Genomic DNA, 60,948 nt, shown 5'->3' with positions numbered 1-60,948 from the left:
AAAATGAATCCATTTCATTTATATTGTCAGTTTTAACTGACATATAGTTGGGCAAAACAGTTCCAAATAATTATCTTTATTTCTTCTTCATTGGTTATGAATTTAATTTTTTCATTTTTGATACTATTGATTTGGGTTTTTTTGTTTTAAAAATCACATTAGCTAATAACATCTATTTTATTGTAGCTTTTAATTTTAGCTCTTTCCTAGTTATATTAATAATTCTATGTTTTGTTTTGTTGGGTTTTTTTGCTTTGAATTTTGTTTACCTCTCCTTTGATTTTCAGTATTTATATTTTGGTATTTAACAGATGGGATCACTCTTAATTATATTCTGAAGTAGTTTTAATATTCTTAGCCTATACACACAGCCTTTTCTTTTAAGAATTAAAGTCAAAACTGCACCCAGAGAAGGAACACTGGGAATTGAATGTAAAATATTAGCACTACTGTCTATCTACCCAGGTTACTTATACCTTCAGAATCCAATACTTAACGTGCAACAAGAAAATTGGATTTGCACACATATATTATATCTAGGTTATACTGTAACACATGTAAAATGTATGAGATTGCCTGTCATCTAGGGGAGGGAATAAAGGGAGGGAGGGGAAAATCTGCAAAAATGAATACAAGGGATAATGTTATAAAAAATTACTCATGCATATATACTGTCAAAAAATGTATAATTATAAAATTAATTTAAAAAAAGAATTAAAGTTGATGTGATAGTTGCAGGAAGGAAATATGCAAATTTGGCTAATGGACAGTTCTGACTATCCTTGGAATCAAGAATACCTGTGTTTAGGTTCTGCCCAAAACTCATATTGATCATGGATTAGTCACACACTATCTTAATCCCCAGGTAACCTTTTAAAGTTATAGAAGAATTGCCAATCTATATTGAGAAAAGAAGTTTCTGCACAGGAACTTCCTGCACTGTTGAAATCACATGTTTGAGACAACAACAATAAATCCAAGTGCATGATTTACAGCAAGACAGACCTGAACTTCTCTTTTTTCCAACCTTAGGTCAAGAAACTCTATTTTCCCATAGATTAACTTGACATGGACTCTGCATATGTGGACAAGGAGGTCAGTGGAAGGTGGGAAGGAAGGAAGGAAAGGAACAATTCCACTTTGTTCCAGGCATTGTACTAAATGCTTTACAAATATTATCTCACTTGAGAGGCTAGTTTATATTCAGGTACATTTATGAATCTGCCCAAACTCTCACTCACTATTGAGTCCATTGGCTCAGACCTTTATATCTATAATGAAATATAAAGCAAAATGAGGCAGTTTTAAGTGCTGAATATTTTCCTAGGATCTTAATTTGTTGTTGTTGCTGCTGTTTAGTTATAAGTGGTTCTTTATGGCCCCATTTGGGTCCCATTTGGGGTTTTCTTGGCAAAGATACTGGAATGGTTTGCCATTTCCCTCTCCAGCTCATTTTACAGATAAGGAAACTGAGACAAAAAGGGTTAAATGCCTTTCCCAAGGGTCACACAGCTAGTAAGTGTCTGAGGCTAGATTTGAACTCAGGAAGATGAATTTTCCTGACTTAATTGTTCTAAAGCAATTACAGTTTCCCTTTCTTGCCTTCCCTGGTACAGCAGACCTACCTAACCCTGCTCAAACTTACTCTGCTCATGGTCTCCAAGACTGGTTGAACTAATCTTAAAAAACTCCATATCTATTTCCCCTCTCCAGGAACCTGTCTTCTCTACCATTTGGCAAAGATGGCGACATTCTCACTGGGCTGATCATATAACTAATACACCCTGTTGTTTCCTTGAAACTGTTGCCTGAGCAAAAGATGGAATTATCCCACAGTCCTAGGGGATGACAATATGTCACTTTTCTCGTATATTCAGCCAAACCAAATGGGATATTTGTAAAGCTTTTAACACAGTTAAAATAATAACTAGCATTTAAGTAGCACTTTTACGCTATTTAAATGCTAATTATTATTATTATAAATAGTGCAAAGGTGCTATTTTAATGCTAGTTATTATTATTATTTATCTATCATTCATACCAGAACATTTCAGTTTGAATCCAATTCTAAAAGCATATTTAATGATCACTTCCACAATTCCTGGACAGAATCTCAGTCTATAAGAGGCCATCACCTCTCTTGGCAATGGACGTTGCTACTGAAATTTATTGTTTTTCCCTTATCATGGACTTCTATCATCTTAAGGAAGCTTGGAATGTGGGGAAGGGGGTAGTGAATAAAATAGGAGGAAAATCCAGCAAGGTAACATGCTCCCCAACCAGCAGCTCAAGCCCAGAAGGGTAATTCAAACTCCAAGTTTAAAATCTAATTAAATTATATCCAAAAAAACATTTATTAAATGCCATCTATGTGCCAATTGAGAGATGATCTGGATAAAGAATAGTTTCAAGCCAAGTTTAAGTTAGTTCAAATCTGACCTTTGATAATTAATTGATCCTGGGCAAGTTACTTAATTTTCAATATTATAAGGCAGTTCTCTAAGACTTTCAATTTTAAAGAAGGTACTAATTTATATTAGATAGGAGGAGTTTCTTCATCTTGGAGTTCTCTATAATAATAAAACCACAGAGCCATTCACTGTTTCTCTCCCATATGTGTCAAGGAACTTTTCTAGGACTTGGGGAATCCAAAGACAAAAACCTAGTCTCAGCCCTCTCAACACTTACTAAGTCTCTAAAGTCAGTATTTTCTGTTTGAATCTATTCCATCTAAACACCATGGACATTTCTGTAGGTATTGCCCCTTCTTAAGAAGACCCAGGGGGATAAAAAGAGAGTAGTGATGAACTAATTTGATAATTTTTATCTTCCCATTGATATGGTTTCCCAATGTGGAAATTTCTTCCAACAGCACAGGTTGTAATTTGTGATCTTGCTATATATATTTAATGTTTTCACTTTTTCGTGCCTTCTCAATGGATGGGGGAGTTAAAGAGAGAGGAAAAGATTTGAAACTGAAAATAAAAACTGAATTCTAAAAAAACTGTAGTCTTGGTTAAGGAGTTTCTTGGGACACTGAGAAATTAAGTGAAATGCCTATAATCATACAATGACAATATTTCAGAGGTAGGCCTTCCTGGACATCATCTGCCTCTCCATCGATCTGAATCATACAATTTCAACATATCCACTCCATCTCTGTGCAATTTAATAATGATTATAATACAAACATCAGAACTTATAGCCTAGGAAGATGTAACCTAAAGAAGATAACATTTATTTTCTACTTTTCTGGGTTTGTTTAAACACATACACATATTTAAAATATTCTATATTCACTTTTCTTTAAAACCTTCCATTTCAAACACATTCAGTCATTATTGCTGTTCAATACTTGATAATAGCAGGGAGATTTCACAGCTTCAAGGATTTCATCATTAAGACCTTCAAAGATAAAACATACAGAGAACTTGTCAATTTCCTCTTGAAAAATAAAAGTTACTTTAATACAAATATCAGAACTTTTAGACCTAGGAAGATGTAACCTGAAGGAGATACATATTTATTTTCTACTTTTTTGGGTTTGTTTAAAAAATTACACACACATATGTAAAATATCCTATGTTCACTTTTATTTAAAACCTTTTATTTCAAACACAGTCATTATTGCTGTTCAATACTTGATAATAGCAGGGAGATTTCACAGCTTCAAGGATTTCATTATTAAGACCTTCAAAGATAAATTATACATGGAGCTTGTCAATTTTTCTTAAAAAATAATAATCACTTTGCTGCTTAATAAGCTCCTTATTTTACTGTTTGAAAGTCATTCAAATTAGTTTCTACTTTAGTAAATGGCATCCTGTCACTTAAGAAATGTTCCACCTCAAGTCAACAGGAGATTATAAGGAAGAACCAAAAATCAAATTATTTTCATGTCTTTATATTTTTCCTGAGACAGGTATTTTCAGGAATCTCAGAAATGGGAAGATACACTTTTTTTACTTTCAAAAGGTAAAGTCCCTGTAAGGTAACTCTGACCATTTATCTTTTAAAACATATCTGGTATACCCAAATACCAATAACTATAGAATCTCTACCCAATCTCCAGTCTATCCTAACCATAAGAACAATTCTCACTTGTAAAAATTTTATCTTAATAAATTTGCAGCTTAATGTGCAACCATCTTTTTTTTTTTTTTTTAATTATACTGTGGGGGCAGCTATATGGCGCAGTGCATAGAGCATTGACCCTGAAGTCAGGAGGATCTGAAAGTTCAAATCTGACCTTAGAAACTTAGCACTTAGTAATGTGTTACTCTAGGCAAATTTCTTAACCCCAATTGCCTCACCAAGAAAAAAGTATATACTGTGTTGGAATTTATATTCTGGTTAGAAGTATAAAAATATATACTAGAAATGAGAGTTTTATAACATAAATTAAAATGAAAACAATTAAAATTTTTAAAAATCTTAAGTTACTATTTTCCATGAAACATGATTTCCTAAGAAATCCTTTTATATAAGATCATTAATTATACAATTTTCATAAGCCATGGGCCCAGATAGAAAAGGTTTTAAGTCACTTCCCATTTCTTGGCCTCTGTTTCCCCATTTTTCAAAAGGAGGTTTCATTTATTGTTTCTAATATTTATGATGCTATGAATTTCTCTATTTCCTGGCTTTCACAGAACTGAGAGCAGAGATGAATAATAGCTAGCTTTCAGGCTCAGATCAAATACTAATAGTGGATTCTGTCTTTTTTCCCCCCAGATTACATTTCTGATCTCAAATCCTATTTATAGGAGAAAATTAACATAAACTTTCATCGGGGACTTGTGCTTTTCCTGTTAGTCACCTTTTCATTTACATTTTGTATTTGCATTGGGTTTGGGGGGCATGCTTCATTAAGGAGCAATGACATTTATAAGAAACAAGACAGAAGTAACAACCAGACAAAAAATGAGCCTAAATATGGCAGAAAGAGCAAACTTTAAAATAAGACTCTTTAATTGTTAAAAAGAAACTGGTCCTGCCTTTCAAAGAGCACCCCATAAAACACTCATACAAACTCAAAGCATTCTAAGAACTGTTTTTAGCCAACATACATGTTCTTTTAAATGAACATGTGCTGATTGTACATGGTTAGTCAATATTAGATTGCTCACTATCTGGGAGAGGGGGAAAGGGATGAGGGAAAGGGAAGAGGGAGAGCGAGAGAAAAGAGGAAGAAAAATTTGGAATTCAGAATCTTACAAAAATGAATGTTGAAAATTGTCTTTCCATGTAATTGGACAAAAAAAAATAAAACATTATCAAATGGGGGGAAAAGGAGCATGTATAATCCAAGAAGTGAGTATCTTCTCAGAGAACAGGGATCTCACTTCCATCACAGGTCTGTGATTTCTAAATTATCTGTCCCTTTGTACTTGTGGTAACTAGGAGTTTGAGACTTACGATTTACAGCAACAAAAGAGAGACTTCCTGGTTTCTTCTTCCAACCTGTATCTACCAGAGTTGGGCAGATCTTTACATTCAGACATAAATGTGTGCAGTTCAGTCTCTGGAAAGCCATCTTGTTGGTAATGCTAGAGAGAAAAGGGAAAGGAATCATACTTTTTTTATTTAGAATTTTTTTCCACAGTATATATGCATGAGTAATTTTTTTTATAATATTATCCCTTGTATTCATTTTTCCAAATTATCCCCTCTCTCCCTCTACTCCCTCCCCCCGATGACAGGCAATCCCATACATTTTACATATGTTACAATATAACCCAGATGCAATATATGTGTGTAAATACTATTTTCTTGTTGCACATTAAGTATTAGAGGGAATCATACTTTTAACACCCCCTGGAAAATAATTCTAAATCCACTCTAAGAAAGATTGCTGAAGAGATTTCCTCCAAGTAGGTATTCATGATTCAGTGGAAAGAGTAGTGTTATATCAAGGCACCAAGTTCTGCTACTAACTACTTGTAGAATCATAGGTAACAAGTCCCTTTACCTTAATTTCTTCTTCTGTTAAATGAAAGGGTTGAATTACATGCTAATACTACTATTACTAGAAGTAGCAGCAACTAGCATTTATGTAGCACCTACTATGTACCTGCCACTTTACAAATATTATCTCATCCTCACAACTCTTAATGATAGATGGTGTTATGATACACATTTATACACTTTTTAAAAAAAGATGAAAAAATGGAGGCAAAGAGAGTTTAAATGATCTTAGTCTTAAGACCCAAGTCTCAATTATTCTGATCTGAAAAATGAAGGGGAAAGGCTAGATAAATGATTTTTTTGTAAATTTCTTGCACACATTTTAGCCCTGTGGTTTAATCTTTCTGCGCATTAATTATAAAGTGTTTTGGTCAGATAGGTGGATGATGGTGAACAAGACTCTCCATTTCTTCATCTGCAGAGTGACCAATGATCTTCAGCCATTAGATTCCAATGTAGTGTAAATGAGAATCAAGAAAAGGCCAGTTTCATCCTACAAGAACCCCAAAATTTGTTGTTAAGGATTTCTAGAGCCCACTAGGGGACCAATGGCCAATTATTCACTTAGTTATTCCTCAGTCTTGAAGTTAGCTTCAGTTGCTCTGATTCCAAGGGCAGAATCTAAGGCTCACAGGCAGATTGTAGGTCTTATCCATTGTTAGCAGGATCTCAGCTTTCTTGTTTGTAACCTAAAAAGGATTGAATTATGGGGCCTCCTCCCAAGAGGAGTGTTATATGACCAATAATTACTTCCCAGTAGATTAAAGGATATGGACAATATTCAAAAATTGCAAACTATAAGCAACTGTATGAAAATGTATTCTAAATTAAGCTTAACAAAACAAAATGCAAATTAAAATTATAGATATAGACAACACTAAATAACAAACTGAGAAGCTAAAGAGAGTTCAGGATGGTCTATGATCTTGCTCATAAGATCATGCTATTTATGGATGGGGAAACTATAGATGTTTATACTGGAGAAGGAAAGATGGGTTTTTTTGGAGGAAAGGAAAGTGGGATTGGGAATTCAGAAGCAATGATTTGGGATGTCAAATTCTAAAGTATTACTAAATAGAAAACGGATTAGGTATAGTCTACCTGGCTTCCCAAGGGCAGAAGTAGGGGCAAGAGATAGAACTTTTAACATGACAAATTTAGACCTTAGAGAAAAATTTCCTAAAAATCAGAACTATCCCACACTGGAAAAGACTTTATTGGAAGGGGATTGAGATTCCCCCATGATGGAGTTCTTTAATCAAAGGTAAAAGGGAAATATCCGAATGTTCGTGTAGACTGGACTAAATGGCCTCTAGGGTCCCTTCCTATGAATAATGAAAGGCTTTTAAAGTAATAGATTTAGGGTTGGAAGGTGACTTCACTTCACAAAATCGAAAACAGAACTAGAGAGTTATTCAAGATCACTTGGATAGTAGGAGAGCTGGGATTCAGACTCAAATCCTCTGCCTCCTAAATTGGAACTTTCTAATTGGGCAGCTAGGAGACACCATCATGCATAACGCATTACACCTGGAGCCATGAAGCCTCATCTCCTGAGTTCAAATTTGGCTTCCTAACTGTGCGATTCTAGGCAAGTCCTGTTACCCAGTTGCCAATTATCTCACAAATAGCATGAGCTGAAGAAGAAAATGGCAAATCATTCTAGTATCTCTGCCAAATGGGGTCACAAAGACTCAGATACAACTGGAAAACAACTAAAGCAATTTGCCACCATTCTACCTTCTTATAGTCAATTAGTCACTTACCAACTCTTATATTTATTAGCTCTGAGCCCAAACACATTTTAAGCAACATAATTTAAGAAATTTAAAGTCTGAGTCACCATGCCGTCTTCAAGCAAGGAAGATGATCTATGGACACATAACCATATAATACAGTGTGTTCTGGTCTGGTTTTCAAGTGACTGAATGTAAATGAAAGTTTAGAACATAGTATATCTATGGATACAAAGGATGCGAGCACAGCTGACTACATGAAACACTGGATTAGACTTTCCTGATCTCCCAGATTTTCTACCTGAAGGTCGCCACTCTCTACAATACCTTTTAGAAAGTTAGAAAGTATGTCAGAGAGGAAACAGTTGGCAAAGCTTTTTGCTCAAAATAGCCTTGTGCAATAGGTATTATAACTATCCCTATTTTACATATGAAGAAACTGAGTGTCTTGCTCAGCATCACCCACCTACCAAGTATCAAGTGACTAAGACAGGGTTTTGAATCCAGGTCTTCTTGATCCCCAATTTTTCATTCTGTGAACTGTACCATGTGGCAGAGGCTTTGAGATAAAACCCTGAACATGTCAGAAGCTCAGGGTTCTTCTCATCCTTCACTACTCTATTTCATTATTTTTGAGATGGCAGTTTTTGTTCTTTCCAGTGAGGACTGATCGTTTCATGCTTTCCCCCTGCCTTCCAGTCCCACCTCTAAAATTCTAAGTCCTATAGCCAAGTAGCAATCTTCTCCTGAGAGTTCCCCTTCATTGAAGACCCTTCTCAATCTGGAATTGTGGGCTAGTCAGACTTACCTTAATTGTTTCATAGGTGTCAGTTATCAAGGCAATGAAGAGACTTAGAACCATGTAGATAAAGAGGCTGATGAAAGAGTAGAGGTAGATCCGACTAAACAACCAAACCAAGTAACTTTTTTGCTGCATTTTTGCAAATGTGGCAAACATGTCATCTCCATTTATGAGAGAAAAAAGGCACTCGGAAACCATATTCAGTGACCGGAACTGAAAAGACCAAACAGACAAACATACTCTTTAAAATCCACAGTCTTGGGGGAGGAGGATGAAGGGAAGGGAGAGAGAGAAATTTGGAACACAAACTGTGCATCCCCTTTGATCCAGTAATAGGTCCCAAAGAGATCATAAAAAAGGGGGAAAATGTTTGTGGCAGCCCTTTTTGTAGTGGCAAGGAACTGGAAATTGAGTGGATGCCCATCAGTTGTGAGAATGGCTGAATAAGTTACAGTTTTTTATTATGCAATGTTATTGTCCTAGAAAAAATTATGAGCAGGCTGATTTCAGAAAAACCTGGAAAGACTTACATGAACCAATGCTGAATGAAGTGAGTAGATCCAAGAGAACATTGCACACAATAACACAAGATTACATGATGATCTACTGTGATAGACAGCTCTTTTCAACAATGGGGTGATTCAAGGCAATTCTAATAGATTTGTGATGGAAAGTGCCATCCAGATCCAGAGAGAGAATTATGGTGACTGAATGTGGATCAAAGCATGGGATTTTCACTGTTTTGTTGTTTGTTTTTTCTTTCTTTCTCATTTTTTCCCTTTTGATCTGACTTTTCTTGCACAGCACAATGAATATGAAAATATGTTTAGAAGAATTGCACATATTTAGCCTATATTGAATTATTTCCTTCTTGGGATGGAGGAAAGATGGAGAGAGAGAGAGAGAGAGAGAGAAAGAGAGAGAGAGAGAGAGAGAGAGAGAGAGAAGAGAGAGAGAGAGAGAGAGAGAGAGAGAGAGAGAGAGAGAGAGAGAGAGAGAGAGAGAGAGAGAGAGAGAGAGAGAGAAATTTGGAATACAAGGTTTTGCAAAGGTGAATGTTGAATTCGGAAAAATAAAATATTATTAAAATAAATTTTAAAAAAAAAAAAGAAGGAAATGACAACTCGTTCTAGTATCTTTGCCAAAAAAACACCAAATGAGGACAGGAAGAGTTGTTAATATTATTGAAATGATTGCACAACAACACAGTTTATCTAGGCCAATGGTGCCAGGTTCACTGAGGTCAGCAAAACTCCTAAATGCTTCCTGAACAGTGTAAAATATTTAACAAAACAAATAAAAATACAATAAATATAGATATTACATTTTAAAACTAAGTTTGTGGGGCCTGTGGGGATCCTTAGATATGAATTAGTGTCCTCCATTTATATTTGGGTTTGATACCACCGATCTAGGCCAATACCTTCAATTTACAGATACAGAAATCAACAACCAGGGAATTGAAATACCTTGCCCAAGATCACACACGTTTTTATCAAAGCAAGGGTGCAAATTCACTGACTCCAAATCCAGTGCAACACATTTGTCCTAATACTAATAGCTCACCTACTAGATTGTATTTATATAATGCTTTTAAAAGTTTTCAAAATACCTTAAAAATATTATCTCATTTTATCCTCACGACAACTCTGATATGGAAAATGCTATTATATTCCCATTTTACAGATGAGAAACTGAGGTAGAGAGAGGTTAAGTAACATGGTCTATTATTAAAGTGAGGTGGGATTTGAATCTAGGTTTTCCTAACTTAGACAGGTAGGTGGTGCTATACTGCATAGGGTACAGAGCCTGAGTTCAAATCTGGCTTCAGACATTTATTAGCTGTGTGACTCTGGACAATTCGCTTAACCCTGTTTGCCTCAGTTTCCTCATCTGTAAAATGAACTTGAGAAGGAAATGACAAACCCATTTCTGTCAAGAAAACCCCAAATGGGGACATGAAGATCAGATATGACTGAATAACAACTGAACAACAACTTCCTGACTTAGGGCCAAATGCTCTATCCACTCACTATACCAGATATCGTTCTATCTAATAGTCATGAAAGAAAATTGGTTTAAAGAAATTTAAATTAAATTTAAAAATTAATCTGGAATCTATGGATTTATATACATATATATGTATTTTAAAATAATTGGTTTCTTTTACAAACCTACGTATTTTATGCATTCAAAAACCATTATTTTTAGAAGGAGTCCATCGGTTTCATCAGACTTTGAAAGGGGTCCAATACCAAAAAATAGTGAAAAATGCCTAGTTTAAATCATGATAAGAGGGACAGGGCCAATGCTTACTGCATCAATCACGTCATATGTACAAGTTTATTCTATCATTTCCCCAAGACAAGCTGTTTCTTTTTCATGCCCCATTTAACAGAAGCCCGAACTAGGCCAGGCCGTAACCAATCTCATCATGCTGCCAGTCCAAGCCTTGTTCCTACTTTTTCAAAGAGTGAGATTTGGATCTATTTCAGAAATGATTCATGAACTAGAGGAATTATAAATCCAACTAAATCAATCAATCAAAAAGCATTTTACATAGCAGCTGTATGTACCAGGTATTATGCTAGGCATTAGAGACACAAAAATGGGTTTTAATAGTCACTACCCTCACAGAGTTCACATGGAAAAGATAACTTGTTAAAAAAAAAAACAAAAAAAAAAACAAAAACAAAAAAAACCTAGGTCTATACAACTCACATAGAGAGGAGATAGAAGGTAATATGAGAGGGAAAAGGCACTGCAAGTTGGAGAAATGTGTTAAGATTTCCTTAAAAAAAAAAAAAAAGTAAGATTTGAACTGAAATTTAAAGGAAACCAGATGAAGAGATTAGACTTGAAACAGTGATTTAAATGAATGAATTTTCAAAATCTGCAACTTGAATTCTGAGCCAATATCTACATGATTGTTTTTGTACATTTTAAAAAGGGAATGGAATAATGATTTAAATAGCATCTACTATGTATAATGTCTATGTTAAGGTTTTTTTTTAAACAAATATTCTCTCATTTGGTTTTCAAAACAACCTAGGAAGATTGATGATCCTTTTATAGTAGGGGAAACTGAGGCAAACAGAGGTGAAGTGGCCTGCCTGGTAGCTAAGAAATATCTGAGGCTGGATTTGAGTTCAAGAAGATGGGTCTTCTACATTGAAAGCCCACTGCTTGCTGTACCATGGCACCACCTAGCTGCCCTGGCACATAGTAAGAGCTTAATGAATATTTACTCTTGGCAAGTGACCTAGGAACACACCAAAAGCAGGAAAGGAACATTAGTGGTTCAACTAGTCCAACTCCCTCTCTTTGCAGAGAAGTAAACTGAGATCCAGAGGTCAAGTGCTTTGCCAGGGTGACATGGGTAGGAAATGCTATACAGCCAGGATTCAGACCTAACTTTTTATTTTAAACTTTCCTCCATTCTACCAGGCTATGATCTCAAGACCTGTGAAATGGTGATGATAAGTGAAGTATAAAATGAAATAATGAGTTGTAAAGTGCTGGCCAAACTTTGAGGCTGAGAGCTCTTATCCTCAATTTTTTCAACTATGAAATGGGATGATAAGTACATCATCAAATAAGATAATGGGCTGCAAAGGACTCTCTAAACCTTACATAAAGGTCAGCAGTAACTAGTTTTATATATATATATATATATATATATATATATATATATATATATATATATATATATATATATATATATATATATATATTTATATTCTTTCTTGATTCTGAGAACAACCATTCAATGTTTCTCTTGAATTGCAAATGTTACTTCTTAAAAAGTTCTTTTTGCTATCTCTTGCTTATACTTGATTTAATTTCTGCATGTGACCACCAACAGATATTTAATGACTGGTTTTGGGGGGGATTTTGTACATATGGCATACTTGTAAGCTTAATTTGATAAAATTAAGTTTAATTTAAAGAAAATTAAAGTTTAATTTGGATTGAGCTCTGGGTTTGGAGTTAGGAAGACCTGAGCTGGTCTTACTTAGGTTATAGCTGTGTGACCCCAAGTCTTTTAATCCTTATTTCCTCAATTTCTTCACCTGGAAATTCAACACAGTATCTATCTGGTAGAGAGGTTGTGAGAACCAAATAAGATAGTATATTGTAAAGCATAGTTTCTGACATATAGTAAGAGCTGGATGGGTAAATATTTCTTTCTTTGTCTTACCCTTCCCTAATTTGCATTATTAACAGGTTTCCATTATTTTCTTAAGCCTAAACAATCAACAAAACAATAAGTCAAGCTTTGACTTGTATTGCTCACAAATTTTCAAGATTCACACTGATAAATGAACAACTGACTGGGAAAGCAGATTGGAGCTGGCTCCAGCATGCCTCCACCTGTTCCTCCTCCCAGGAGTCATCCCTTTTCACAAGGATTTTCTTTTTTAAAGAAGAAAAGACAAAAATTTAAAAAGTTATCAAATGAGATCACTACATTGAAAAAAAAAGAATAAAAATTTATGTAATATTGTCCACTCTTGGAGCCCTCAAATCCACAAAGGAGGGACTAACAAGATTTTCTAAACTGGTATGTTTTGCTTGTTTTTTGCCTCAGGAGTCTTACGTTCCTGGCATTCAGGCATGATTTAAGAAATGTGACTATTTCTCCACACCTTCACATGATAAGGGCCCAAGACGATCCAGCCGCAGAAGCAGTAGCCGAGATAGATCATGGCAGCACAGCAGCAGAATCTAATGACGTTGGGTAATGCTGCCTGAAGAGTCAGAATGAGGAGCTATGGAGAGAAACAACCATTGGTAAGTTCTTTACCACCTGTTCTCAGGCTCCTATAGTCCAATGAATAAGACCAAGAAAAAATGCCAACCTCCCCAGAGATCCTGAGAAAAAAAATCTTACATTGTACTTCTGGAAGAAACCAAGGTAGCGAATGGCTCCAAGCCACGCAAGCATCGTTGAGGTCCCCAGAAGGATGCTACAGACATCGTAACTGCTGAGGCTCTAGACAGAGAAACCCAGAAAGATACTGTAAACATGGGGTACCACCTTTTACATGTCATTTTCTTCTCCAGCTCATTTTACAGATGAGGAAACTGAGGCAAATAGGGTTAAGTGACTTGCCCAGGATCACACAGCTAATCCAAGTCTGAAGTCACATTTGAACTAAAATCTCCTTGACTCCAATCTGGGGGTGCTCTATTCCCCAAGTCCCCTATCTGCCTCTTGTACCAAGAGAATGATCATTTTACAAATGGGAAAAAAGAAGCACAGGGCAGTCAAATAACGACTTAGAGAGCAAACACTTCTCATGCTTACTACTGCTTGATATTTGTATTGTTTAGGAGATGAGCTTCTAGACATAGAGAGATATATAAAGCACACAATTTTAAGAACCCCTTTGCTGAGTTCTGCCATTATTTTTTTTCGGGCTCAGCCAATGCTACTCAACAGTGGGACACTTAGATGACACAATAACTAGGGCATCAGACCTGGAGAAAGGAAAACCTGGATTCAAATCCTGTCTCAGACAATTACTAGCTGTTTGATCCTGGGCAAGGCAAAATTTGTCTCTGTCTACCTCAGTTTCCTTATTTGTAAAATGGGGGAAATAACAGTAGTAATCTTATAGCGTCATTATGTGGATTAAACAAGATAATATTTGTAAGGTACTTTGTAGACCTTAAGGAGCTCTAGAAATGCTTGCTATCATTACTGACACAACAGGTAACTTTAAAGGATATTAATAGAAATAATAAGCCACTAGGAACATTCTGATCTTAAAGGGAAAAGGTGCAAATTGTATGTTAAAGAATTGCATCATTTAGCATCTTAATGTTAAACTGAGTTTTTTGGGAAGATAGATGAATTAGAGAAAAAAAAATGTTTGATATACATTCTCCTTTGAGATCCCAGAGCAGGGAGAGGAACAGATATTTATTGGATATCTACAATGTTTTGAATTTGGGGCTGAGTTCTTTTACAAACATCTCTGAGCTATGGCTCTGCTACTATCATTCTTGACTCAATTTGGGGTTTCTTTGGCAATTTACTGGAGTGGTTTGTAATTTTCTTCTTCATCTCATTGTACAGATAAAGAAACTGAGACAAACAGTGTTTAGTGATTTGCCCAGTTGCTAAGTGTCTGAGACCAGATTTGTATTCTCAAAGATAAATCTTCTTGACTCCAGGTCTGGGGCCCTATGCCACTGAGCTACTCCACAATGGAACTATCACCTTCTAATTCTTGTAAGCTATGCCTTTCCATGGAGCCCCAGATCACATTTCAAAGGTTACACATATTTTTGGACAAAAGTGAATACAAGTCCTATACTGAAGCTCTTTGTGAGCAGCAAAAGTGTCTTACCTTAGCTTGAATTTCCATTTTCAGGACCGAGCCAACAATAGTCAACATGTCACTGACAATAATCAAAATGTACCATCCATTAACAAATGCCATTTGATCAGTAATAGAAACTTCCTTTTTAAAATGGAGGAGGAAGAAGTTGACATATTCCTTTAGAGGAGAATTGAAGGTGTCAAAAAGGGAGAGAGGGGGAAATAACAGTCAGTACATATTTTTTTTAAATCTTTGTACCTACAGTGTCATTTTTAGAAAGGAACAAACATCTAATACCCAGTACACACCCGCTGGAGTTGAATTCCTTTAACCACCGACCGGGTGCAGAGAATTAACGAAGTTAAGCAAGTCAGGATGACAAAGGCGTCGAAAATCATCATGTAATGAGTATTCTTCTGTACTGCAAGAGATTAGCATCACACACTTACAGAATTGGTCCATGAAGTTACAGAGGCAATGCTCAGTTTGATGGGGATGTCAACATGGGCTCCCTTTGTCTGATGCCAAATAGAAGATACAGATTTGATTGGGCACGGGAGTTATGTGCTCACAGCAAAGAGGTGGTAAAGAGGTCCCTATGGCTAGAACTTCCTCAATATCATTAGGCAAACTATTAATCTAAAACACAGTAGCTGAAGGGGGGGAGGGGTCCAAGGGTCTTTTGTTTTTAATATAATTATCCCTCCTGAGTCATCTAACAAGATTCTTATTTATTCAATTGTATGTAGCAGACTCTGGGAAGCTTTCATAAGTGTTTAAAAGCACTCGTGAATACTAGAATCAAATACTTGAAATGAATTTCAAAATGCTAAACAAAATTACATTTTTCCATTTTACCCCCAATGCCCCCAGTGTTTCATACAGTGCCTGGCACATAATAGACCCTTTGTAAATGCCTATTGAATTGAATTACCCATCCAAATGTCAAGTAGATTCTAATAAAGATGATAAAGATGGCTTAGTGGATGGAGAGAGGCAATAGGAAGACCCAGATTCAAATCTTGCCCCTAACATGTAAAAGCTGCATTACTCTAGGCAAGGGCCTCAAGTAACTCCCATGATGTCCCAGGCAATTCTCAAAGACTAAATTACAGGTGAGACGTCAATCTGTATGCCCCATATTGGGAAAAAAAGAATAAAAAAGCATTTATTAAGTGCTATGTGTGGAAAGGATGGAGAACAGGCCTCAAAATTAGTAGGATTTGGGTTCAAATCACCTCTGCTGCATACTGGCTGCATTGCCATAGGCAAATCATTTAATGTTTTAGATTATAAATTACTGGAATGATTCTGATCTGCCTCGGTGGAAGGCATTTCCTCACCTGGGAGTTCCCTATACTTATGAAACCACAGGTCCAGGACTAATCTCTAGCCGATCCCTTATTATGTCCCTGGAATGTTTTGGCCCTTCAATCACGTCCACTTACACCATTTTTCAGCCAAACTATAATATCCCTAACCACATTTCTTCTCAAATCCAAATTACTGCCATCCTACCTTGGGGAGGTGGGAATAGGAATGGTGAAAAGATAGGCCATTCAAATGATCAGCGATGGCCTGCCTCCCTAACCTTCCAGACTTCTATCTGCATTTGGTATCCAGAGACATTTCTTACATAGCACCCTAGAGATCTTGAGAGTGATAATAAAAGAAGATTTTCTACTCAGAAATTTATCCTAAAAGCTTATCACTCACTTGATCCAGATACGTGCCAATCTTTACATTCCCTGATGGCAATATCATTGTCAAGACTGATTTTAATTCTTCCACTATGAGCCTCATTGTCAAAAATTATCTGTGAAAAACAGGGGGAAAAGAGGGTCAGAGAGATACCAGCAGGTTTTGAAGAAAACAAAAAGTCACTCACATGAAAATTTAAATCACATTTTCATTTAAAAAAAAAAACAGTCTATCATTGCTTTAAAAATTCTCTTGAAACAAAAGAACATAAAACTTACCTAATCCCTCATGCAGAGAAGTGGGGCATTACAGAGGAAGACTATCATAAAATACTGTATACCTTACCTGGTAAAATTTACACAATAATAGCCAGCATCTATAGAGAGCTCTAAGGTTTGATAAACACTTTTTATGGATTATTTAATTTTCACAACAATCTGGGAAGTATATGCTACTCTTATTTCCTTCTTTACAGACGAGGAAACTGAGTTTGGGAAAGGTGAGCGGTTTGTTCAGGGTCATATAGCTAACAAGTTTCCAAAGCAACTTTAGAACTCAGCTCTTCATGATTTCAAGTTTAGTCCTGTACCTGCCACGCCACCTGGTTTTCTCAAAGGAGGATTCAACAGGAATGGAGGTAGTAAATGACTATTATGTTAATGACAAAAGGCATCAATAAAACATAAATTTTGAAAGTTTTTTAACAATCTCCACTCAAACCCTGCTGTAATGCTACAATATTTTGCTTCTGGTTCCTGGGGCTGCTCCTGGATTCTCAAAGGAGTATGAAACCCAGATGGAAAAGTTTTGAGCACAGGCCCCTACAAAGAACTGTGTGTCTTACTATGGAAAAATATAATACAGTTAAATCTAGAGAGATTGACATTCCATTATTCATGAGTTGATCAACCTTTTGGTCACAAGTCTCAGAGAGCACCTTCCAAGTCTAAGAGTAGATTCAATGTATAACAGTGGAATGGGTCATAGTAGTAGAGAGGGCCCTATCAGCCATAGGAGTGAACCCTATGACAAAAGCAAATTTATAGGAATATCAATTCTGGACTGAACCAACAATGAGCTGTTTTGGTCTTCAGAAGTAAAAGGTCTTCCTTAATTATTTGATTGCAGATTATGAAAGATAAACAGCTCTCATACTCCTTTCTTCTCCTTAGAAAGGTTGGAGACCACCATAAAGAATGTCACATACTTTATTACCTGATTTTCTTTGACTGTTTTCCTTTTACAACTGGGTTGGGTTCAACTGGACAGAGGAATTTATTGGGAAATCACTGGTATAAAAATGGCTCAATGAGAACTTATATATTTAGGCTATTGTAATATTGTAGTATTTAGATCACATGAGATATTTGTAAAAAGCTTAGTACAGTGGCTGGCACATAGAAAGTACCATATGGATGTTTATTCCCTTTCTCTCATTAGAAATAAGGCTTAAATCCAAATATTGCTATAAAAAGGTAATTCTAGACTTCATTTCTTCTCAACACATACATAACTGATGTTAGATTCTTTCCTGAAAGTAGATTTTGCCATCCAGTGGGAAAAACTACCACCATAACAAGAAGTGATGATTGGAAAAAAAAATCCCAGAGATTATTTAGACTCAGGATTCTTAACCTGGGGTCAGTGATTTTTGAATTTAAAAAAAAATCTTCTATATTTTATTTCAACATAACTCATTTCCTTTGTTATACTATACATTTTATTTTATACAGTTAAAAACATTATTCTGAAAAAAAAGGATCTTTGACACACACAAAAAAAGATTAAGAATCCCGGCGGCATTAGTTCAGTGTTTTAATTTTAAGGAAGGGGAAAACTGTGGTCCAGATAATTTAAGTGATTTGTTCAAAGTCACCTAACTCAACAAAGCTAACACATGGTAGAGCTGAGATTAAAAAGCACATTCTTTCAGTGTTCAACGCTCAAGGCCAGGGTTATTAAATGGAAACAGGTTGAAAGGAGCTTGATTCCAGACTATAAAAGACAAATAACTCATACACTCCCTTCTTAAAAAGGTTGAGGATCATCACAAGGAATGTCAAATGCTTGATTTTGCTTGACTGTTTTCCTTTATTACAAAGGAAGATTCAACTGAGCAGAGAAATTGATTAGGGAATCACTAAAGTAAAAACATAAGGCATTGATGATTCAGTGGAGAAAGAACTGACCTCAGAATCAGGGAGCCCTACATTCAAGTCTTCTAACATAAGATGGATGGATAACTTCAGGGAAGTCATTTAATGTCTACAGGAATTTTTAAGAATACTGATGCTAGACTGAACAACTAATGGTCTTCAGAAGTAGAAGGTCTAATTACTAAGACTCTCAAAGCCGAAAAATGACAGAGAAAGCTCCTGCATTGAATCTGCAGGGGCAAAGGATATTCCCCAAATCAAAGAAATCACACATTTGGTTCAAACAAAAAAAATTAATAAGAAATTACTTTGAATGTTCTCCTACTATATACATATGAAAAAATGTGTTCCTTGTATATCCTACTGAGATCTCCCTATTTATCTCATAATTATAAGTTATTAAATAAACAATTTGGTTCTGTGATTTCTTAACTGTTATTCATTTTATTTTCTATAATAAGAATTGTGAAATACCCTGCTTATTATTAAAACTATTAAAGCTTTAAACTGCATTAAGGCTTTGGAGACCCTCTGTGGTTTTGTCTTTCTTTTGCTGTCACTCAGTATTTCCTGTATGAATTTAGCTATTGAATTGTGTGGTGTGTATAAATTGAGAATTATATATTTGTTATTCAGTTGCTTTCTTTCTGAATTTTATTTTGAATTTTATCTTATTAAATGTCACTATTCTTCCTTTTAAAAAATTTCCCAGCTGGCATAATATGTTTTAGATCAGTCTCTTCTTTATAATCTAATTATTTTTTTGCATTGTGCTTCTTATAAATGAAAAAAAAGATAAGGAAAGGAAGGAAAAAAGCAAACAAGGAAAGAAGGCAGGGAGGGATAGAGGGAAGGGAAGGGAGAGAGGGAGGAAGAGAGGAAGGAAGGGAGGGAAGAAGGGAGGGAAGAACAGAGGGAGGAAGGAAGGAAGGAAGGAAGGAAAGAAGGAACGGATAGAGATGTGGACAGAGACAGTGAGACACAAAGAGAGACTGAGAGAGAGACAAAGATAGGAAGGGAGGGAGGGTGAAAGAAAGGGATAGAGACAGAAGTTTAAAAACTCATGTTCCAAATAGAAGAAACAGTAGAAACCTCTTAGAGAAGGGAAGAATGTACGTAGGGCTCTGGAGATGGAGAAACAGGACTAGGCTATAATATGAAGGTGCAAAAGCTTAGACTGGTACTCTGTTAATATTTTGAGTTATTCAGATGATTTATACATGACTGGAAGGGATTTTCTCTAGCAACCCCACATTTATTTCCTTCTGGAAGAAGGGGAAAAGTCCAAGTCCTGAAAACTAGAGGTCTATATAGGGTCTTGACTGGGATGCAATGAGCTATTGAAGGATTCAGATCATTTCTTTAGCAACCCTAATTTCATTTACCTTCTGAGGTGAATCCAAGAGGATGACACTAAAAGACCATGTAAGATTCTGATGGGCAGGCAGGACTTAGCAGAGAGGGAGGAGATTTGTATCAATTGTTACCAGGCTATTAAGATGTCTTTGTTTTTTCTGCATTCTGTACTGTATATAAAGGCATCCTGAACCCAATATACATTATTGCCTTGAATGCTTTCATGGAACTTAAGCCCTTTTACCCAAATTCATAGAGACCTAGACAGAAGCTATATTCTGATAGAAAATGCATCAAAGATATCTCATTTTTTGAAAACTCCCAATATCAAATTCAATTGGTATCAATCTAGAGCTTGAGATGCTGATGAAATGTATTTATTACAGATTGTAAAGACTCTATTGTTCCAAGCATATACCATATTTTTTCTTTGACTCTAATCTCCATTTAGTGTCATGCTTTGTTTATATATTTATATATTTTTTCTATAAAACTAGATTCCATTTTAAGTTATACCTTTTATTTAGACCACTAGAGTCATATGAAGGAGCTAAAGCAAGAGAACTCGGGATGGCATAGAAGTTATGAGACTTTGAACAAGTAGCTTTTATCTCCAAGGATGTCATTTTCATCTGAAAGGCGGAGTTGGATCAAATGGCCAGTGAGGTTCCTTTCATCTCTCAGTTTAAAACCTATGCTAAATGGATGGATGCTAGATGGAAAATGGATGGAAAATGCCATCTGTATCCAAAGATGCAACTATGGAGACTGAATATAGATTAAATAAAAATATTTTCACCATTTTTGTTTGTTTTTTTCTTTCTTGTGTTTTTTTTTCTTTTTGATCTGACTTTTCTTGCACATGACAAATAGGGAAATATGTGTAAAAGAATTGCACATATTTAACCTCTATCAGATTACTTGATGTTTTGGGGATGGGAGAGGTAAGGAAGTAAGAGAAAAAAATTGGAACACAAAATCTTACAAAAATGAATGTTGAAAACTATTTTATGTGTATTTAGAAAAACAAAATATTATGGAAAATAAAATAAAATCTGTCCTAAGAAGTAATACTAAAAAGGCACTCTGAAACAAAATAAAGCCATATAATGATAAGGATGGGGAAGGTGCAGTTTGAAAATTAATTAAAAACCAAACTTTGTTCTAGCTATTTTACAAGGTAGAAAACAACAAGCCCTTAAGAACAAGCTAACAATACCAGACGTCCTAAAATGGCAGCCTATCAGTCTTTGGGGGCCAATGATCATTTACTCTGCCCTTTTGAAGGGCAATGTCCCCCACAAGCTACATAATTACCCCATCTGGTTCTGATCCACAAAAAACAAGTTGAGCCCAGCTCATACTCACAGTCAGGGTGAAATCATAACAGTCAGGGAGCTCATGGTGACGGACAGTCTGAAGATTGATGGCCTTTAGTTTAAACCGCAGCTCTATAGTCAGGAGCCTGGAAGGCATGATGGATTACTTTAAATGAGTGGAAACTCAGTCTACCAAAGAGAGAGGGAATTGGATTGGTCCTCCTCACCTGTGGAAGTCCAGAGTGAAGTTGAGTTTCATTTCTTCTGATGTTCCTATATCAAAGGGCTGCATAGGATCTACATAAAAACAATCTGACGTGAAAGAACAAAGAGAGAAAATATTACTAGTAGCCAATGAACTGTTAATGAAATGATCTAGCATGCATGAAGTGCTTGGTATTAATTGTTATTTTCAAACATTTTTGAGTCATGTCTGACTTTTTGTGACCTCATTTTGAGTTTCCTTGGAAGAGATTTACTAATTTTTGGTTTTCTAGACAGACATTTGCCGGTTTCCTTCTCCAACCAACCCATTTTACAGATGAGGAAGTAAAACAAAGAAGGTTAAGTAAATGTCCAGGGTCACACAGCTACTAAGTATCTGAGGCTGGATTTGAACTCATGAAGACAAGTTATCCTGATTCCAAGCCCACTGCTTTATTCACTATACTACCTGCCTACTTAATATTTTAAAATATATTATTATTATTCATAATGACCAAAATCACCTTGGGTTTTAATTTATTTGTTTATATAGGTATATATCTCTCCTGCCTCCATTCCACTAAATGTAAGTTTTTTGAGGGCAGTATTTTTTTATTTTTGCCTTGTATTTCCAACACCTAACACAGAGCCTAGCACATAGTGCTGATTAAATGCTGGAAAACTGAATGTTTAAGAAACACAAACCTAAAAATCTCAACCTCTTGAACATTTATAAAAATACAGCTAAATCTAGACAAATACAAAGTGACTCAATATTTAACATCTTAAATTCTTATTTCTTGTCCTGAAAAAAGAAAAAAAAAAAGAAATTCAGAGAAAAGCTGCTTCGATTTTCTACCTGATCACAGGTAAAACTTGGGCACTACAGAAAGAATAGCTTGTCTATTTTATTATTCTCAAATAGAGAGTATGATTTTTTACCTGACAAAGTGAACACACCTGTCTAGGAAACAAATTCAAATGCAAAGTAATTTGGAAAGGACACCAAGAGGGGATTTGTTAAGTAGCTCATTAAAAGATCTTCCCTCTTTTGATGTTTTTTTGTTGAGAATTTGTTCATAACTAACCACTCAGGAGAGTTCGATGTGGAGGCAAATTAAGGATGATGCTAAAGATGGGACTTTTCTCTAATTTCTTGCCACAAATGAAGGAGCTAAAAACTAATGCTGAAGACAAAGCTTAGTTAATTGATGACAGAATCCTCATTCTTGAATTCTGAATCTTCCTTTGCCATTAAACTTTTAATGAGGCTTCGAATGAACCAAAATTGAATATTCATCTGAATATATTAGGAGAAACACTCCAGGGTAGATGCCTTTGGAATCACCCATAGAGATTCCAGATACTGTGTATCTATTTAACCATACAGACTTGTTTTGCATGACTCTACATGTATAATCTCTATCAAGTTGCTTGCCCCCCCAAGGAGAGGGAGGGAAAGAATATGGAACTCAAAAATGTTTTTTAAGTGAGTGTTTAAAATTTTTGTTTACATATAATTGGGAAAAATGAAAATAAAATTAAATATGAAAAAATACACTTGTCTTACCAAAATAAAGTACTAATCTTATCATCTGTGTGTGTAGTTTAAAAAAAATATTACTTTTTGCTCTGTAATTCCATTGGTACAGGCAATTCCTGGTGAAGAAATACCTACCACTATTGAGAAGCAAATATTTACAACTGATGGTTGTAAAGAGGTACCTTGGACAATAAGAAACTAATGACTTGCTCAGTCACATAACCAGTATGTGGTAGGACTAGAACCCAGATCTCCTTATTCCTGTGGCTAACTTTCTACTATTCTATGCTTCTTTTCCCTCTCTTATTTTTCAGGCCAACTTCTCCAGATTATAATTTGTGAAAGTTCCCTTCTTAATCTTAAGTGTAGAATTCAACATTTATCCCTAGTGAATGACATCTTAGATTTGCCCATTATTCTGACCTATTGGTAGAATTCTGGATCCATCATATTACATGATTTGAGTTTTCTACAAACCTTATTACCATGGAAGCTATGTCTGCAACCAAGCCACTGGCAAAACAAATAAACAAATAAATAGATAAGTAAATAAATAAAGATGTATAGATAAATAAACCATCTCTACATAGAAAATCTAATAGAACCAACATATTGTCTCAGTTCCTCAGGCAATAAACATTATAAAGCACCTGCTAAGTATTCAGGATATGCCATACTAGGGATTCAAATATGGGGACTTATGTGTAAATTACCCTATTTTCTGTCTAAAATACACTTAATTTTTTTAGAGAAAGATTATACTGGTTTATGAAGTTATGCTTCAAAAATTACAAATAACAAAAAAAGAGATTAGGACTGGGGAAGGACAAAAGTTATCTCAATATGCAAAAAAAAGGGGGGAAATTAAGTAAATTTGATTTCTACTCTGGAAAATTCTAAGATGTAGCATTAAAGTTGGTTAGTGAGCGCCTCAAAAGTAAGCTGTGATCATTAAGAAACAGGGGGACTTCAGCAAGTACGGATCATGTCAGACTTTTTTTTTTCCTGTCGACAAGATTATCAGATTATTAGCAGTTTAGCCAGGGCCACCAGGTGGCACCCTAGTGTGTAGAGCACCAAGTCTGGAGTCCAGAAGTGAAAAGTGGCTTCAGACATCTATTACTAGCTCTGTGAACCTTGGAAAATTGACCTCAGCTGCTTCATCTTGAAAATCAGTCAGAGAAAGAAATGGCAAAGTACTTTGGTACTAAAACCCTAACTGGGGTCACAGAATCAGAAGTGACTAAAAATGACTGATAATCAGTAAGATTTTAGTTGAGGTTTTGATAATCTCTCATGCTATTCTTGAGGAAAAGATGGGTTAGTATTGACAAGGCAACAGTATACATTTAGGAGGGGTTGGAATTGTCTACAATTCAATATCAACTTGGTAGATATCAAATAATAGTTGGAATACTTCAATATCAACTTGGAAGGAGATTTCCAGTGAAGTTCCCCCAAAATCTTTGCTTGATTCTCTATTTGGTTAACATTTTTATCAGTAACTTGAATAAAGGCATGAAAGAACTAGGGAGGATCACTAAAAGAATAGATATACTTCAATATCAAGTTAGAAAAAGATTTCCAGTGAAATTCCCCAAAGATCTCTACTTGATTCTTTCTTTGGTTAATTTTTATCAATAACTTGAATAAAGGCATGAAAGCATTCTTATCAAATTTTTAGATGATCTAAAGCTAGGAAGAAGAACTTATAGAATAGATAATAGAATCAGAACCCAAAATACATCTTTGCAGGTTATAAGATAACAAACAATGTCAAATTTAATGAGGATGAATGTAAATCCATTCATTTGGATACAAAAGATTTAACTTTCGGAGGATAAAATGAGCGAGATATGACTTAGCTGACATTTTTTCTGAAAAAATCTGGGAATCTTAGAGGACTGTAAACTTAAAGTGAGTCAATAATGAGATACAGCAGTCAAGAAATAGTCTTGTAGTGAATTAAAAAAGAAAACATGGGGCATGATAGCCCTGGTGGGCTGTATCCTAGCTAGAACATATATGGAATATCATGTTCAGTTCTAAGCACCTCATTTTAAAGAAAAACACAAATAAGCTGGAAAATATCCAAAGGACAGCAACCTGCTGCCTTCAAAATTGCTCCTGTTTCTCCTAACAATAAAAATAACTCCTCATTTGATCCTACCCCACTCTCTAGTTACTGTCCCATATCAGTCTTCCCCTTTTTGGTCAAATTCCTTGAAAAAGCCATCAATTTCTTCTCTACTTACTGGGTTTCTGAATCCTGTACAATCTGACTTCCATCATTCAACGAACCAGCTTTCTCCAAATTTACCTCTAAGAAATGTTGCCAGATCTAATGGATTTTTTTCAATTCTTATCCTTCTTAAACTTTCTGTAACACCTGATCCTGATGATCATCCTCCCTTCCTGGAAACTCTCTCATCTAGGTTTTCAAGATACTGTTTTCTCCTAATTTGTTCCCCCATGATTGCTTTTTCTCAGTCTCCTTTGTTGACTGTTTATCTACATGATATCCACGGATGACTTCTAGTTTATATTATATGACTGACTGAAGCATTTAGGGTGGTTTACTCTGGAGATGAGAAGGCTAGTGGGTAACATGATATGTGTCTTCAAGTTCACTTAAAGGACAATCATCAGAAAGAGAATGCACTTGGTCTGCTCATCCCTAGAGGTGGAACATGAGGGAGAAAATGGGCAATGGATAGAAGGCAAATTCAAGTATAATGTTAGGTTTCCCTTTTACCAGATAATCTTCAGGAAAAGGCTTGAAAGCCATTCATCAGATATATTTTAGAGGGGATTCTCGATCAAGCACAGATTGGATGAGAAGACCACTAAGATCCTATCATTTTTAAAATCCAATATAAAACTTGAAAAAAATTAATGTCGGCTTATGGGAAATGGTCACCAGTTTCAATTTCTGGGTCAATATCAAAGGTGTCGTTTCCAGGATAGATGCTGCCTCGCCTGTAGAACTGTTGACAGATTGCCATGGTGGATTGTTTAGCTCCCCTGTTTTCATAGGCGTGATTTCCAACCGAAATGTTTTGGAGCTGTACATACTAGAACCAAAAAGAAAAAGGAAAGATGAAAGATTTGAGGTAAGTTACAACAACAACAAAAAAGACCATGAGTTAACTAATCCAGGCTTTTATCCCTCTACCATAATAACCCTTGGACATTTTCTCACTGATAAATTACTGGACTAGACTAAACCAGGAGTCAAATTGGTGAAGTCTGAATTGTGATCTAGAGCTAGAAGAGTAGCAAAAGGAACTACGCTATAATAAGGAGGAATAGACCTGGGCTTCTGCTATTGCAGCAATGAGTTATTCAGACAGGGGAAGGTCTGATGGGAAAGTGGTTATCCTTCCAGAAACTTGAATTTTGTTTCCTTCCCAAAGGGAGTCTAGAATGGTGCTTTGAATCTGTTCATCTCTACAGCAATCTGTCAGAAGGGAAAGCACAATATGGACTCTCTAGACAAGAATCATGATTGTTTAGGGAGTGTGAATCATTGATTTATCTTCTGCATATTCTGTGACATGAAATAAAAGTTGTCCTATTAAATATGCCTTTTTTAACTGGAGTGTATAGGAGCTGGGTATCCTTTACCATCTATGGATATTTACATATAAAGTACATCCCTGCCATATTCTGAGATTTCTCAGAGGTAGGAACAAAAATCAAGTAAAAAGATGGTTATTCTCCTTCATGCTTAACGAAGATCAAAATGACATTACTGTTGGGGTCAAGGTGCAATGTATCTGACTGTGGCTGGTCGGACCAATATGAGCTCAAAAGGCTGCGCCACAGGTTGGGTACAAATAGCCCATGTGAACATTCAGAGTGGAGATGTCTCTCAATTTGCACATCTCACATTTCTACTGCAATTCTGCTTCACTTATAGAGTACAACACCTTGTTTGATGCAGGTATACCATACTGAATGATCCTGTGCCAGTGTCTTCCATTTCTTACAACTACTCCAAAGTTCTTCAAAGAAACCCTGAAATTATACTTGTATTGCTTCTTCTGACCTTCATGTAAGCATTTGCCTTATGTAAGTTCTCTATAAAACAGTCTTATAGACAAATGTATGTTTGGCATTCTAGCACTGGCCAGTCCAGTGGAGCTGGGCTCTTTATGGTAGAGTTTGTATGTTTAGCAGTTCAGTCCAAGGAAGGATCTCAGTGTCCAGCACCTTATCTTGCCAAAAGAATCTTCAGAATCTTCCTGAGATAATTCAAATAGATGGGATTCATTTTCCTAGCATGGTGCTGGTATACTGTCCAGATTTCACACACATACAGTATTGAGATCAGCACAAAGCTCTATAGACCTTCAGCTTGTTAGGCAATCTAAAAATTCTTCTCTCACACAAGTTCCTTCACAGCCTCTCCAAACTGAGCTAGCTCTGGCAATGTGCACATCATCATCTATGTGCACATTCCTCTAAGGTGTACTTCCAAAGTAAGTGAATTTATCGTAGCATTCAAAATTTCTCCATTTGCTGTAAATGATGGTTTCACATATGGATAGTGTGGTGCCAGCCGGTGGAGAACCTCTGTTTTCTTGGTGTTGTCAGCTCAAAATGAGCACAAATGGCAAAAAATTGACCCACGCTATGTTGTTCTCAGCCATAGAAACTGCATGGAGTATATAATTATCTGCACACAAAAAGTCACATACCAACCAACTCTCCCTCCACTTTAGTTCTGATTTTCAAGTTAAACAATTATTATTAGGGCAATAGCTGACTTTGATACCATTTTCATACTTGTTAAAGGCATCTGATGACATTGCTAAAAACATCATCAGGAACAAACACACAGTTCTGCTTCACTCCAGTGGTGACTGGAAAAACATGAGGTCATCATCCATTATCCAGAATCATTCAAGCATGACATCATGGAACTGGTATATAATACAGAGCAACCAAATTAACAATATCAAAGGCTTTGGTCAGTGAACTTTGTGTACAGATTTCTATTCTGTTTCTAGAATTTCTCCTGGAGTTGTTATAATGTCAACTCTTCTTGAGCCCTTTCTGAAGCCAGAGTGATGTTCTCAGGTAGATGACCATCTTCCAGGTGAAGGATCAGCCTATTAAAGGGGATTCTGTTAAGAATCTTTCCAACAATGATTAAGAGAGAGACCTCTCTGACTGTCACAGGACAGTCTATTTTCCTTTTCTTTATAGAGATGTATGATGGAAGCATCCTTAAATTTCAGGAGAATAACTTACATATAACCTCAAAGACTTCAGTCAATTTTTGTATGAGCAATGGAAACCTTTACCCCTCCCCCAATACATACGTACCTTGTAAATCTTAACTGGAATAGAATAAGCATTAGGTGCTTTGCTATATGAGAAGAATCTAATGGCATTCAAAACCTCTTCTTCAGTTGGAAGTTTGGCTAGAGAGGAATCAGCTTCAGTCTGAGGTATATGGTCAATGGTTTCAGAATTGATTGATAATGGTCTGTTGAGAACATGGAAGTGTTCAATCCATCTCTCCAGGATCATGTCCTTATTACTCATCAATGTGATTCCATCAGTGCTGAGTAATTGAGATGCACCACAGGTCTTTGGCCCTTAGAATGTTAGATAGCATTCAAGGTATCATGTAAGTACTTTGGATTATTACTATCAGCATAAAACTGAATTTCATCTACCTTCTTACTGAACCAAGAATGCTACATTTCTCTAAGCTTTTGCTTGCACTTTACTTTTGATGGAGTCAAACACAATACTAGGCACAGTATCCTCCTGGTAAACCTTGTGGAGTTCTTGTTTTTAATTTAGCAGCTTCTGAATCCCTCCATCATTTTTGTTAAGCCAATTTTGATGTTTATGAGTGTTCTGGCCTAAATGAGTAAATGTAGTGCTGCACACCAAATCTCTGAAAGCTGCTCATTCCTTTTCTGCTCCACTGTTAGCAAAAGTATATTGGCTCATTCTCTCTAAGTCAGCAACAAACTGTTTACCCATGGAGAAGCAATCTAATCCACTGATAGTAAGAATTCTGGTAGCTGTGTTGTCTTGAGGGCACTCCTTCTGCTGAATGTAACTATTTAGCTTAGAGAGGCTAAGTCTATGATTGGTCCAGCATTTTGTGCCATTTATCACCTACATCACTCTCACATCCTATCTTCCTCTTCTTCTTACAATGACATAGTTGATTAAATGTCAATGTTTGCTTCAAAGATGCATCCACAAAGTTTTATTGCTTTTAGGCAAATAGAAGACAGTGTTAGTGGTGAGAAGGTCAAGGGATGCTCAAGTCTTCAGTAGTAAGTGATCGTTGCTATTGCTGTTTCTGACTCCATTCCTCCCAAAGACTCCCTGACATGTGTATCAGTCTGTGTCCATTCTGGCATTAAAGTAACTTAGAACTACAAGCTTGTCCTCTTTCAGCACATTGATAACAAGGGTTTCCAGGTTGTCATAAAATTTTTCTTTGACCTCATCAGGGTTTGTCATGGTGGGGGCATAAGCACTGATAATGATGGAACTTTTCTGCAAGTGGCAATTGCATTATTATTAGCCTATTGTTCACTTCTTTGAGGAGTCATACAAATTTCTTGACTAATTAATTTTGATTACAAAACCTACATCAGCTTCTTATACTCCCTTTCATTGTAGCTACTCCAGAAAATCCAGAACTCATTTGCCAGCCTTAATTCACTTAATTTACTGTTATTTGAATGTGATATTTGATGAGTTCTGGCTCAACAAGAGCTGTTTCATTTCCACAAGCAGGTGTACATCTCCTGTACTATTGATGAGTGGAATCATCTTTGGAAAAAATTTTGTACATTTCTTTGTGTTTGGACACAGGCAGGATCCCTGAATGTCAAGATAAGCAGGACAGAGTTAGGCTGGGTGAAGCAGATAATTTCTAGGGCACCTTTTCTAGTCCCTTCCTCACACCAAGAGGGGTGTCCTTTAAAAAGACACCCACAGGGCTGCTGAAACCAACAGCTGCTTCAGTCAAGTGAGAAGATGATTCTATGGCCTGAGCTGCTTGTGTGCAGGATTGTGAGCCTAAGGGATTGGGAGAAGGATGAGGTGCCTTTTTCAGAAACACACTTTTTTATACCACTTTTCCTCCTGGTTTTAGTTCATTTCTCTCAGTCACTGCTCATGTTTCTTATCATTTCTTTTCAAGACAAATTAGGAAAGAAGAGGTATATGTACAGATATAGTGATAATGTACAGAATTTCAAATAATTTATAAAGTACTAGAAGAGACTTCATTTATTGTCCTAGTCAAAATCTAATCCAAAGGTTGTATGTTTCAGATAAAAACGAATGAATGATTCCCTCAATTATTGATCTGAGAAGTCAGTTTCAATTGGGACCAACACAGTAAGATCCATGTTGAGAAGTATCATTTTGGTGGTTTTGAGCAAAATTTGTTAATATATTCAAAAACATTCAATATTTGCCAGACTAAGCAAAGCTAGGCTAAGTACCTAGGACAGAGCACAGTTTAAGCATATCTGCAATACAACATAATATCAAAATGTGAAATTGGATAAGAGCATTAAGTTAGCCTCTAACTTCAGTTCAAAACATCAAGAATAGCTGCTTGAATTTTTCATTGAGTATGGGTAGAAATCATTATTAATGAACAATGATTTGAGGAGAACTAGGGCTCCCCCTTTTTCAAAAGTTCCCCTCTTTTCAAAAATGAAGTATCTAAAGCACATTGTTGATAATGAGATTGGGTTAAAATTTTTTTTTACAATCTTTCTATCTTAAAGTAGTAAAATATTACTACTTTATACCTTTAAGAAGATAATTCTGAGAAGAAGCCCATAGGCTTTATCAAGGCTGACAAAAAGCTCCACAATACCAAAAAAATAAAGAACCGTGCACTGAGATATAAACAATATTCTCATCTCCTTGAAGGGTAGAAGCTCAAAACTCTGGAAAAATTTCTTGACACATATTGATATGGGCCTTTTTCTGTAAGATCTAAGTTCCTTTGACTATCCACAAGTATTCAGACTTGTTTTCTTTTTTACTTTGCAAAAAAGTGGTGCTGGGGGAAAAGCATCCAAGATGGTACCAAAAAGGCCCTTGCCTTCATTGGCAGCTTGACATCTTAAGTCCAAGTAGATTAACTCTAATCAACTATGGACTGTTACTGCAGTGACTTATTGATGACCATCTGTGAAAGTTTCTAAATCTGTACTGCAGCACTAACTCCAGGTGGGGCCAATCTGGCTTCAAGAACACTTTCAGGGTGACTGAGAAAGTAAATCATTAATTTGGAAGCTTTGGGAGAAGTGGTACCATGAAATAGCATGGATCCCAAGATGTGCTCATGGTGCCTAATTCAGCTTTCAATTACAGACCATATGAAAAGCCAACTACTGGGCTGTGCTTGGCATTTAGCTTTAATGTCTTGGGGTAAAATTATTTATAAGATCATAGCTTTAAAGCTGAAGGTATCTTAGAGGTCAATTCATCTAATTCTTACATTTTACATCACTTAGCATAGTCCTAGAACTTAGGAGCTAATTAATACAGATTGGTTGGTTGATTGATTGTTTGGTTAACACAGATATGGGAATTGAGTCCCAGAGATCAAGGTCATAGTTAGGGGTACATAGTGAAAAAGAAGGAGAGCTAAGATGTGAACCTAAGTTCCCTGATTCCAAATGTAGCAAGTTTCAATGATACCATCACAAAGCTCTCTTTTCAGACCTTCGTGTATGAGCATCATAAATAATAATGACAATAGGGAGGAAATATGGCATTATGGTTAAAGAGCTGGTCTTGGGAGCAGGCTGCCCTGGGCCATTTTACAACCTATTGGTTGTGTAACCCCAGGCAAGTCACTTAGCCAGAACTCTGATAAACATAATGACCAATCACAATTCTAGAAGATCAATAATGAAAATTGTTACTCAGCTCCTAAGAGAAGTGATGAACTCAGTTTACAGAGTGAGATCTAATTTTTTTTTTTTTTTTTTACCATGGCCAATGTGGGGATTTGTTTTGATTGACTATGGATATTTATTATAAGAGGTTTTTTGGATTTTCCCCCAGTGGGTAAGATGTGAGAACAAAAGACACTAGATTTTTGTTCACTGAAAAAAAATTAAATTTTTTTAAATAGTGGAAAATTAAAAAAAAAAAAAGATAAGACATAGACTTGCACTGGTACAGTCTCCTTCCCAATATTTTTCTATGTCAAATAAAATTGTAGGTTCAGGTAGAAACTAAGCAATTAAAAATCAATAATTATTTCTAAATTGGCATTTTTATGAGACTTTAAGATTTACAAGCTGCATTATTTCATTTGACCTTAACAACTAGCCTGTGCAGGAAGTACTAGAATTATCATTCTTTCTATCTCACAGATAAAATGAGAAGGTAAGAGAATGTCTGACTCTTCCTCTTTCAGTGTTTAGTCCTATCAATTAATCAATAAACTTTATTCAATGCCTATTATGTGCCAAGCATTTAATCCCATGATCATAAAATTATATAGCCCTTGAGCCAGAAGGAATATTGAAGGCTATCTAATCCAACCTCCTAATTTTTCTTTTGAGGAAACTGAGACCCAAACAGGAAGAGTCTTGCCAAGGTCACATGTACAGTCTGTACCAGAAGAAGGATTCATACTCAGGTCCCCGACTCCAAATACAATACTTTCCCCCCAGTATTTCATGTGCTATTCTGTTATCAGAAGATCCCAAAGAAATCCCAGATATCTTAAAACAATGAAGTAGACAAAGTAGGCAATAACAGCTCTAAGCTGAGATGGCAATTCTACAACTGAAAGAAAACTTTCCAGACCACTTCCCCCCAAGATCATGCTCATCCACTGACCTGTTGAATAGCAAAGAAAATCTGGTCGTAGACATCCATTTGTGTGTACACAGCATAAGTATCGTCCATTCGGTCTGTGTACCCTTTCAAGAAGAGGTGTTTGAAGGCTACTGTGTTCTCTTCCTTGAAGGCAACGACCATCTGGTTGCTCAGCCCAAAAACAACCAGCTTTTAAAGAAGGAAAACAAACAGGTGCTGTTAAAAGAAGCTTACTGCTTCCAAGGCAACATTCCTACCTAATGGTAGGTACATTGAGGACACAAGGTGACACAATACATAAAGCATCTCACTCAGGAAAACCTGAGTTCAAATCGTAACCTCTTAAGTTAATTTATGTTCTGTCTGCCTTAGTTTCTACATCTGAAAAATGGGAGTAACTATAGCACCTATCTCCCAGAGTTATGAGGACAGAATTAAATAAAAATTGTAGAGTGCTTTGCAAATCTAAAGCATTACATAAATGCTAAATATTTAGTATTGATGAATATGAATGGCAGATTTCCAGGAACAAGGCCTTGCTTGGGTTGAATTCAGGATAACAGACATTCTAACATTTGAGAAGGAGCATGGCCCTGGGTTCGAACCCTGTTTCTGACACTTACCAGTTGGGTAATCATGGGCAAGCCACTTGACCTTTTAGGGCCTCAGACAATCTCTCAGAAATATCTACAGGCTTGTAATCTGAATTTGTATTTTACCAGTGAAATTACAGACCCTAAAATTTTTAAGGGACTTTTTGAGGGAGCTGAATATTTGTTAATGGTGGTTGAGAAGTGGAGTGGGGGGGTAGCACCAGTATACAAAAGTAGCATAAATATAAGGTTTGGGCTATGAAGGGTCTGGTGATTTTATTGGTTAACTATGAACTAATTACACATTAATACAAAATAGAATATCAATCAACACGTATTTGTTGAGCACCTATTATGTGTGGAGACATTCCCTAGAATTTATCAAGCACTTACTATATATTGGGGAATATCCCAAGAGACTGCGGATGTAGACAAAAATGAAACATTTCTGTAAACATCTGTAAATATGTTTACATTCTGTAATGCAAATATATACATAAAATGAGAAACAAAAGGTAATATTTTGGGATAAAGACATTAAAAACTTGAAGGAATCCCAAAAGGTTTCAGGTAAAAAAATATTTGATCTGAGTCTTGAATGAAATAAGGGATTCTAAAAGACAGAGGTGAGGAGGGATGGAGAACAGTCAGCACAAAGACATATTGATGGAAGATGGAACATCATACAGGAATGGCAGACTTCAAAAGGTGTGAAGGGCAGGTGTGTAGAATATAAGCTAAATTCATGCCAGATTGTGAAAGGTTTTAAATGACCAAAAGAGCTTATGTTTGATCCTAGAGGTCATAGGATTATAGTCTTATAACTAGAGAGAACCATTGAGACCATCTAGTTCTACCTCTCACTCTTTAGATGAAGCAATCGGGGGCAGAAAATGTAAGGATGTCCAGAGACACAGAGCAAGTAAGTGTCTAAGGCAGATCTTTCTGACTCTAATTCCAGTGTCCTATACATTATATCACCCTGCTCTCTCCAATAGAGAGCCAATAAAGTTTGTTGATCAGGTAAATGATAGGGTCACTTTAAGGACCTGTGTGGAAGATGGATTGGAAAAAGGGAAGCTTTGAGGCCAGGAGAAGCTATAGTGATAGATTAGGCAAGAAGTGATGAGCATCTGGGTGAAGAGAAGGGAATAGATGCTTCTCACACTGGTGGTAGATTCAACAAAACTTGGAAACTGACTGAATGGGAGGAATGAAGGTGAATAAGAAATCATGGATGACCTCAAAGTTGCAAAGTGGAGTGGACTGGAAGAATGATGGTACTCTCAACAGGAAGAGAAAAATTTGGGAGAAATGATGCATTTTTGGGAAAAGATAATGAGTTCTGTTTTAGACAAGCTGGGTTTGAGATCCCTAATGGGTATCTGGTTCAAAATGTCCAATAAGAAATTGATCATTTTGTATTAGAATTGAGCAGAGAAACTGGGGATGAATAATGAACTGGAGTTATCTGCATAGGAATATTGAACCAATGGCGATTGATAAGGTCAATAAAGGAGAGTTAATAGAGAGAAATAAAAGGAGCCCAGGCTTAGCATATGCCCACAGTTAAGGGGAGGGATCTGACAAAGGAAACTGAGGAGTGCTTTGATAGAAAGGAGGAGAACCTAGAGATATTGTCACAAAAACCTAGAGAGGACAGTGTCCAGAAGAATAAGGTGGTCAGTGATGTCAAAGGTTGCAAAAAGGTTAAAATGAGAACATATCATCAAATTTGGTAATTAAGAGATACTGATAACTTTCAGGGGGGCACCTTCAGTTGAGAGGTGAAGAAGTAGACGCAATGGGTGCAACCAGGTTTTTCTTGGATTTGCTTGAAAAAGAGAGAGAGTTAGATAGATGAAAACTTGCTAGGATAGTTGGGTCCAGTGAGAGCTTTTAAGGATGGAGAAAACTGAGATATGAATAAAATTCAGTGCTGATGTAAATGGTAGACACATAAGCAACGTCATTAACAACACCTGAAAGTGCTTTAAAGTTTACAAAATACTTAGGAAACATAGACAATGAATAGGAGAGGATCATTTTGGTTTTGCAACTTGCCCACGTTGGACTAGGACTTCTGTTTTCAATTTCACTCCGGACTCACCGAAACAAGAACAATACCAGTTGGTTTCTTTCCCAAAAGGGGGCCAGTTACTTGATCCCCAAAGAGATGGTTGAGGTGTTTTGCATTAAGAGAATGGTTTCACTCCATTGCCAGATTGCATTGCTTTCCAGTAAGCTAAGACACTTGCCCCAGCCTTAAAGACATCTGATACAAAGACGTAAATTATGTCTAAACATCTGATCACGTCTATGTTCTTTAATAGCAATAACCCTACCATGAATTCTCTCTGCCTCTTTTAAACTACATTCAGGTCACTTGCCTGATGCTGCTAAAATGCACATAATGCAAGTTTCAAGATGTATTTGCTAAATAACTAACTGCTCTTAGTTTTTCTTGTAAACACCCTGGGAAGAACAGGGGAATTAAATTAATTTCCTGAAATTGGGTCACTTCTTTGAACTTTCAGCTCTAGACTTCTCAGGCTGTTCTTTAATCTACTAAGTAAGACTGCCTAAGAAAAAGGCATGGGTAGAATGGTATTAATTATTAGGAACCATTTTATTTCCCCTAGGACTTCAAGGCATTTACAGGATCAAAGGCCTTACAGCCAATCAATAAACAAGCATTTATGAAGTGTTCTGTACTCAGGACTTGAAATAGAGATACAAACAGAAAGTCCCTGCCCTCGAGAAGCTTACATATTTATATAAAGAATTCAATTTAATGCTGAAAGAGACTTCAGAGATCATGTAGTTCAAAGGTTCTTAACCTGGTGTCAATAAGTTTGTCTTTTTGTTATCTTGATAATATATTTCAGTATCATTGATTTCCTTTGAAATCCTACATATTTCATTGTATGCATTTAAAAATATTATTCTCAGAAGAGGTACACCAGATTCCAAAATGCATTTAAAAGATTAAAAACTGATTTTGATTCACTTTCTCATTTTATCAGTGAGGAGCCTCAGCCCAAGAGCACTGAAGTGACTTAATTGCCTCAAATCACAAAAAAAAAAAAATAATAAATGTCAAGAGGAAGGTTCAAACCCAGACTATCTGACTCCAAAGTTAGTGCTCTCACTTTTGTACATCTTATTCTATGTCAAGTTGAAACATCAGAATCTACAGCGAGCTAAACAGGAAGGATCCCTCTACCAAACTGAATTTTGGTCATCTTAAAATGAAAATACAACAAAAAGGATCCATTTGAGTATGCTTGAAATTAAGGGGCATCAGATATTTCAGGTCTATTTTAAAAATTGTTTGAACAATTGAAAATTGTCAGTTTCAGAAAATTACAATATTTAGGAGTTGGGCTTCCATGGCCATCTACTCCAACCCAGACATGAATGAAACACTCATTAGAACATAGCCAACAAGTAATCACCCAACATCTGATTTAATTGAAGACTTCCAATGGTGGGGACCCACTACTTCTTGATATTATGACACTTTTGGAAAGTTCTTCCAAAGTTTTTACTGATACCAGTTCTTATCTGGCTTTTACACTGCTTTCGTTTCTATCCATTAGAGCCGAGCAGACCAAATACAATCCCTCCATCATATAATAGCCTTTCCAATACTTGAAAGCAGTTATCATGTCTATTTTCTTCCCCTTTCTCTTCCCCTTTTCTTCTATAGGGTTAACCATGCCCACTTCATTCAACAGATCCTCAAATGACATGGACTCAAAATTCTTTAATGTCCTGGTTGCTCCTGGACACTGTCTAGTTTGTTGATGTCCTTTTTAAACTGTGAACCCAAATATGAACTCAATATCTTTTTATCAAGAGAAAAAGGATCAAAAGCCTGATATTATGAGAAAGAGTACTAGATTCTGACTCTGTTCAAATCCTATTTCTATCATGTAGAAACATTAACATGTTTGGTCTCAGCTTCCTAGCTTATAAAATGAGAGCTTAATACTAGATGACCTCCAAGGTTCCTTTCAGCTCATAAACCTATATTTTAAAATTTTAAATTAATACTACTTCTACTTTTTTCCATTGAGAAGCATCCTTTTTGTTTTTCTCTGTTTGCACTTATGTAACTCTATCCCTACCTTATTAAAGAAGAATAAAATACAACTACATCTCCCAATCAATTTTATAAAGAAATTCTACAAAATATTTAGAAGTTCAGAGTAATAAAATCTATTTAAACTGTATGAGTTGGTATCCATCTGAAAATGGATCTAGATAGAATATTTTTAGGTAGCTGTCTTTGTTTATAACATATTCAAAATTATTGGCAATTTGAATGAAGATGTGGATGGCACGCCAATATGGAGGTAATATGGAATTAGGAGGGATGGCTAATAATTTGGATAGAAGAACCAGAATTCTAAAAAATCTCAATAGGCTAGATTGATGGGCCATATTTATGGAAGGAGTTGTCAAGGAACCAGGAAAATCTTCCTATAAAAGATGAGACTGAAGGGGATTCTCACAGAAAGCTAGGAAATACAGGAGAGCATCCCAGGCATGAGACGCAACTAGTGAAAAAGTACAAAAATGGCAGATGGGATATCATGCTTGAGAAATGGCAAGCCGATCCATTGTAGAATGTATGTAAGAGAGTAAAGTCTAAAATGAGAGCAAAAAGCAACACAGCCAAAGATAACATGGTGACTCAAAACCATGCTGGACGAAGATGTTGCAGAGATGTGATATAAAGACAAAAAAGCATCCGTAAATTGCATTTTTTTAGGTCACTAGACTAAATGAACCCAAGTAGTCTGCCTGTGCCACATATTCTCTACAGACACAGGTTGCTAGGAAATTCAACCACATAGGAACAGAAAGGAGAATCCATGATGACTAAGCCTCTCCCTGGGCTTGGGGTAGATTGGTCAGTGACAGTTTCTTCTGCTGATTTGGAAACTTTCAGATACATTTGATTAAAAATGAAAAGAGAAGTATGTTATACCATTAACTGAATTTATAATCAGAGTTCTTGGTTTGGAATACTTCCTTTGCCAATTAATACCCTCTTTTGAGCCTCAATTTCTTCATGGGTCAAATGTGGAAATGGATAATAAGATTCCTTCTAAGGACATTAGAGTTCTAAATCTGACACTCCCCTTCTAAAGTCAATATGTTGCATGAAAACTATATAAATAACAAAAACAAAAATCATGACAAAAATGAAAGCTATGAAAAAAGTAATTTTTCAAAAGTATTTAGGACAATGCTAATAATTGACATTTATAAGGTTTTTAAGGTTTACAAAGCACTTTCTATATATACTATATATATTTATAAAATATATATAAAATATATTTCTATATAATGTATTTCATTTGAAACTCAAAACAAGCCAAGAACAAGATGGATATTACAGATATCATCCTCATTCTCATTGTAGAACTTGCTCCCGAGCTTACCTCTATCATAAGCAATATTTGAACCCAGGTCTTCCTGATTTACCGTCCAGGTCCCTCCATCCACCATCCCAGATGCATCTCAGGAGAATAGGGATTTCTATTGCCCAGATATTCTTTATCTTCATACTATAACATCTGCCCAGTTTATATATGTAAAACTCTGAGTGGTGGCTCATTTTTACAACCCCATCCTTCTGTTAATAACTCATATCATCTCTAAGAGCCTACCTGGATTGTCACCATCGCAATTTTTAAAATCTGTATGACAAGTTTCCATGGTTTTCTACCCCGAGCCCAAAATTTCTCACAAGGGTTCATGAAGAAAAATTTGAGTTTTCTTCTCATCTCATCTTCTAAAAGCAGCTCCTGAGAGATTGATGTGCGTTGCTTAGTATTGTAGCGACTGTCATCCTCTTGAGAGATACAGCTACTTATAACTATTCCCGAATTTTCCATTTCTAGAATGAAAAGTGTTCATTGTGGAAGTCAGGTAGTTTTAAAAAAAGGCAAAAGAAAACCCATCTTCTAGCTTCAACAAGAGGTTTGATTTCTGCAATCAATTACTGTCTTTTCAAAACCTATTTCATACATCTGCACACATCCAATAAGTGATGTCCTCTAATATAAAAGACGTGCTTTTCTAATCTGACTCAGATATTGAACTGAGCACTGGGTTAAATGAATTTTCTCCCTACAAAAAAGTTACTAAATGCAAGGGATATTTCTACTTTAAAAAGCAGCCTTTAGTTACAATGAGGGAATAGCTATGCTCCTAAAAAAGAGTCCCCTCCAGAGGTGTGACCAGGAATTCTGCTACCTGGACAAATTACTTTGGAGGGAGGAGGGCAAAGGGGAAAGAGAAGGAAAGGAAAGAGAATAGTATTTATATAATACTATGTGTCAGGAAGTTGGGTATACTTTTGCAGGGCAATTTCCAAAGAGGAAATGTACGCAGTAATGGACCAGGACCTTTATGGAAATTGAGCCCAGTAAAGGGGCTATCAGGCATAGGAAAGGGATGAAGTGCGTGCCCCAAATGATGGATAGGGCCTTGAGACACAATTCCAGGTGTCTGACCCTAATTATACCTCTAGGTACTCTATAATTTGTCCCTAAAGTGCTGCAGGAAAGAAAAAGCACCCATTTCTCAGTTGCTAATTAAGGCATTTTACTCTTTGTACTTGTTAGGGGCCTTTATTCAAAAAGGCTTGCTAGTGTCAAATGTAAGGCACTATTTAGAGTTCTAAAACTGGGGACTCTTGTTCTGTAGTGGAAATAAATCTCAACTTTAACCTCAGACCTAGTCAATATATCAAGGAGATGGACACTGGTCTGGAAAAGTCCTCCAGTGGGACAGATTGAAACCCATTTATAGCTATAACTTAATGGACATCCATTTAGGAGGTGCCCATGGCTCAAAGACTGATTTGTTCAGGGTCCCATAGTTAGCCTCAGAGGAAAGATATGAATCTGGGCTGAATAACTCCATGTCTGTCACACTTCCAGCTCCAACAAGCTTTCTCTCACCAACACATGGTGTCTGGTGCTTTAAAATCAGAGATTTAACTCTGGAAGATCCCTTATATGGTAGATAGTCCAACCCCCTCATCTTACAGATGAGAACCTGGGACCCAGGGAGATTAAAAGCCCCTTGCATGTTACAGTAGTAAAGAGAAGTAGCATCTCTTCTGAATCTCAATCCACTGCCCCATACTTTGAAGAGTTGCTAGTGGTACCATAGTACATAGAGCTTGAAGTGAGGAAGAGTCACCTTCCTGAGTTTAAATTGGACCTCAGACACTTATTAGGAAAGTGATCCTGGGCAAGTCACTTAACCCCAGTTGCCTCAATTCCCTCATCTGTAAAATGAGCCAGAGAAGGAAATGGCAAACCATTTCAGTGTCTTACCCAAGAAAACACTAAAACAACAAAAAATCTAAAATATTGAATAGAGATTTAGACTCTAAGATTTTATTAATCACCTACCATACCGGGTTTTGGTTAAAGAATGGGACAGTCTTTTCTCCCAAGGAACATAGATTCAAATAGGCATTCTCACCCAGGAAGGTCTGGATTCAAGAGCTGGCTTTATCAAATCCTGGCCTTGTTACCCAAAATAGTAGATCACTTAGCCTTTTAGTGTCCCAAACAATCCCGTGGGACTGTAAATGCCAAATCTTTATTGGCAGAGGAAATTCTTCATTGGCAGCTCCCTAGAGGGATGAGTTGTTATATCTGTCTTCCCTCCCTCCCTCCCTTCCTTCCTTCCTTTCTTCCTTCCTTTCTTTCCTTCCTTCCTTTCTTTCCTTCCTTCTTCCCTTCCTCCCTCCCTTCCTCCCTCCCTTCCTCCCTCCCTTTCTCCCTCCTTTCCTTTCCTTTCCTTTCCTTTCCTTTCCTTTCCTTTCCTTTCCTTTCCTTTCCTTTCCTTTCCTTTCCTTTCCTTTCCTTTCCTTTCCTTTCCTTTCCTTTCCTTTCCTTTCCTTTCCTTTCCTTTCCTTTCCTTTCCTTTCCTTTCCTTTCCTTTCCTTTCTTTCCTTCCTTCCTTCCTTCCTTCCTTCCTTCCTTCCTTCCTTCCTTCCTTCCTTCCTTCCTTCCTTCCTTCCTTCCTTCCGAAAAGGCAACTGGGTTAAGTGACTTGCCCATGATTGCACAACGAAGAAATGTTACATGTCTAAGGCAGATTTGAACTCATATACTCCTGACTTCAGAGCCAATGCTCCATCCACTATGCCATCTAGCTGCCCCTTTGTTCTTGAAGGACATCAGGAAAGTGATGCTGTAGCATGTAAATGTATTGGATTCAATTATGGGAGAGCTGTGCAAAGTCACCAGTCTCACTTTTTCCTCTAGAGCCACTGAGGTCCAATGGCAAGAAAACAAGACTTAATTCAATAAGTGCATATTAAGGGTCTACTATGTGCAAGGCATTGTCCTAAGTCCTGGAAAAGGAAACTGCACAGGAGCATACAAACCTACTGGGAGGTAAACCTTCTAGAAAAGTTAAGTATGACACAAAGTTTAATCTAAGAAGAAACTGAGACAATTAGGTAATGCAATAGATACTGCCTTGCCTCAGACATTAGCTAGCTGTGTGACCTTAAACAAATCACTTCACCTCTGTCTCAGTTTTCTCAGGTGTAAAATGGGGATAATAATGTCTATCTCCCAAGGTTGTTGTGAAGATCAAATGAGATCATATTTATAAGGTACTTGGCAAAGTACCTGGCACATAGTAGGTGTTTAATAATTGTTTGTTTCCACAACACTCTTTCTAAGGTACTGAAAGAGTGGTGATGGGGGGGGAGAAATCAAGAAAGGTTTCCTGAAGTTGATGGCCTCTGACCATTTTATCATCCTTTTAGAATTTCTCTTCCTTTCTCCCTCCTTTTCTAAAAGCTTACCTACAAATCTTAAAGGTGATTCTGTGATGAGCAATTCTGGCCTAAACACGAAATTACATAATGACATTCTTGCTCATTATGCTTAGGGTCACAGATTTCAATTCATGCCCTCTAAACCCCCTACCACACTTTTTAAAAGAAGAAAAAGAAAATTAAGCTTTAGGAAAAAAAACCCTACCACACAGCATGTAACTTTAATCCACAGAAGCGAGGAGAAAATGAGCTAGCCACAATTAATTAATTACATTCAGTTCATCTCATCAGGTTATCCCAGAGGAAAGACACAAAGCACTCTTTACAAAGGCTGAGGACTGAAGACCTGGCCGCAAACATTAGATCTAGCAAGCTGTGAGCCCTTGAAAACCACAAACTCTCTAGATACCTATTAGCTGTGCAAGAGTGCACATGAAGCCTGTCAAACACCCACTCCGAGCAGAACCAGACTTAAGAGATGCTGAGATGGACCGCAAACGGGAGGGGGAGGATGCATTTCAGAGATCAGGTACACTTGAAAACTGCCAAACCAACACACATTACTGGCCGGTGGAATTTCACCTCCAATGTCAGCAGTTTAGTTGAGATGAATAAAGACCAAAGTGGACACAATCACAATCACTTGTTTCCCATATACAGCTTTTATAAACAGTAGAAGTCACATACCAGAGCACTGGGGTCCAAGGTCACTCTTTATCTAGCTCTTTTGCAAAAGCACTGGTCTCACTTAACCAGCAATATAACTCTGGCTTCTTCTTCTTCTTCTTTTTTTTTTTCCCAAATAACCAGACTAACTTAACTAAAAATATTCCAAAGCAAGCCAACTAAGGCTAAACGAGCAGAAATTTTGTAAAATTATAGCCAAAAATTTAAAAAACAAAACAAAAACAAACCTACTTTATTCATTTTAAAAGCCAATCCACTGAAGTCAAAAGTAGGTTTTCCTTGAAGTTTTTCAGAGACCTCAGAGGATTTCAGGCATGAACCCTGAGAGGACCTTAGATTTAAAGTTGGAAAGATCCTTGGAAGGCAGCCAGTAGTCCAACTCCACATGTTAGTGACACGGACACTGAAATCCAGAAGGTTGTGACAGACTGGCAGGATCACAAAGAAGTAAGTGAAGGAAGCAAGATCTGAATGGGGTCCTCTGACTCAGGGGTCGATCATCTTTGCACGGAATTTAAGTTGCCTTGAAGACAGGTAAGGTTGGCCAGGTTAAGGGGATTTGCCCAATGACACCCAATTATGGTAGCCATCCATATTGGGAACTAGAGGCAGGACTGGAATGAAAAATAAGTATCCATTTGGAATCAGAGGCTCTGCTATTGAACCCCAGCTCTGGTGCTCACTATCTTGAGTGTCTTGACTTTTCTGGTGATGGGCTCTGTCCTTTCTCACCTGCCCTAGCTTTGGGCAAGGCGCCTTCCAAAGTCCTTTCCAGCTTTAAATCTCCAACACTATAGAATTTTGACACTTCCAATCGGGAGATTTTACCATAGCTCCTTTTGTGGGTAGGTAATGACCTTAATCTCCCTAGGTCTCAGTTTTCTCAGTGGCAAAATGAGGGGCTAAAGGGTCTCTGGGGTCTTTTCCAGCTCGGGAACCATGATCTCCGTGAGCCTCAGTTTCCTCATCTGTAAAATGAATCTAGTTGATCTCAGAGGTTTCAACCAGCTATGATCCCATTATCCATAAATGGGGAGGGGGGAGGTAACTGACTCTTCTGGCTCTCAAACTTCCGATCCTACTTCCTGGGCCTCCCCTCCTGGGAATATTATGGCAAGTAATTCCTTCCTCCAGTTTCCCGACAGCTCATCCCAAGTTGACCGATACTTCCTGTGGAGAGAGCGAGACTATCTCTTTCGCTGGAGATGCTGGGGCAAAGAGCAGGCTACAAGGGAAGCTCCAGGAGAGAGGCGATGGGGGAGGGGGGGGTGAAAAGTGGGGGACGCCTCCAGGGAAGACCCTTCCTCTTGCCGCCCCACTTCCCCCTCCCGCCCTGCTCCCGGCCCCCTGAGGGTCCTCTCCTCTGGCTCCGGCCCAAGCGAGCACACAGCTGCCGCCCGGACCTTAGCCCCTCGCTCACCTTTCCGAGGCAGGCGCTCAGAAGCCCCAGAGAAAAGTTGCATTTCCCATGCCGGGCCAGTCCCGGTCCCGGTCCTTTCCATTGCGCTCCCGGCCTGGTGGCCCTGACCCGGTTATTACTTATTAAACAGCAGCCTCGGCTCTCTGCCCGCGCACCTGCCCCGGCCCCAAGCGGGCGGGCAGAGTTCCCGCAACACCTGCCGCGGGCGGCGGCCCCGCAGCGGCTTACCTGCAGCCGGGGCTGGCAGAGCGGGCGGCGATCCACCGTGGCCCCTGCGCACCGCGACGTCTAGCTGGGGCCTGCCATGCCCCAGGGGCACAGCCCCTCTGGCCGGCGCGGGCCGCCGAGGGCCTGGGAATACCCTCCGCGGGCAGGGACTGTGGCGAAGGAGGCTGCCCAGCTGGGGACCGAGCAGCGGGCTTCTCCCAGGCCCGACGGGAGCCCCGACGGAGCCGGCCTGCTCGGGCTTCTGTTCTGCTGCCCCGGGACGGCGGGCTGCTGCGGGTGAGGCTCAGGGTCACGCAGGGGGAGCCGTGACTGCAGCCTCCCCACCCCATCCCTGAGCACTCAACTCGTGATTCAGCCCTACACCCCACCCCGCCCTCCTTCCCCCTACTTCCCCTCCCACTCCTCTGCCTCCCTCTGCTTTCCAGCCTGTCTCAGTCCCGGGAATTGAGAAGGGCCAAGGAGCCTGAATTAACCCATTGTCAACCCTCCCGACTCCCTGGAATTGCGAAGTTTGCTTGGGGAGGGGGAAAAGGGTGCGGAAAGTCAGGGCACTGGTAACACTTGATTGGCAGTGAATCCTGGTGGATGCGGTGCTGGATTCGGAGTCAAGAAGAGATCTGACTAATTGGATGACCTCCAAACGGGTCATTTAACTGAACTCTGAGACTCCGATTCCTCATCTGTAAAATGGGACAATGAAAACCACAGTATCCATTTCACAGGGATTTCAAGAGGCTCAAATGAGAAAATATGGGCAATTTTTAAATGTTGCAAGGTGACATCAATGTCACATATTATCTCTCCTTTCTCCTGTTCCATGGAAGAACTGTGGCCATTTTCCAGGTTCCTATTTATATATGTATGCATTAATACATACATACATACATATATATATATACACATTTTTACAAAATACATCATATTTATATATATACATGCAAATATATATGTGTGCATATGTATGTATGTGTGTATAATGTGAGCATATGTGGATTTCAAAGTCCCATTCAAGAACTGGCCTATCAGAACTCTCCTACAAGAACCGTTTCTTAGAATTCTCCACTATCTTCCTTCAAAGTTCAACACAAGCATGAATTCCAACAGATTCCATTCCCTAGATGCTCGTGCCTTATAATCACTTTGTATGCCTCTTGCATATCATATAGAGGTATACATATTGTTCCTTATTCCACCTCCACCCACCCCCCATATAATGGAAGTCGATTACTCAAGGGCAGCAACTGCTTCATTTTTGGTCCTATTCTCACAGCAAGTGTCTAGTTTAGTGGTCCTCAAACTTTTTAAATAGGGGGTCAGTTCACTGTCCCTCAGACTGTGGGAGGGCCGGACTATAGTAAAAACAAAAACTCACACTCTGTCTCCACCCCTCAGTTCATTTGTCATAACTGGGGGGCGCATAAATGTCCTCAGAGGGCCGCATCTGGTTGGCAGGCCATAGTTTGAGAACTCCTGGTCTAGTTCAAAATAAGCACTTCATAAATACAGGGCCTCCTTGAATGACTGATAAAGTAGAAATCATCGGATATGGAATCAGAGGGTTGAGTCTTACCTCCGCTATTCAATCATGTGACTATAGGCTGTCATTTTCCCCCTCTCTGGCTCTTCTTCCTTAACAGAAAAATCAGTATATTGGATTAGAGATGATCTCAAAGGATCCTGGAATGCCTTAACTGATTTCACAGGCAATCTTTATAGGCAGGTTCTCATTGCTTTAGTATCATATTTGGGTTGTGTCAACTTGGCTTGTGGTCCCATAGAAGGACTATGGTTCAGAGATGGAAGGGACCTAGAAAACCCAGAATGAATTCCCATCTACAAGATTTTATGGATGAAGAAAGTGAATCCTAGGCCACTGCAGTGACTTGGCAGAGGTCATTTAGTTGGTAAATTGCCAAGCTAGGTTTCCACCAGAGTGTTCTGACTCCCAAACCAGCATTCTTTCCCCTACCAGTGGTCCTCAAACTTTTAAAATAGGGGGCTAGTTCACTGTCCCTCAGATTGTGGGAGGGCCGGACTACAGTAAAAACAAAAGCTCACGCTCTCTCTGCCCCTCAGCCCATTTGCCATAACCCCAGCGGGCGCATAAACATCCTCAGTTGGTGGCATCTGGCCTTCAGGCCATAGTTTGAGAACCCCTGCCCTAGACCTTGGGCCACCTACTAGACTGGGTTTTTGAGTTTAAGTTTCTAATGCCAATAATCAGTATGTTAATAGCAGAAATGAAAAGTGGTAGAATCATACTACTTATAAAAAATCCTCCATAAATGGCTGTTTGCAGAACTGCCTCAAGGCTTTGGCAAAAGTCTACAGAGCCTGGATCCCACACTTGCAACTAGATGTTTTCATTCTGAGCCCATCAAAATACAATAAAAGCAATTTTAAAATACAGGGCAAATGAGAGGGGCCATACCCTTACTTTGGCTTCCAGCTAAGTCTCTCCAAGGTTATGTGGGTAGCAAACCTTTTATTTTTCCCCTCTCAGTTTTGAATGAACAATCATTTATAGTACCTCTAATGACCTATCACACCTTGAGGAGAATAAAAAAGATGATGGATAGAGGCTTTATTATAATTCTACTTTAAGTGAAAAACTGCAATTAAATACATTCTTTTAAAAAATAACTGTGACTTGAAAAGAAATTGAAGAAAGAACAAACCTAGAGAGAACTCTGGCAATTTTATCTAGCTTTTTGAAAGTTTTTTCCCCCTCAAGTATTTTACAAGTAGGTGTTTGTTCTGTTCTGTTTTTTTTTTTTTAATTGAGTTGCTGCTCAATCATTATTTTGGAAATGGAATAAGAAACTTTAAAAGACCCAGAATTCTATAGGATGTACATAATTCTAACTAATATTGAACTTATTGTTTTGCTGGCCTAAACTACCAACTACTAATCAAAGCCCCCTCTCTTTTTTAAATTGACAAGCATTTCATTTATCTGCTTTACTTACCCCTCAATTTCCCCTCAGAAAACAAAAACAAAACTTTTGTAGTAAAGCCAAAGTTAAGTAAAACAAAATCCCACATCAGATTGTAGACAGCGCAGGTAGTGGGGGAATTCTAGGTAAGGTATACAACCCTTTAGCCCAGAGGAAACCTGCTGACAATATCTAGTTTGATTCCCCATTTCTTGTTTTTACCTTTTGATTCCCTGGTTTACTTTAAATGTTTTGGTTTACTTTTGGTAACTTTTCAGTTACCAATTTTTTCATGAAAACTGTCTCAATACCTTCATTCATTTGGAATTTCCACCCATTTCCCTCGAATGATTCTGGAAATATTTATTTTTTTTGTCTGTTTTGTGTGGGGAAAGCGCCTATATAGAGAGGTCCATGAGGAAACTTTCTAACAATATCTGGTTTAGCTCCCCCCATTTCCCTTTGATGCCCACCTCCCTTCCTGAGAAGTCAGGGAGGGCATAATCACTTGCCTTACTGAGAAGTCAAAAGGAAGGAGTGAAAGAAGGAAAGAGGGAATGAGAGAAGGAGGGAAGGAGGGAAGGAAGGAAGGTGGGAAGGAAGGAAGGAAGGAAGGAAGGTGGGAAGGAAGGAAGGAAGGAAGGAAGGAAGGAAGGAAGGAAGGAAGGAAGGTGGGAAGGAAGGAAGGAAGGAAGGAAGGAAGGAAGGAAGGAAGGAAGGAAGGAAGGAAGGAAGGAAGGAAGGAAGGAAGGTGAGAAGGAAGGAAGGAAGAAAGGAAGGAAGGAAGGAAGGAAGGAAGGTGAGAAGGAAGGAAGGAAGGAAGGAAGGAAGGAAGGAAGGAAGGTGGGAAGGAAGGAAGGAAGAAAGGAAGGAAGGAAGGAAGGTGGGAAGGAAGGAAGGAAGGAAGGAAGGAAGGAAGGTGGGAAGGAAGGAAGGAAGGAAGGAAGGAAGGAAGGAAGGAAGGAAGGAAGGAAGGAAGGAAGGAAAGAAGGAAGGAAAGAAGGTGGGAAGGAAGGAAGGAAGAAAGGAAGGAAGGAAGGAAGGTGGGAAGGAAGGAAGGAAGGAAGGAAGGTGGGAAGGAAGGAAGGAAGGAAGGAAGGAAGGAAGGAAGGAAGGAAGGAAAGAAGGAAGGAGGGAAGGTGGGAAGGAAGGAAGGAAGGAAGGAAGGAAGGAAGGAAGGAGGGAAGGAAGGAAGGAAGGAAGGAAGGAAGGAAGGAAGGAAGGAAGGAAGGAGGGAAGGAAGGAAGGAGGGAAGGAAAGTTATCCTTTTAGAGAGCTTTCTGGAGGCACTTGAGAACTATTCATTCAGGGTCAAACTGATGGACTGTGGCAGACCAAGGACTTAGATCAAGGCCAACATTCTCATTGCCATCTTCCTTTAATTTTTCAAGTGAAAAAAACAAGGCTCAGAGAGATTAGTCATGTGACATGCTCAGGTCATACAGAACAAGCAGCAGGGCTGGGATTTGAAGCCAGGTTATCTGATTCCAAATCCATCATTGTTTCTGCTGCACCATGCTGCCTCATATAATTTTCTTAAGCAAATGTTAATTGCATGATTCCTATAATGTCTCTCATAAATAATAAGTTCCCAGAAGGCAAGGCTCATGCCTTACTTAGAACAGCATTTAAGAAGGTATTTAATTGATTTTTAATGATAATGAATATCACATAAGCATATACCTAAAGCTTAGGTTCCACTTAAGAGTTCTGGTTACTGTGTTGACAATATTTACTTTTTAAAAAATATCATAATAGAGAAAGTCAAATAGAGTTTTTGTCTTTATTGATTCTATCAGCCAAATGCCACTGGACAAACTTGATCTGAAATTCATTAAAATGTTGCTCCACAAATCAGTCTTTTAGTTTATAATGTCCAGATTTTCTTTTTACCTTTTTAACTCCGTGGATAAGAGAAGAAGCAAAGAACAGTGATCAGAGAGTTAGCCTCAAAGTTGGATGGCAGTTTTGCCTCTGATTGGCAAATCACATCAGCTCTCTGAAACTATAGGCTACCATACAGGTATCAGTATTATATCAGTGAAATCACAAATTCAGGCCTTTTACTTACCCAAATATGACCCTCAAAGAACTAAGATTTTAGGTAAAATAAAGGATTTCTGATTAACGAAATGAGAATCAGGATGGTATAATGAATATTTCGGTTTTTGGATGAACTGGGCATGTGTCTACCTCCAACATATCCATCAAATAATCACTTAACAAGTATTTATTAAAGTGCCTATTATGTGTCAGGCATTGTGCTAGGGGCTGAGAACATAAAGTCAAAAATGAAGCAATCCTTGTCTACAAAGAAACATATACACCTGCAAGCACATACAAGATCAATACCACTAGCATCTGGGAGATCAGGAAGGATCTCCTTGAAGAAGTAACATTAAGTTGAGTTTTAAAGGAAACTAGAAATGATAAGACTTGGAGGAAAGGAGACAATTTTAGACATGGGTAAAAGCCAGGAGAGACATTTGAGACAGGGGTACAAAACCAAAACTGAGGGTTTCAGCTGCTTCTCCAATAAAGGTCATGTGATCCTTAGCAAGTCATTAAAACTTTATAGGTAGTTTTCTATGACTCTCAATTGCATGAAACCACTGATGTTCACCAGTGGAAGTCATCACACTACTAGTTAAAAGAAAAAATCCAAACAGACCAAAGGAGAATCTGAGTCTTCCTATTTGGAGCTCTTTCTTTGAAAAACTGGAAAAATCCTGAATTGGAAGCAGCAGAAATGACTAAACTTTCCCATTTCTAGTTTCCTTGAGATTGTGACTCATCTCTCTAAATGGGCATCCACTTGGATTGTTTTGAGTCTCATCCAGATTACAAACTTTCTGAAATCTGACTTTATATGTTTCTGAGATTGTCCTTGGAGAAAAATAAGTTTAGAAGAATATAGAGAATAGATCTTTACATTATAGTTTTTTAAGAGGATTAGTAATTTAAGGAGAAGATAAACTATGCTTAATATTTCTGTAACTTTTTAAAAAGTTAGGAAGCAAGATAATGTTGATAAAGTACTAGACCTGGAATTAGACATGGCAGGGGTACTAATGGGGAGCCTCTTAATATAATCTAGGCAAGAAAGTTGGAGTAGGATGGTGTCCTAATAAGTAGAGAGAAGGAATCAGAGGAGAGATAGATTATAAAAGGAAAATTAATAATATTTGGCAATGGATTGGATATGAGGGGTGAGAGAGATGAAAGTGATGGCACTGAGCTTTCAAACTAGCCCTCAACAAGCATAATTTGGAAACGTTTTTTCCATGTTTTAAATCTGGCCTCAGACACTAGCTATGTGACTCTGGGAAAGTCACTTAATACTATTTGCACAGTTTCCTCATCTGTAAAATGAATTGAAGAAGGAAATGGAAAACTGCTCCAGAATCTTTGCTAAGGAAAAAACCCAAATGGAGTCCCAAAGAGTTGAACACGATTGAACAACAACAAACTTTTTTAAAACGGAAAAGAGGAATGGTTGTGTTCAATTAACATTACCATCAGAGAAGCAGTGTATAGTAGTGGGCAGAGTATTAGTCCTGGAATCAAAAGGAAATTCAATTCCTGATTCTGATACCTATTATCTCTGTGTGACTCTGGGCAAGTTATTTTAACTTTCCTCTATCAGATGGGAATGTTAATAATTCCATCTAGCTGGCAGGTTTTTTATAAGAATCAAATGAAATAACAGGTGCAATATTCTGCAAACCTTAAAGTGAGCTACAAATGAATGTCAGCTATTATTAACAATTTCCCAACTTTAATATAAAGAATTCTCAAGTAACATTTTCCATTGGTCCAAAGCAAAGGTTCCTCTTTTTTTTTTTTACCATCAAAAAGCAATGTAAAGTAACCTAATATATACCTTAGAGTTAATTATCATTCCCAACTGTTAAAGAAATGTTTCTGTACAAAATAATAGCTGACTGCTGAATACAATTTTGAGGTTTGCAAAACAATTTACATACATTATCTTATCAACATGAGGGGTAGCTTGATTCTAAGTAGATTCTTGATTTTGGAGAACCACAGTTCATTTAGAGTGAAATGAACTCAGAATGAAAACATCACCCACTCAAATGATTTAGGGATATATTTCTCTATATGATACCTCAACTCCTGAGGGTATTGTTCTAGATGGCCTCTAAAGTCCTGAACAGGTCAAAATCTATGACCTATGAACAAGCTGGTAAAGGGGAGACATCTCTGTAGAGTGAAAATTTAGATTGAGAAAGGACCTCTTAGGAAGAATCTGACGATCACCTGGCAGAATAAGGAACCAGACATTGAGGTCTTTTCTCAATGCTAAATGTTCCAACTCTACTGCAGAGAGTAAAACTCCATTGGTCTTGCCACATTGTTCAAATGCCAATTGCACACTTACCAAAAGCACTATTTTATGGAGAACTCACACAGGGCAAGCGCTCACAAGGTAGTCAGAAAAAGCAAAACAAAAACACTGTCAAGGTATTTCTTAAGAATGTTAGAATTGACTGCACAACATGGGAGACACTGGCACAGGACTGCCCAGCATAACGTGCCCTCATCAGAGAAGGTTCCATGCTCTATCAGTAAAACAGAATTGAATTAGCTCAGAAGAAACACAAGATGCATAAAATTAGAAAATCCACCCTAAAATAGGGACTACTTGTGTCTGACCTGTGGCAGAGCACTTTGAAGTCATATTGGTCTGATCAGCCACAGTCAGCCACACTAACTTGACTCTAATCTATTGATGTCATTTTGATCCTCTTTGAGAATTTTCCTAACAGGGAAAAGACCACCCATCTGGACTCAGATGTCTCGAATTAAAATCCCAGCCCTGATGATTGCCCTCTGTGTATTTTTAGGCACATCACCTTATTTCCCTGATCTCACTTTCCTCATCTGTAAAATATGAGAGTGAAAATATCAGAAACTAATATTACCTCTAATTTGGGATTGGCCTCTGAAATCCCACCTAACTTTAGAGCTATAATTGTACATAATTACTTTGTTATCCCCACCTTAAGGGATAAGGGAACAAGCTCAGAGATCTCCCATAATTGGCAAAAAGCAAAGATTCTCTAGATCTTCCAGAGAAAGCTCTCTGTGCTGTTCTGGAAGTTTCCCTGGAAGATTCAGGATGCTACAGGTCCACAGGTATTAGCAGATGTGAAATATTCCATGCCTTCCAGGAGCAATACCACTTTCTAGGCTCTTTCTCCCCTAGCTATGTGCTAAATTGAATCTCAAATTTTCCATTTCCTTTCTGGTCCTCCTGACCTTGACGGTCACAAGCTATGAAGCTTGAATAATTTCAAAAATGAGAGGCAGAAAGTAATATTGTAACAACACTGAAGTATATATGATTATTTATTATATTAAAAACAAGATGTCAGTAAGGATCCCTGGAAACAACAGTTTTTCTAATCATTTGCAGTCACAAGAGAGAGATGACCATGTTTTCATTGAGATGATGACTGTAAATTTTAGTATAAAAATCAAATCTACTTGAGAATTTATTTATTACTAACCTGTCAGTATCATATAGAAAGTAATCTTTGAAAGAAAATTATGAATGTTTTGATATAAACACATCTCAATTTTATTAATAATAAAGTCCCCAGGCTCCACACTTGAGGCATAGAGAAAGCAGATTAGATCTCTTCAAATAATTTTCATAGATTCATTTTGTGTAGTTATGGATCGACATAACTTGGTTTTCAATGGAAAATTAAAAAAAAAGTTTCTCCTATAACCTGCACATTGAGAGCTCTTTGGGAACTTACAATTTCCTATTTAATTTCTGAAAAGTCCTATATGATCTTTCTGTATACCAAGTAATAATCTTGCCTTCATATAAGGTTATTAATCCTCCAAAATGTTATTTATTTACAAATCACTAGCCAGTGAAATATTTTCACTTACCCTTGGGTGTAACAAATTACAGTAGAGGCTGTAATTACAGAAGCTGATTACATTCCTTTATTAAATTCTTCCCATTTACAAATCAGGAGATTGAAATTATATATTAAAAAAAAAACCAGCCTCTAGAGAAATGAGTTTCAGTGAACGACTCCCACAAGTATTCATAATCACAGCATAAAATGAATCTATTATTTGAAGAGATCTAATCTGCTTCCTCGGTGCCTCAAGTGGGGAGCTTGTGAATAGGTACTTTTTACAATGGATTATTTTCTTGAGATAAGGGGACATTTTTTTTAACAAGCTAAGAGTAATGCGTTACACAGAACATTTAAATGGAAGACCCTGCAGAATCCTATCTCTCTTCCCTCAATTGGTAGAAGATGTCTTTTGGAAGAGAGATTTCTTGTAGAGGTTTTCTTTCAAAAAGAAGCAACTTTCATGTCTTTGTATTAATTGATAAACATGGAAAATTCCTGCCACTCATCCCTCTTGACTTTTTTTTCCCCTCTTTTCTCAAGCACTCCAAATCAAACCATCTAGCTAGCATTTGCTATGTTTTAGGGTAGGTTCAAATGAGGATATCTCTTCCCAATTGGGATTAGATAAGGACCCACTATAGAGGAGCAGATATATGTAGACAGAGATAGTAGATAGAGCTATGGCTGGAGCCAGGAAGACGTGAGTTCAAATTTAGCCTTAGACACTTAAGACACCATGGGCAAATCACTTAACCCAGTCTGACTCAATTTCCTCAACTGTAAAATGAGGCCACAAAAGGAAATGGCAAACTATTTCAGTATTCTTATCAACAACAATCCCTGGAAGATAGGCAGATAAACCCAACAAATATTTATTAAATTCTAGGCAATTTGGAATAGGAGGATGAAATGGAAAACAATTTTTGTCCTCAAAAAGTTTGTGCTTCTTGTCAATGCTGGAAAATTACCTATGCATACATTTTTTGTAAAAGTCAATTAAATAAATAAATACATTAAAAAATTAAATAAATTAATGACCATTAAGAAAAGAAAGTTTGTGCTCTCCTGATTCTGGTTTTAGCTTAGAGCAAGAGATGGGAGCATTCTTCTGCTCTTTCTTTTTATTGCAGTCTAACTGATTTTTTATCTTATAAGAAATTTTTCCAATCTTCTCAAAGGATAGTATCTTCCTTTTCTTTTCATTCAAGTGCTTGTCTCTGGTGTCTGGAAGTCTCAAGAGAGAATAATAAATAATGGTAGTTTTTGATTTAATGGGATTTTTTTTTTGAGTGGTTACATTGGGTGGGATTTTCAGTGAGTACTGGTGATTTCACCATAATCCAATATGGATACTTACCCTAGCAATGCAGATCAGCAATTAGGGAGTTACAGTCTGAGGGGCAGTAAGATGTTAAATGAGGTTTCCAGAGTTACACAGTCACTATGTCTAGAATGTTTCTGCTGTCACATCTGGCCCTCTCTGTCCACTACAACATGAGACTTTTTGAATGAATAACAGCAACAATAACAATGGTGTTGTTGATGATGATGATGATGATGACTATAAATTACAGGGGTTCTCAAACTACGGCCTGTGGACCAGATACGGCCCCTGAGGATGTTTATGTGACCCACCAGCTTATGGCAAATGGGCTGAGGGGCTGAGACAGAGTGTGAGCTTTTGTTTTTACTATAGTCCGGCCCTCCCACAGTCTGAGGGACAGTGAACTGGCCCCTATTTAAAAAGTTTGAGGACCACTACATAAAATCTTCACAACGATCAAGGTTACAATGATGGTAACTATCTTCAAGGAATGAAAAGCTTTCAAAAGATGGAGCATAAAGGCCTATTAAGAAGAAATTAAAACTGTGTAAGAAAAGATGAGGTGTAAATCATCCCTGCTGTTCCATTTACTAGTAAGTCATCAGAAGCTTTTAAAAATTTTCTTTGTGTTTGTAAAAAACAGCAATTCATGAAACTTCCTTCTCTTTAAAAGCAAAACTCAGGAACTATTCCCAAAATGCTGCAAAAGATGGGCTTACATCCCAAAGCTTTTGTTCAGTTACAGAAAACAGTCATTTTATTCATCTACACTATAGTTTGAAGAATAAGCTGAATTAACAAGCATTTATTAGGCATTTATTGTGTGTCAGGCAATGTATTAAAGGTTTAGGGATACAAACAAAGGCAAGCCCCCTTCATACACACACACATACCAAGAAAACCCTGTGAGCTAGCTCACAGTCTGTGTGGGAGTCAATATGCAAATAAAAATGTTCAAATGATTTACACAGGATAAATTGAGAGTAATTGCAAAAGGAAAGAAGGAGAATCAGGAAAATCTGTAAAAATGTGGGATGTAAGCTAAAATGTGAAGGAACATGAAATACACAAGAATAATAGCAGGATAGTGACTTGTCCTTCCATCCAAAAAATGAGAATTAGATAATAACAATACAATAATTTTAATTATCGTGTAGACCTCAAAGCAATCTGTTTTTATAAATCTTTTTTTAATAAGAAAAATAGTATTTTTCTTGATTCTTTTACTTTATTTTTCCCATTCTTCTTTTTCTTTGAAGTTCTGAATCCAAAAGATTTTAGCTCTTTTTCAGGTTAGGAAAGTCAGTGTTTAAGACATCAATGGAAAGCACTTAGTCTCACTGCCCATAATTTGCAATTAACAAACACCAGCCTGGTGGCTCGCATTACATGCTGGGCACTGTAGTCCTAGTCTGTAGTCTGAATCTTGTCTGGACGACAGCAACCAATCAGAAATCTCCTCTTGAAGGACTCATCACTGAGTGGCCAAAGAGTGGTACCAGTGGGACACGCCCCTATCTTCTTAGCAACCAATGCGTCCTAGCAACGGCCAGAGACTGACTGTTTGGGGCGTGTCTACCCAGAGTTTTCTCCAAGGAGTTTAACAAGACTTCTTTTCTCTCAATTGTAGTAACTAAGGTAAGGGAATCTTCATGGGAGGAAGGGAGAGCCTAAAAAACTTAAAACAATAATACATTAAGGGATAATTTTAAGAAATAATATAATTTTTACAAGGGCTTTAAAGTTTATAATGCACTTTTCTCCCAGGATCCAATTAAGTTAAGGATGTAACTTAATTATTAATATTATCTAGATGATGGAGTGGATCAAATGCTAAGGTGGGGTTAGAAAGACCCTCTGTTACATTTATTTGTTGTGTTATCCTGGGCAAGCCATTAACCTCTCTGAACCTCAATTTGTAAAATGGAGATATCTGTAACACTTTACAGGATTAGAGGAGGTAATGTCTGTAAAGTAAAAAGAAATGTATTTTTATGTTTGCTATGCCCATTTTAAGGCATTCATCCCAATATTTATTTTTATTTTTAAAATTAAATAAAATAATTGGACACGTTCCAACAAATAGACCATTTCATTTCTTGAGAAATTGTTTTTTCCATTGTTCACAGAAAGAAGGGATGTGTGCTTTAACTAACTTAGCAATTATATTAACTCACATTTATGTAGAACTTCGTGGTTATATCTTTTCTTCCTTATGAGATCCTTGCAAGGTAAATCTTGTAAAAACTGTTTCCTCTATTTTACAGATGAGGGAACTGAGACTCAAAAGTCTTTCTGTGCTACATTTCTCAGAAATGCCAGTACTGGAACCTGGAACTGGATTGTCTGAATCCAGGTCCCAGAACTCTTTCCAGCACATGCTTTTAATATGCCCGATAATGGGGTGAAATAGTGGGCAGGGTGAGGGAACAGCAACCTGAGTTCAAATTCTGTCTTAGAGACTAAGTGACATTAGGCAATTCTTTCGTAAAATGGGGATGATGATGATGATGATGATGATGATGATGATGATAATGATGATGATGATGATGATAATGATAACCTAGCACAGAATTTTTGTGGAGATCAAATGAAATGATCTATGTGAAGTAAGTCAGGAAGACCTAAGTTCAAATTCAACCTCAAACACTTATTAGCTATGACTAGAGTCATTTAACTCTGTCTGCCTCAGTTTCTTCATCTATAAAATGAGCTGGAGAAGGAAATGGCAAATCACTCCAGTATTTTTGCAAGAAAACCCCAAATGGGGTCATGAAAAGTTGGACAGGACTGAATAACAACAACAAATAGTACAGATGCACCAAGGAAGTCTGAGACCTGACAAAAGGCCATTGGGTTTGATGAGAAGGATACCTTTGATAAATATTTGAGATATGAATAATGTATATTAGAAACACAGACAGTGTAAATTTCACATCTTCCAGGGAATAGTTCCCTGGGATCTCAGTATTTATATAGAATCAAACTCGAAGTCCTTTGATTTTTTTTCTGCACCCCTGAATTCTGTGTACATGGTTTGAAAAAAAGGAAAATATTAGCAGAACAGAATGAAACGCCTCTAGCCCCCTGCCCAGTCTTGGAGCCAGTTTTCTTCTTGTCAAAAAAAAATACCTGGATAATTCAGGCGAGAGCACAGCCTCTGCCAGAATTAGCTGATTGATCCCCTTAGTTACCAATTAGCTGCTTCTAGCTCGGGGCGAGAGTGAACAGGTTTTCTTTTCTTTTCTTTTTTTTTTTTGTTTCAACAATTTATTAAAAATAAAAATGTATAATGTACTTGATGATAAACCACATGAAACCATACAAAGAATGACCAGCTACATAAGGCTTTCAGCAGCATGTCAAGATCTTGTCTCTTTAATGGATTACCTCTAAAAAGAACATCCTTACCAAAAAAAAAATACTGGAGGTCACCTTAAATGTGGCTTTATTTAATGCATTAGAAAACATCTTAATGCATTTCTGTATTATTAATTCCAGTGTTTTCCCTCATTTAATAATTTCTTATTTGTATATAGTTTGCTTCGTACATATGTCTTTTTGCACATTATCTACTGTTAGATTTTAAGCTCCTTGAGGGCAAGGGTTGGATTTTGCCTTTTTTGTATCCCCAGTGTTTAGCACAGTACTTGGCATGTAGCAGGTGCTTAATAAATGTTTATGATTAATTAATTAATGATCAATTAATTAGTTAATCATGTTAATTAATTTTGATTTTTATCCTTAACTCTCTTGCTCAAAAGCCTACAACGACTTTATTATATATTGCATCAATTAATCTTTCCTTATTCAGAAAATGTAAGCTCCTTAGTGAGGAGGCATTTTTCATTCTTTGTACTGGTACCAACAGTGCTTAGAAAAGAGCTTGGTCAATAACTGTCATTTAATAAATACTTTCTGGTTGTTTGACCTTGTGGAACACTTGGTATTAATCTCTCTTTTTAACTTGTCCTAGTCTGTTTTGTATTATTGATATAGCTTGTGATTCAGTTCCTTGAATCCTGGATTTTCCCAGTCTGGTACAATGGGGCCAGCACCCAAAATATCAGTTTCACTTGCTCAATATGGCCCCACTCAGAGTTTATTTGTGAAAAATTTCTGACTATAACTTGTATTTAGGTCTCCACATATGTAAGTAATAGAGACTTCAACCTCCATATGAGCACTTAAGTAATAATAATAGTTAATATTTACATAATATTTCCCTTGTTCCATGTCTCATGTTAAGCAATTACATATATATTTTATTCTCACAACAACTCTAGGAAGTAGGTGCTATTATCATCTCCATTTTATAGAAGGGTTAACTGAGGTAGAAAGCATTAAATGACTTATGAACAGTTACACAACTAGTGTCTGAGGCTGCAATTGAATTTCAATTTTTCTGACTCTAGGTCCAGTTTTTGTGCATTGTACCACCTAGTTTCCCCAATATATATAATGGGTACAAAACAGTCTTTTTTGCATCCCCATAGAAAATAAGGAGAATGTAAATTGTCTATGGAAGTTCATAAATGAATTTCAGGAAAAAAAAAAACTTTCAAAAGACTCATAGCAGTATAATTATTTTTATTTTATACATATGTATATATATATATATATATGTAACAATGTATATATGTTTATATATAGATGTGCAACAATATATATATTTGATATAGTTCTTCTACCTCTCTAGTGAATCCTTCTTTCCCTTAGGAACCTAGTAGGCTCCTACTTCATATTAACACACTATGGTTTGCTTTCCTTGGAAGGGAACCAAAGGAGGCTCCCAAATTTATATTGCCCTCCTGGGAATTTGACTTCCCTGAAAGGAAAGGGTTGTTTGATGGATAGTCACTGTCCACTGGATCTGTACCATCCAATTAATTCATGATAGTAACAGAAGGCAAGGTCCAGATCCCTTACCACCCCATGTCATGGCTTTAGTCCTTCACAAATGCCTCTTCCAAATCCAGGAGACAGACCGGTCTCTCTCTAAAAGGCACACTATTTAGGAATTTCCCCTTCTTTTGAAAGAATAGAATCACTTCTGAAACTTGGAATTATTCATGAAGTAACCCCAAACTTCTTTCTTTTGACTATCAGACCATCATCTGATCTTTGTTCCCACTTGTGACTGTTAGCATGGAAAATGAATTTGGAGTCATAGACTTCAAAGAAACCCCTTGGGAAGCTATTACAGCAGACCAGGCCAGAGATGGTGAGCCACCCACTAGGGGATGGCCATGTACATGGAGAATGGGTGGAGGTAGAATTGGGAAGATTTTGCACCTGATTGGATAGGTGAGTGAGTGAGAGGTCAAGAGTGATAATGTCTGGAATCATGGAGGGATCCTTAATAGAAAGAAGCACATTTCTTTGGTGAAGAAGTGAAATTTTATTCTTGTTTAGTCTTGAAACTCAGAATTCAGGTGGGAATAGAGGGAAAAAGTTGATTTCTTAGCTAGAATAGTAGGCTAAGTGAGATGATAACCAGCATTCTCAGCTTTTGCCATGATAATTTCATTAATCATAAACTCGGGTGAAACAACCTCAAATAACTAAAATGCGTGACATGTATAAAAACTTTCTAATTTATTTTCAGCAAATCCATCTATAATTCCTGGAGAGTTATCTTATACATGGAATGTATTTTCAAGTGACCAATGCCAATTGAAAAATTGGATAGGAAATGAAGTTTTGGATAAATAAGCACTGCGATTGAAACTCTGCTAGTAAGCATTAAGAACAGGTCATTTTCATTTTTCTCTATGCAGGTGCCGCAGTAAACTCAATAATCTCTCTAAAATACAAATGTGTCCTAAAGTGACCCAGTCTGTTACCAAATAAGTCATTTTTCACAGTAGGTTAGACAACATGCATCACACTGTATTCATTTAATGAACTTTCTTCATTTTTGGCTCCTAGCAACTTAGAGGCTCTGCCTGTTAATTAAGAATGCTCATGACCTTTAAAGCTAACGATACAAACTGTGCTTCCTTTTCCCTTGGTGCCTGGTCAATAATTTTGACACAGAAAGCTGATTAATATTTGTAAATGAG

At 37.2% G+C, this 60,948-nt stretch overlaps 2 protein-coding genes across 6 annotated transcripts in view; one reads left to right on the top strand and one right to left on the bottom strand.

The window, feature by feature from the left end:
- Window positions 1-3,217: 3,217 nt before the first annotated feature.
- On the bottom strand, window positions 3,218-45,058 carry MCOLN3 (mucolipin TRP cation channel 3). Of its 5 annotated transcripts, none has more exons than XM_074266354.1 (14): window positions 44,718-45,058; window positions 39,237-39,466; window positions 32,981-33,148; window positions 26,037-26,190; window positions 21,597-21,681; window positions 21,419-21,515; window positions 16,554-16,653; window positions 15,146-15,258; window positions 14,865-15,014; window positions 13,400-13,501; window positions 13,155-13,277; window positions 8,512-8,718; window positions 5,419-5,549; window positions 3,218-3,405 (listed from the first exon to the last, which is right to left on the bottom strand). In XM_074266354.1, exons 2-14 carry the CDS (start codon window positions 39,462-39,464, stop codon window positions 3,399-3,401), a joined length of 1,665 nt encoding a protein of 554 aa, XP_074122455.1. In that variant the 5' UTR covers window positions 39,465-39,466; window positions 44,718-45,058; the 3' UTR covers window positions 3,218-3,398. The 5 variants fall into 5 exon arrangements, with proteins under 5 accessions (XP_074122455.1, XP_074122454.1, XP_074122457.1 ...); XM_074266353.1 differs by lacking the exon at window positions 44,718-45,058 and adding an exon at window positions 44,490-44,607; XM_074266356.1 differs by lacking the exon at window positions 39,237-39,466 and having other exon boundaries at window positions 44,718-45,036.
- Window positions 45,059-56,418: 11,360 nt separating this feature from the next.
- Window positions 56,419-60,948, top strand: part of DNAI3 (dynein axonemal intermediate chain 3) — a 115,925-nt gene continuing 111,395 nt past the window's right edge. The window contains exon 1 of the mRNA XM_074266351.1: window positions 56,419-56,521. The gene's annotated coding sequence lies outside the window, so the exon portion shown is untranslated. The remainder of the gene's footprint in view (window positions 56,522-60,948) is intronic.

This window comes from Sminthopsis crassicaudata, chromosome 4 (assembly GCF_048593235.1).
Source record: "Sminthopsis crassicaudata isolate SCR6 chromosome 4, ASM4859323v1, whole genome shotgun sequence".
NCBI classification, from domain to species: Eukaryota; Metazoa; Chordata; class Mammalia; order Dasyuromorphia; family Dasyuridae; genus Sminthopsis; species Sminthopsis crassicaudata.
This window is presented reverse-complemented; position numbering and strand designations above follow the sequence as displayed.

Excerpts from the sequence above, each read along its gene's own strand:
- MCOLN3 (XM_074266353.1), bottom strand. The coding sequence starts at position 44,571 with ATGGAAAGGACCGGGACCGGGACTGGCCCGGCATGGGAAATGCAACTT. Across the intron at positions 13,502-14,864 it reads AAATGGAAATTCAAGCTAAG|AGCCTCAGCAGTTACGATGT; the intron begins GTAAGACACTTT and ends TTCTCTGTCTAG. Across the intron at positions 5,550-8,511 it reads ACACCTATGAAACAATTAAG|CATTACCAACAAGATGGCTT; the intron begins GTAAGTCTGACT and ends TTTTCTCTCTAG.